Source organism: Colossoma macropomum, unplaced genomic scaffold (assembly GCF_904425465.1).
Source record: "Colossoma macropomum unplaced genomic scaffold, Colossoma_macropomum, whole genome shotgun sequence".
NCBI lineage: Eukaryota > Metazoa > Chordata > Actinopteri > Characiformes > Serrasalmidae > Colossoma > Colossoma macropomum.
This window is the reverse complement of record NW_023494792.1, coordinates 17,746,198-17,805,475: the sequence shown is the minus strand read 5'-3', so window position 1 is coordinate 17,805,475 and position 59,278 is coordinate 17,746,198. Positions and strand designations below refer to the sequence as shown.

Below are 59,278 nucleotides of genomic sequence, written 5' to 3'. Positions count from 1 at the left end.
CAAGAAGAGTGGTCTCATACAAAATAGTCCCCAAAGAAAACATTTTTTTTCAAATTTGCCAGTATTTTACCATAATCAACATTACATATATAAACTCAGAAGACACGTGGGGGTTCACTGGTGGATTTGGACAGTAAATAAAATGGCTATATTTGTGTTGTAGACACTGAGACCCCTGGTTCCTATCATCACCACTGTAAAGAAATCTGAGTTAAGCTTCTGTAAAAATTAACCATTTCACAAAACACTCTGTTTATATCTCAACCACTGAATTATGCACATATTTTGAAAAATCGGTGGAGTTCCCCTTCAAGAAAAAACTTTGAATTCGCTTACTTTCTCTCTAGTGAATCGTTGAACTGGGCGTTCGATTCATTCAAACGAACAGGTCTAATGAATCGGTTCTGTGAACTGAATCGAACGTCCTATCACTACTGAGCGGAGGCAGTCTGCGCGTGCGCAGTGCGAACGGAGGGCGCTGCGAGCAGAAAGCGTGTTGAGGACGAGGGCAGAAATGCACGTTGTGCAGGTTTGGGAGAACAACGATCTTACATCAGGATCATGTTTTTAACACAAGCAGATCACTTTCATTACGCCTAAAACATCTCAATATACCATGTGGGCCTAATTACAACCTACAAGTGAGCAAATGATAGGGTTCCATGACAGTGTCCCGAAAATAGGTCACTTTAGAAATATGACTATCATCAGTTTAGACGTTCTGTTGTATGCTAAACGATTACTTCTACCTGTGCATCGTCTTTTAAACCTGAAGGAAAGATGTCTGCTGTCAGCTAACAGCCAATAGATTATTAAAGGAGCTCAAATGCGTTTATGAATAAGCCTGAGGTTCAGTCATTTCATTATGTAGTAGTATCAGTGTGTTCACAGATAGCACCCAACATGAATGTTTAGTAGCTTAGCGGATGGTTTTGCCGAACGTGTCTTAAAATGATGAAGCGTGTAACCCTGAAGCGACATGGTCAGTGTGTTGTTCAGGGGCTGAATGGCAGTAGCCACCAACTAGTAAATTTAATGTCTGGATTTCAGGAAAATATTGTGTCTGTGCCACATCATTTCATACATACAGTACAGGTTTCAAGAAAGTGAGAACATGAACACCTCCAGACTGGTGGTCCCTTAATGAGTAATGAAGGTGTTGTTGTTGTGATGCTCTTTGTCGCCACTAGAGGGAGACAGCCGAAGTTTTCTGCTCATGAGACTCATTCAGTCTCACAGTCACGCCCCCCATGGACTGAAGCCCGCTGAGAGCACCACGCCCACACATCACTGGAAATGTTTTGAAATACATAAAAAACAAATAAATAGTTATTCTTATTCTTATGAAATGTATGCATCATTAACTTTAAATGTGCAAATATAATAATGTTTAATTTTTGTCTGAGAAACCTTCAAGTGCGATCTTTAACCCATGAAACGCTTATTACTCAGTAACTAATATGTAAGGAATGTAGTTATGAGCGTGAGGAAGTCAGTACTGATGGGTCCTTAGAGTTTAAAGGAGAATTTCAGTGATTTTTCAAAATTGCATAATTCAATTGTTGAAATGTAAAACAAAGTCATTCAGAGCGGTTTAATGTGAAATGGTTCATTGTAGACAAAACATATTGACTCAGATTTCTTTACAGTGGCAGTGATACGAACTAGGAGTTGTGATTGAATGATTGATTGATTGATTGAGTGATTTACTGATTCATTCATTCATTCATTTATTGACAAAGGACATGTCATTGGTAATTATATCTGGTGCCTCAAGATGTAATTCAACTCTGTTGTAGCACAGTACATATAAACATATGATGAAACACATAAACAATAAACAATATACAACGTTTAGTATAGTTGAATCATGAAAAAATTACACAGTACTTGAATTGGATTTTATACAACGGTTAGTTCCGGCCACGAAAGCTGATTAGTTGAGAAGCGTTCTAACCGCGCTGTTATTTCGCCATAACGTCACAGTTTTTTCACAAACACTGTATTACTCCGCTGAGACGCCGTTGCTAAGCAACGACTTTGACAGCTGTAGGAGACGCTCAAGACATTTGAACATTTTTACTTCTTACTTTGCCACAAACAGAAAATGGATACTTTAAGATTACATTTGACTGACAGCTGATTTAGTCACATTTAGACTCTGAAGATGAGACTACACTAAACTCCTAAACTGTCAGCTGGTCTGTGTGGAGCTGGAGAACGAACTGCCGACTGTGCAGCGAGTGAGCGCAGTTCGTTACTCTGATGTAGCAACAAACTAGTTGTTAAGGAACTATAATTTGGTGGAAGGAACTGCGAACATTAAAACATATTAAATGCTGTGTTCACGGCCCACCACACCAAACTGTAATAGATGATGTAAGAACACTCTCTATAATGGACACATACAATTTAACCAGTAGATCTCTTTTTACTTTGTATTTTTTTAAATTGTCCTAATAAGAAGAACATTTGTTGAGATTTGTTGATGAGAATTAACCCTTTAAAGGCTCACCGGCAGGCCCAATGTTTTGTTACTCGCTTCTATAACCTAAGAGTAGCTCAGCCACTTTGCATTATAGTCCCTGTAGTTACAGAATAATAAGCCTTAGTACGTAATAATCCTGGGATTTTAAGGGGTTAATGCTCCACTTCATCATTAAGTCCCAAAAAATGTGAAAGATTTTACAAGAGATTTCAACTGTCCCAAAACCCACACTGGAGGTTTTACATTCTGTTTTTTTCTATAATCCACTATGATCTCCACTGTTTTTGATGTATTAAGCTGGAGGTCATTGTTAGCACACCATGTTACTGATTGATTCACCTCCTGGTTTCATTATTGTCTGTAACAAGGCCTATTATGGTGATGTTGTCTGCATATTATACCATTTTGACAGATTCTTCATGAGATACCAGACCATTAGTATAGAGAGAAAAAAGCCACAGACACAGTACACAGCCCTGAGGCACACCTGTACTAAATGGCAAGCACTGTGATGTTAAATTTTTGTTTTTAACTGACTGTTTCCTTCCACTTAAAAAAGGTCAAAAACCAATGACATGAAGCTTAGCTGATTTTTAAATCTTTTAACATTATTAAAAGCTGAGCTGAAATCTGTGTATAGAACACTTACATAAGTGTTAGCAAAGTATAAATGTCTCAAAATGTGCTTAAGAACAAGACTAATGGCATCATCAACAGATCGACTGGCTTGACAAGCAAACTGATAAGAATCCAATACTGAGGCTGTATGTGACTTAATATGGGTCAGGGTAATACGCTCAAATGCCTTCATAGCAACCAAAGTAAGTGCTGTGGGTCTAAAATCATTCAGTGAGGTGGCTTTAGCAACTTCAAGCACAGGGAAAATAATTGGTTCTTTAAAACATTGTGGCACAATATACCAGCTCAGAGAGATGCTAAATATATCTGTAAACACTTAGGGCAGTTGACAAGCATAGTGTTTAAACTCAGCAGAGCAAAGCTTATCTGGTCCAGATGATTTCTTTGGACTTTGCATAGTAAGAACAGATCTGACTTCATTCTCAGTTATGACAAATAGACATGAAAGGGGCACAAGCAAAGGTGGAATCTTTTCGTATCGTGCATGAAACAGATTTAACTTGCTTGGTAAGTCCACATCTGATATAGACAGAGACTGTGCTTTATAAATGGTCATTGACTTCAGACTTTACCAAACAGATCTAGCATCATTAGTTTTCACCTTCTCCTCCAATTACTTTGCATAGTTCGTCTATGTCTTTGGCTTTCCTTGTTGTAGATCGCAATTCGTACTTGGCTGCGGTATGTGCATCTAAGTTACCACTTACATATGCAAAATTCTTTTTTTAACAAAGTATTCTGGACTGTTTGGAAAAGCATGGTTTGTTGGGTTTGATGGTTTTGAGTCTTTGTTTATATGCTGGAATAAGTGACACCATGGCATGATCAGATTTGCCACTCTTAATGCATAGCATGCACCATCTTTATTACCGTAGCAATGGTCCAATATATATATATATATATATATCAGACAACGACGTGGACTACGTGGATTGTAGAGTCAGGATAACTGTTTTCCAAAGAAGAGACTTGCCTTGCCAGTTCATTGATTGCTTCTCTACCACTTGCATCTCGGGGTTTCCACAAAAAAGATGGCAGAACAGCACAAATATAGCCATTTTATTTACTATCTGAAGTGACCAGTGAACCTACACGTCTTCTGAATTTTTATATGTAATGTTGATAATGATATAGTAGTGGTACATCTGAGAAAAACACGTTTTCTTTGGGTACTATTTTGCCTCACAAAAAATAAAATACGTTTTTGACCAACATCTCATCTCAGGCATCAGGCAGCATATTTGTAGCAATTTCATGTAATAACTTTCGGGAAAGAACATCGAAAAAACAGCAGAGAGTCCTGTCATAAATCGTTTTCTACGTCTTCTCTTTTGCCATCTATCTATCTGTCTGTCTGTCTATGTATCTATCTATCTATCTATATATCTATATATCTATCTATCTATCTATCTGTCTATCTGTATGTCTGTCTGTCTGTCTGTCTGTATATCTCAAGCATCTAGTCGCAACCTCTCTGTCCGGATTCATTTCCCTGTCAGTCTCTTGTCACATCCCATCTAAATTCAGCATTGTGTCACGTCTGAGCAGTCATTGCAGCCTTGTTTGTTTTCCAACGGCCTTTCAGTGTGAACATCTACAGGCTATATATATTGCCATGGACAGATTTATCTTCGCTTACAAGATTCAGGTACAGGGCGTTGCTTCACAGAATAGCTTGAAAGGTCACACTTTTACACTTGTGTATTTTATGCCTGACGCAGGTTGATAATCCATAAATGAAAAAGTATTTCCAGGAATAACACTCACACATGCCCCTTGTGTGTATTATTATCTCATGACTGAGAAGACACAGGTGGATGTAACTGGTGTTTCTGACCCATTTTTATTTTGGTTATCTCATCATGCTCAGAACCATGGCATTTTAAGACCTTTTAAAGTAATCTAATCTAAAGGGGATTACCTTAATCTAAATCCTGGTGGTCTCTGTAAGGAGAGACCATAAAGCTTGTCGAGGAAGCCAAAGGCCTGAGTGTCCTTACAGACTTAAATGGGACATAAATTGCACAGCCTTTCTTATCCCACAAAGCTATGCATGTCAGCATATTATTTATTCATTTTAGCATTTTCAGGGCCAGTTGTTATCATATTATCTTATGTTAAGCAGCACAAGTTGGAGAATGTTTGTATGAACAATTTTAGCATTTTAATACATTTAGATTTTCAGTGCTTTTCAAGCCATGAGATTGTGAGAGCCATTAAAAAAGTCTTCAGCTTCTGTTTCTTTAAGTATTTTATTTGGTGTGTTATGGATCTTTGAGCTGTTGTAGAAGCTAGTCTCTTTTAAACTTCAGTTTCTTGACTGACTGTGTTGTCAGAATTTGGCTTTCAGAATTTTTATATTTAAAGGAATAAATTCTTCCAACTACCTGTGCAATGTTTTCTGTGCCACTAGCTGCCATACAAACCTAAAGCAAAAGTGTTCCTTTCATCAAATGCTTTTTTCTCTCCTAACATACCTTGGGTGACTGTGGTCATAGGGTTTTTTTTATTTCATCAGTCCACAGCACTTGTTTCCAAAATGCCTCTGGCTTATCTAGATAATATTTTGCATACTTTAGATGTGACTTTTCTGATGAAGTCTCAGCTAAGGTTTTCTTCTGATGACTCTTCTATGCAGATGCTCTGCATAGAACACAGTGCACTACCGTTCCTGTGTTAGCTAAACCTTCCTGCAGGTCCTTTGCTGTCTAAGGGTTGGTTTTGCTTTACCTTTCTGGCCAGCATATGAGCAGTTCTATCTGAATGTTTTTTGGTCTTGCAGATCTTGCCTTGACTTCCACAGTTCCCCTTAACTGCCATTTCTTAATGATATTTCAGTCATCAAGAAATGACATTTCAGACTGGAAGCAATTTTAGATAGGTGCTTAAAGGAGCCCACAGATGTTGAATGTTAGCACATGGTGTGATGAGTCAGAGAACTTATTAGGCTCTGGAATTGTCATCAGCTGACATTTCCTTTGGACAATTCTTGACCTGCATACCCAATCATAACCAGTTTTTGCACATGCTGCAATTACTACTTTATTTTTGTCTATTTGATAAGGTAATTAAATTATTGCTTTAATATTTAAAGAAAATGTTATTTTTTAAAATAGTTTGCTGCAGAGGTTGTTTACCTCTTTTCACTTCAAAAATTATGTAATATGGCTGGGGGTGCCCCAACGTTTGCATACAACTGTGCCTACAAATAATTCATACCAGGCTACTAAGTTGTCACACACGCAATGTTTACGCTGATGATGACGAGGAGGAAGATTACAGGAGCACCTTTGGCCCTTGCGTGAATCTCACTCAGAGATTCTGGGCCAGTGTGGCTGGGGTCAGAGGTCAGTCAGTCTGGTGCTCACGTGCTCCAATCCTCTTACTCTTTGTCATCCTCACACACACACACTGTTGGAATGACCTGGCACCTCAGCACCAAAACAAAAAGCAATCTGTACCAGGCCACTAGCTCACGTCTGTCTGTTTTTGTGGCAGGAAATTGTTGCTTTTATAGAATGACCATGTGGAACAGTGGTCACTTGCAGAAAACATCTTAAGTGAATTTTGGCCTTAGGCCAAATTTTTCCCCTTTACCTTGAGTAAGCTGTGTAAAATCTTTTTTTAGGGAGCTGTTGAAATGGAGCATGATAAAAAAATCATAAATTTCATTTTGAATTTTCAGCAGTTGCAAAACTCAACTTTAAATTCATTCTTAAGCATTTAACAAGAGATTAATACTTAAGATGTTTTATGTAAGCGGCCACTGGACCTTTTTGGTTAATCTTCATATTGTCCATTACAGTGTGTGGTTGTAAATGTCACATGCATTTTTAAATGTAAAACTGTATTTGTTTGAGTACATTACAAATTCAGACAAATTCATACTAGGCCTGTCGTTATTGACTACATTAGTAATAGAGTACAATACCAATTATTTTGAAATTCAAGTTTTTAATAATAGGCCAAACAGTAAAGTGGACTTAACAAACCTTTCACGCATCCCAGAATACTTTATTGGTAAAAGACAAACTAGGAAGCTTTTAAAAACACTTCATTAAAAAAATGGGTGTGTCCAGTAGGCTCTGTTTCTTATTGTTAGAACGACTGGTAAGACCCATGAATTTAAAGTAAGCATCATCAAGGACATTGTCTACTTGCCAATTCATAGAAGGTGAATTCACTTATTTTTTAATCGCAAGAGCACTAGTATATACTCAACACAGGTAGCACAGACTGGGGACATTCTGATACAACATATTCATATGGAGACCCTCTCATGGATGTCACCTCACATCATGTCGTGTTGTCCAGGCCTTGGTGGCTGTGGAGAGGCAGTAGGGGGTTGTCTGGCTGATTTGAGTGAGAAGTCACAGTTTTGGCTCTGTTGGAGGTCCCTTATTGGATTGACTGGAGGCTCATTGTTGACTCTGTGCTGCACGATATTGTGTCACACCAGGACGCAGCACTCAGACCTGCACCAAAAAAAAGACTCTGTTGCTGAAATATAAACGCTTAGGGAGATTTTAACATGGGAACTTGTTATAAGGCTTGTGAAAGGTTGTACATCCATCCTTATTAGTTCATCTGTACCTGAATACAGATACATTTGTATAAATGCCCAGATCTCTCTGTAAAATTTTGTCTTAAAGCCTGCATTATAGACGTACACCTGCATATATACATTATGCCTACTTTCTTTCTTTTTTATTCTATTTTATTTAGTTTATGCCTTCTCATTTTATCATATTCTGTGCTGACTGTCATGTATGCATGCACAAAGACGAATTCCTCATATCTCATATCTAACTTGCATAGTAGTTTCATTACTTATTCATCACTGAATAAATGAACCAGATATCCTTACAAAATAGAATCAGTGTCAGTTTTAGTTTTTTTCTTTTACCAGGTACAATGAAAAAAGGTCCTGATTTAGTTGCAAATGGATAAATGTGTTATAATTACAGAATTATAATTATAATAATTATATTCTATATTATATATATATATATATATATATATATATATATATATATATGTATTATCATTATCATTGTAAGTAACTGTGTCAATGTCATGTATTTTATTCATCTGGAAACACTTTTTGGTGGAACTGGTGAAATAAAGCTAAAATTGCAATGATTTGGACAAGCACTAGACAAGCACTGCACCAGCCAGTATAAACCAACATAAACCAGCATGGAATTCATGGAATTCATGCTGGTCTGGACTGTTTTTTTTTCAGCAGGGTGGAACCTTCATTGTTTCAAATGTAGCCCAAGATTTTATTTAAGTAAATTGTTGTTGCCTTTAATATTTGCCGCCGACTTGTACCGTGTTTTCTCCAGGACGGTGACGCCTGCTTTCTTAGGTCACCCATTCAGCAACAGACAGGTCGGCAGACAGTAAATCAGGGATTAAGTCGTAGTGGATGACCACAAGAGGTAATGAGGAAAAAGCACCACAGGAGAGACCCAGACAGAGCAGTGGAATAAAAATAACTTCACTCCTGCTCCCACCCCCCCCAGACTCAGACTCACCACACAAACACGTGCCAGTTTACCTGAAGCCGTCTGAGTTGGAGTCTACGAATTAAGTAGGTCAGAAGACAAAACAGGACACCACTTAATGACTGGGTGAAAACGTACCAGTGTTGTTTTCTGTAGTCTACACCTATATGATGTGTGTTTCAACAATATGTACTTCTAGCAGCCTTCAATGAAGTGGGAGACTCTTTCCCTGCAAGTTTTTTTGGTATCCCCAGAACTAATGCATGATATAATGAATTTTACAGGGTGTGTAATATGTCAATTGGTCCAGTAAAGGACAACCCATACTTAACAGTCAGTCCTGTGAAATGAACAAGGACCACTACCATCACTTCACTTACTTCTAGACTGCTGAGTTTAAAGCAAAAGATGATCAAAGGAGCTTGTATTTGCTCCTCCCCCTCCATCCTGCCTCACATGGTTTGTCCCAGCCTAAGTAGCCTCCCCCACCAACGCCTCTCTCAGTGGTTCAGTCTTGGTTTGCATTAGCAGTGTAGGAGTAAGTGTGAACTCAGATGAGACAGGCTGTGAGGAGAGGTCAGATCTGAGCTTCTGTGGCCGAGTCTGAGACAGAGAGAGAGAGAGAGAGAGACAGAAAGAGAGAGACAGAGCGAGAGGGGACAGTTTTGGGAAGTTTGCGGATCTAAGGACACTTAACAGCACACAGCACTGAGGAGACACTGCAGCAGCGGTCATGTTTTGTGCATTTCCTGGCCCAGGGTCAGCCAGCAACTCACTCATGTATCACTATGGCAATGGGAAAGCGGTGAGTTGTGGGAATGTCTGTATGTATCTGCTGTAAACTTAACAATGGGTCTAGATATATCACAAATGTGGATAAGACAGTTAGATACATAGAAGTGTCCTGCATACACAGTACTGATGTCTTTGTAGTCTTATTAGAGTCATCTATCAGAATAGTTCATTTGATGATGTATAATAGTCTATATTGCACTTGATGCCCAGCAAATCACTCATGGCAAAGTAATGGATTGTGTGAATTTCTGTATGTCAGATGTAAACTTGGGATTCTTGGTAATGTTTTAGATTTAGAAACATCACATGTACTTTTATAACACAAATGTGGATAGTTAGTGTAGTAAACGTAGCATTATGTTTGTAGCCTTCTTTGAACAATTGATCAGAATCAGTTCATTAAAGTCTGTATAGCATTTAAAGCTGGCCCAGCAAGTCATGTATCACTATGAGGATAGGAAAGCAGTGGGGTTTCTGTGTCTGCTATAAACTCAAGATCTTTAGGAAAGTTTTGGATCTAGAAACATATATGCTTTTATAAGATAAATGTGGATAAAAATGTGGATAAAAAAAAGATAAATAGAAGTGTGTAGGATACAACATATTGGCCTGTCACAACACGTCGACCTTTCATAGTCTCGTAGTTTTGGAATCAGTTCATTTGACGATGTATAACAGTCTGTATGGCTGCATAGCACTCGATGCATATATATATATATATATATATATATATATATATGTATATGCAATTTTGTCTTTCACTTGCCTTATTTTTGGCAGTGTTGATGCAATATGGAAATTATGTCACTTGCCATTGCAACATTGTTGTGAAATATATCTTTGCACTCGTGTTACTGTTCACATCAATGACTGCATCCATCCATGTTGGTAATGCGCTCCATCCTCTTTGTATAACACGTAACAATGCTTAGAAGAGTGGTCCTCATCCCAGAAGTAGTTCAAAGCTTGTTTGGAGCCGCAGGCATACTTTGCCAACTACTTTCATGGTTCTTCTTGCCTGGTTTTGGCTTTTGGGGCTCAACTTTAGAAGTCAGAGACCATCCTATCCTGTGTATCTTAGAAGTCCAAAGCCCAGCTGTAGTGGAGAGTGGGATATTTTTTTGCCGTGAGGTGAAATGCCCTGGTTGGTATGTGGCTGAACTCTGGCAGATGTGTTTTCCCCTGCGCTCTCCACCCCATTACAACAGTGCACAGCCCCCTCTTTGATCTGCACACATGGTAAGTGCCTCCAGACGGGCATGGATGACACAGAGCGAGGGGGGAAAAATGAGTAGCACATGTGTGGGGCTGATTTGGGTTTGACTGAAAATTTCGGAGCAGCTAGTCAGTGAGCTTTGATGAAACGTGTTCCATTGAATCCTGCCTTTGTATGCCATAAGACATGGCATGTGTTTCCAGATACATTCCTACACAGAGCATTGCCGGTTTTTCTCTAAAATGGGTTCTGTGGTAGTGTTTTCACTGGCTCGGACACATACTTGTTTAACGTCATGGCTGCAAGCAGCCCCGCTGTGTGAATTAAGTAACTTCTTTGATCTTCATCCTAGCAAGTGCTTTGATATCTGATGAAGTCTGGGTCATAGAGGCAGGCAGTGAGAGAGCTCCTCTACGTCTTGGCCGCTGAGAGAGGGCTGCGGTGCTTCCGTGATGACCCCTGAGGGTGAGAGAGGTCATGCTGCAGGGTGTTAAGATTATTAACGGGTCGCCTGGCCAGCCATCACTGACTGGGGGCAATTGGCTTGATCCTGCGCCATATGCTGCTCACCGTGGGTTAGAATGAGGCTCCGGCTGACTCGGCCCAATCCTTTCGGGAAAGGAGCCAATCAAGGTCAGCGCTGCGCTTTCTGGGTCATGCGTCTATGAATGGGGCAAACGGAATCATCAGCGGTTTCAGCGGGATCCTGGTCCCAGAAGGCTGTTGCCCAGGCAATGCACATGCCATTGATGTGGTCCAAGGAAGCCTGTGGTCATTTCCTGGAGTGGGAGGGGAGAAGGAAAGCAAGAGAGAGGGAGAAAGAGAAGGGAAGTCAGATCAAAGCACAAAGCAGGTGCAAAGCAGGCTGAGAGGAGGATCCATGTGTCTGTGTGTGCTTGTTTGTGAAACTAATTAGAAGATAACCACATCAAGTCTATGGATATATTTACACTATAATATATAGATAACATATGTTTTACTCCTAATACACATGTGCGCAATGTGCAAAACTTTAGGTCGCTTCTTTAAAGTGTGATCAATTCCAAGCATGATGGTTTTGTAATGATCTTGTAATAATCTTCAGAAACTTTTAACTTAATTAATAAATAAACATGTTAATCCAAAACATCAAATATTTTCATTACGTACTTAAAAAGGGTTCTTTGAGCGTTCTTTAGTAGAGGTAATGGTTACATATAGAACTGTGACAACTCAAAGAACCATTTGAATGTTTCAATGGTTCTTATATAGACTTATTGTTCAGTAACTACACTGACTGGAGTGTTTGAGTTATTCTATGAGTATAGAGTGTGTCTGAAGTATGAGAAGTTTGTAGTAAAAGTACCTTATAAGCATCTACAATATAATTATTTTGTAATTACAGGGACTTCAGTGCAAACTGTTTAAGCTATTCTTAGGTTATAGAAGTGTGTAATAAAACTTTTGGCCATTTAAAGGGTTAGATTTACTTGATTTAAATGTGTACATCAATTCCACGTAATATAAATATATTACATCAACATATTATTGCCAAAAGCAAGTAAACTAAAAGACAAAATGATGTTGATGTAATATATGTCATTCATGTGAAAATTAGGTTCATATTTGAATCAAGTAAATTTAATGCATTACTTTTTTTCAGTGTATCAAGAATGAAATAATGAAATGTAGAATTGTTTCAGTGTGCTTCCTGTGATGCTGCTTCAGTCTCTGTCGTTCTTTAAATGACCTTTCTGTTCTGTAAATGGCCTTTTTTATTCTTTAAATGGCAGGTGTATTCTCCGTCTCCAAATGCAGAGGATCTGAAGAGGGATTCGGCTTCCTACTCATCATTCAGACTGCCCAGCCAGAACTTCACAAATGCATTTTTTGGTAAATTTAGTTTTATACATCAACAATGTGTTCTATCAGTTTTCAGTTTGTTGTCTCTTTAGACCCGAGACTACTATTGTATGTGAACTTTGTGTGTGTATGTACAATGTGTTTTTATGTGTTTATGTGTGTATGTGTGTGTGTATGTGTGTGTGTGTGTGTGTGTGTGTGCGTGTGTATTGGAAGACAGAGGTCTGTTGTTGGAAAGTGTTTTACTCTCAAGGACGCCACAGTCCCTCAGGAGAGAGAACGAAATAAGATCCTCCACAGCCTTTACTCCACTGCTGTTCCAAGGACTTCTTTGGGGCAGGGATGGGGTGGAGGGGGTTGGTGGGGTGCAGAAAAGTGCACACACACAAACACACACACAGACTTTGTTTTCTCAGCTGTTTGGGAAGCATGGTTGGTTCGTATTTTGAGAAGAAAGTCAGGCATTTACAGCCAAACCAAAACCATTTTGAAACTCACGAAGGACTGCACTGTGAATTGAATTCCTCTTATTAACTGTGCTTTGGAAGTTCTCTATTGGGCTTTTGAGTTCTTTGCCAGACTTTTGACATGAGCCAAAAACAATATACAGTAGTTGGCTACTTTTGGCCTTAGCCAAAGACTATATACACTACGGATGTGATGGTGATGCAGCTTGACATTTGTTTGAATTCTAAATTAGATTGTATAAATGTTGAAAAAAATTACATAAGCAAGTTACACCTTCCATTATTGAAACAATCTACTTTCCTTTGACTGAATTGTGCTTTTTATTCTTGTTTATTCTGTCTTCTTTCTCAGTTCACAGTCTTAGTTTTAAGTAGACGGTCTGAGAAAACAAAGATTAAAGAAAAAAGGGTAAGGAATCCTGTCCTGTCTTTTCCTACATTTCTAATTTTCCTCGGTATATTTTGTTATTTAATTTCAGATGGGACAAACAGCTCCACAGACCCCTGGAGCTCATCCAGTGGGATCAGCCCATCGGGTCATGGAGGCATGCTGGGTTCCCCACCATCCAGCCAATCACCGCCCGGGAACTATGGCAACCTGCCAACACATGACCGTCTGGTAAGATCTTACTTTACAGTGTTAATGTGTAGGTTATGAGAATAGCATAGACATAGCCAGAAACTCTAAATCCATTTAATTAAAAGGACGAATCATGTCACAGTCATTCTGAAGCTAATGACACAGAAGGCTTGTAGGCCTTAAAACCAGTTAACATCAGCACTATTGTTTGGCTTCAATGATTGACTTTACTCCATTTATCAGAATCAGTATGATTTATTAATCTGATTTGTTAATATAAAATGTAGCCAATCTAAGGAAAGTTAAGGAATCTATTCCTCATAAATCCTGTTGCAAACATCAATAACTTTAATTCTTTGAATAAATGGAATTAGAATTTAATGAAAGGATTTAAAGGATTCAAAAATACCTTCATAGTATTCTGTTCTGAAAAAATGGCACTTTGAATATCGTCGCTGTCCAAAGAAAACCATGTATCTCCATATTTTCTACATAGTTTCAACACACCAGCTGTCCTTTACGTCGTGTAAAAATTTCATCATGCATGGACCAATAGAAATGCTCTAAAATCACTTGGAATAAAATCTATTTACATTGACTTATATGGAAAGGTAAGAGTGTTTTTGCCTTCTCCTGTAAAGTTACTATTTTGGAGATACTTGTTTTTTATTGGACAGCGACAATATACGTGATTAAATCATGGCAAGTAGTTGCACATACAAATTTAAATAAAACAAATTTGTTGATGTGATATATTTTATTTATGTGTAACCACAGAACACATTTTAATCACTAACCATTTTTGTGTATTATGTTTATATTCAAGACTAAATGCCATTATTACATTTTTTTAGAATGTACTACCAAATTCAGCACTACCTGAAGCCAGCAAGCGTCTTCCGCCAATGTCCACTTTTCACAGAGGCAGTGGCAACGCCACACTTTTTGTGTCTGCACCCCATACTGCACCAGCCAATACCACAGACAGGTCCATGGGTAAGTATTTATTCATAATACTTAATACATAATAATAATTCAACTGAAATTCTGTTGGTATATTAATATTTGGTCATGTAGTAATGACTGCAGTGTATGAAAGGTACAATATAAATAAACTTGTCTTGTTGTGCCTTCCCTAATACTGTATCATCTGTGTGTGTGCTTTCAGGTGGGCAGGGGGGACATGTTGGAAGCTCACACACTGGAGATGCTCTTGGAAAAGCCCTGGCTTCTGTAAGACCTCACTTATTATAACAGCCAGTTAGAGCAGAACTTCAGAATCAGTGGCATGGCATGGTTTTGTTCACAGGGAGGGCAGTGTTGTTATTCATCGCTCTAACATAGTGGCCCAGTCTCATACCAGACTCTGCTGCCTTACCCTATTCGTATAATGTCACTGACAATAAGTGCCACTGTTCCTCAGCACCCCTAGCTGTTGTAAATGTTATTAACTGGCATTCATTTTTTAAACCCTTCAGCCAGTTTCACAGAGGGTTTTATAAACAAAAATGATGTATTTAGTACAAAAATAATAGATTTTTTTAAATAAGGTCCTGTTTTTCAAAATGTCAACATAATTTAATTGGTTCACTGTAGAGAGATGTAGAAACTCAGAGTGGTGGTGATAGGAACCAGGGGCTGCCATGTCTGCAACACAAATACAGCCATTGAAAATTTTATGCAAAATGACCAGTAAAGCTACATGTGTCTTCTGAGCTTTTATGTAATGCTGATGATGGTAAATCTGAACAAATAAATTTTCTTTGGGGAATATCTCACCTTTCAACACACTATATCACATCACCTTGAATTGATTTTAAAAAATACATTTTGGCCTTAAATGTTGTCTCAAAACTATTGTAAAACAGTATCTCAGGCATCAGTAAGTGTATTCATAATCATTTCATGTAATAACTGTCTGTGAAGGAGCTTTTAGAGGCATTAAACTCTTCAGACATCTGGTTCCTATCACCACCATTGTGAACAATTCTGACTCTATAAGTTTACAAACCAGTCAAACCACTGTGACTCTAACCGCTCAATTATATTTACATCTTAGCATAATTATGTAGACATTTTTAAAAACTGGTGGAATTCCCCTTCAGTGGGTGCGATGCCACTACTTTAGCATACAGTATGCTTAAATCACCCAAAAAATGTGATGTATTATTCAGCAATGTTCAATGTTAAATTCAGCAAATAAATTCAGCAAATATACAATAATTGTATTTTAAATGTTCAGCAGTGTGTTCTCTGTAGAGGATGAGTTAACTTATTTTCACTGTGAAAATTAACAAAACGTGATCTGACTTTTGCTTTCAACTTTATGTACTTTAGAAAATTAGGTATTTATGATTATAGCTTCAAAAGCTTGCATGCATGTAAACCTTTTTTTGGCACATAAGTTAAAAGAGACTGTAAATTCCAGGTGGTAAAAAGATCTGGATTGATGATGTAATTTACTTTATGACATTTTCACCTAAGACCCTGAGGCGTAGAGAAAAAGCTTCCAAGAGATGACGAGTTGTGCTTTCAAAGTGATGCATGTGCTGTCACTGAAATCCCTGCTTAACCGCACCCCACCCCCTCACCTCTCCTCAAATGCTCTTCTCTCTGTCTCTCTCTCTCTAGATTTATTCCCCTGATCACACCAGTAGCAGTTTTCCATCCACTTCTTCCACTCCGGGGAGATCCCCATCACCTCTGGCTGCCTCTACAGTTTCAGCAGGTAAAACGCTTTGAGGGTGAACTTTTTTCTTTTCCTTTATCAAAGCTGGAACTGGCCAGGTAATGCTATTGAAACAGTTAGAAACTTAAAATCCACAGTGTTTCTGTAGGTAGCATAAATCATATATGCATCTTTAATACAGCATCTTTAGTAACTATAACCATTTGTATTAGTATTTATTAAACGAAAGAACTTGGAATGACTCATTTCTTGAGATGGACACAGACATTCCATCTTATTTATCAATATATTTCTTTCAGGAGCCAACCAATGGCCTCGATCAGCTGGACAGCCATCACTGCCGTCCAATTACGATAACTCTCTGCAGTCGCTGGTAAAGTCCTCTCAGACTTTTGTTATCGTTGGGTTTTAAAAAAAGCAATGTTTGCAATAAATATGATTATGTGTGTTTCATTTCTTTCCTAACTTAGAGTTTCTGTGTTTCTGAATTTCAGATCGAGGACAGACTGGACAGACTAGATGATGCCATTCATGTCTTAAGAAACCACGCAGTGGGTGGGACGAATATCCCCCTGAACAATGACTTACGGAGCCTTATTGGACAGACACAACACGGACCAATCACAATGAGGTCTAACTACCCCATCTCAGGACAAGTGACAAACGGATTACCAACAGATGTAAGCCCTCCTTATCTCTTTAACTAGCCTATGTGTGCAGGCGTTGTAATATTGCATGTAGAAAAAGCCCCCATTGTGTCCAATATGTAAAGTTGCAATGTAATGAAGTGCTTTATAGCCATGACCTTAAAACTGCCACTCAGATTCACACAGACACACCCACACACTGCAGATTTAACCAGCAGGTTGTAATATTTACTGCATCCTGTCACTGAATTGTGGAATAGTAAATGTTGAGGTTGTGGTGTAAGGATGATGTATGAAGGTTTGTTTATTTAGGTTATAGATGTAAAGAATTCTTCAGCTCCAGATAGAATCACTCTTCACAGCAACACCAAAAAGTGTCCTGCATTATGTCCCTGCAAGGAAAACATGCTAAAGTCTTAATAGTGGCCAAAACCAATCACCCACTGTAACCAGAGGTGACTAGACTAGCCTGGACAAATACTAAAGTAAAAGTCGTGTTACTTTAGGAAAATAATCACTCAAGTAGCAGGTCAAAAAGCGCTTAAGTAATTTATAAAAGAGCAGTAAAACTACTTAGTACACCCAGCATCTATCACTGTAGGAGTGAAACATTGGTAGGTGCTATTTTTCTCTTTGTGTGTCCTTTTGGACCAAAAATAAAATTGTAAATGTGAGATCACACCAACATAAGAGCTGCAAGCCACAGGAAAACATGACAGATGCTGGTTGTAATGTAACATAATCTAATTATTATTAACTAAATGTTTACTAAATGTTTTTCCTCATAAATATACTTGAGAGAAAAGTAAAAGCATTATGATTTGAATGAGCTCATAAAAGTACATATCCACCAAAATGTTGCTTGAGTACATGTGACTAAGTAAATGTAAGTAAATACTACCCACCTCTGAGTATAAGTTGGTCCAGTCGGGCTCTGAAATAAAGAGAAGCAATGGTATAGAAGGGTCGCAAGGGGAGAGCCCACTTTTAGATGCAAATAAATGAGGTGAGAAGATGAGAGGCAACCTGTCATAAACAAGCCTGCTCTGTACCCTGTAGAAAGAAGTTTGGGAAACTTTTTGGTAAATTTTTGGAAAATTTTTGGATTTAGCTAGTTCAGTGAGTAAAATGATATAGGCAGTGACGTGTAACATTAGAGAGCAGCTCTGTCAAAGAGACATTATACACAAATACAATAAGGAATTATATCTTAATAATGTATGAGTGTGGCAGGTTAGTATGCAAAATATTAATATATTGTTACATTCTGAGGGTTAACTGCAAGTATTGAAGTGAGGCTGCCATGCATGTCATGTCAAACTGTTGTCAAACCAACTTGTTAGGTTTTAATTAACTGTTCTTTTATTGTACTTCTTCGTGACAGCAAAGACGCAAAGGAGTTAGCTAGCTGTTGTTCAGCTCTGTAGCCACCATATTTTAATTTAATTTTTTTCTTACCTCCCTACTATGTATTATATTGTGGAACAATAGTGTCCATCATCAGCATAATCAAAAACTGAGCAATTCTATGCATGTATGATGAATTTTTAAAAGTATTTTCATATTTGTGAATATACTACATACTACAGTATATGCTGAAAAAACAGGTAGACTTTAATATAGAGTTGCACAGTCATTATTTGCTTAGACTGAGTAGCTTAAATCTAACATTGATTTTGCAGATCTGCTTTATAGTTTGCTTTGTTTCTGACAAAACTCTGGGGAAACTGACTGAATATGTTCCTGAGAGTGATATACTGTATTTTCTGTTTGTGTGTCTTGACAGATGTCCGTTGACCCAGGTGAGGCTGCTCATTTGGCCGTACACTCTTCAGCTGCTCCTTCTTCTTCTGATCTCACTAATCAGGAAGACAGCTTCAGAGGTCTGCCCAAGTCATCTTCACTCCCACTCCCTCTCTTCTGCTCATTTCTTCAGTTCCATTTTTCTTCTGCTCATTTGGTTCAGCTGCTGTTACCAGTGCGTTAATGCAGTGTTGTTTGCTTTTACTGTTAATAAAAAACTTACCATTGATGAAACTCTCTGCTTGTGTCCTTTAGCTCTGGCTGCAGGGCTGCTCTCTAATGTGTCTCCAGGCTGTCTTGAAGTGAAAGTGGAGCCAGCTGATGGGGAGGAATTTAGATTGCACCAGGCGCACCCTGCCCACCCGCTTCACCCCCCTCATTCCAGCTGCCTGTCTCACCTCTCCTCGGACGGCTTGCACTCCGATGCAGAGAGTGACACCCGAGAGCTAGAAACAGCCAGTGCTGGTGCAGCCACCAGGAACAGGTGATGTCCTCCCGTAACAGCAGAAAATCTGCACAACCAGCTCCATTACAGCTTCATAACTATATTGTAATAGAATTAGTTAAAATACAATAATGTAGTAATATACACTGTACACACATGTACACTGTGGGTTAAGTTCTAAAGTGTGCTTGTGTACTAATTAACTCAAAATTTTAAGTTAACCAGGTTACTTACTTTTTTTTAAGTTTAAAAGCTGCATTATTATTACATTGTAATAGTGTAATTATATTGTGACAAAGTACATACTTACAAAGTACATGCTTACATTCCCAATAATTGCAATACAGCTCTCAAATTACCCAGATTGGCCACTAGAGGGCAACAGGAAACTATCATAGAAATACATCTGTGTGCATTGTACAATTGTCTAGAAAGATTTAAGATGGGATGACTATGAAAGTCTTACAAGTGTTTAGCACTTAACACTTTCTGCTGCCTTGCCATATTTACCTCCTCACACATTTTGAACCATTTATTTTCAGTGTATGTGATCCATGTTATTTTATTTTAATGAATCTGAAATTTGACGTCACATCTACAACTAAATAGAGTGTTGATAAATAAAATCTGAAAACAGAAAGAATGCTAACAGATTAGGGAATTATTTGACTACTCATGCTTTTTGCCAAAGCTAATTCTCTTTGAATATGTGAATTCTCATGTAGTTCTAAATGACTGTACAGGACTTTTAAGCATGCATATAAAGATGAACATGATTCAGATATGTGTTCAATTTTGAGCTTCTACTTACAGCATTTCTGTGTGTGTATGTTTGTGTTGGATATATGTGTGCGTGCTCACAGCAGCATCCATGAGGATGAGGATTTGTCTCCGGAGCAGAAGGCCGAGCGGGAGAAGGAGAGGAGGATGGCGAACAACGCCCGCGAGCGTCTGCGTGTGAGGGACATCAATGAGGCCTTCAAGGAGCTGGGCCGCATGTGCCAGCTGCACCTGAAGAGCGATAAACCCCAGACCAAACTGCTCATCCTTCACCAAGCCGTCGCAGTAATCCTAAGCCTAGAGCAACAGGTCCGGGGTAAGCACTCCCTGCACTCAGGATAAGTTGTTTAATTGGGATCAGTTTTAGTTCATCTGTGTAGCACTGATATGGTGATATTTACAGCAGTACAAATCAAGAAAATTAATGGAATATCTTTAAAAAGGATAACAATCACTGTGCTGTGTTGGTTTATTTTTCTTGGACAACATTTCAAGTTTAGTTAGAGAGTGTTCACTGTAGGCCAAACCTAGAACCACCTGAATAAACAGAAAAAGTCTTCACCCCCTTACTAAAATTGCAGGTTTTTGTGATGTTAAGCCAGAAATTAATGTTAGACATTCCTCCCTCTTTAATATGGGCTTGAAAACAACAAAATACAAGAAGAAAACAAATAGATAATTATTAGAAAACATAACTGAAAAAACACTTACAATACCCTGGTTTCATAAGTGTACACACCCTTGTAGATGTGTTTAGTGTTAACAAATCTAATTCTAGTTAACCCTAAATATAACATTGCATCCTTCTGTTTCATGAGGAGCAAAACATCTGTAGAGTCTTACTGTTAAGCAGTACAGATTAGCAGAATAGTACAATAGAATATCAAAAACATTGGCTGTACCATACAGCATTGTGTAGACTCTTGTCAGTAGGTGATGAAAATGTGGTACCACAAGGACAAAAAGATCCTCAAAAGCTGATGATGAGACATAAGAAAACTTATCATGTAGACTGTCAAGAGGCCTACAGCAACATTAAAAATCTGTCTAAAGTTTACCAAAAACCCAAAACCTTTTTCTAGTTTATGAGACAATGATTGAAGTTTTTGTACTGAATTCTAAAAGATATGTTTGGCACAATGACAAGCTGATGACAAGGATGACACAGCTCATCCATTAAAGAACACCATATCTGCTGTGAAGCATGGTGGTGGCAGCATGATGATTTGGGGCTGCTTCTCTTCTGTTAAGACAGGGGCTCTAGTCAATAGATGGAATGATGACTGGCTCTGAATATCAAGATATTTTGGCACAAAGCATACTGGCTCGAACGTTTATCAGGAGAAAAAGTGAGATAAAATTGCAAAGTCTAAAGCAGTAAACAATGCAATGCAAAAGGGGCTTCAACACCTTTGGTAGTAACTGTGGGGTTGTGCACACTTATTCAGCAAGGAAACATTCAGGCTTAAAGTGACAAAAACAAGACTCTTGTAGACTTTTTTACATCTGTATTAGTAGTCCTGGGTTGGCCTACACTCTAAAAAAGATAGTTCTTCAAGGGTTCTTTAGTAAATAAAATGGTTATATATAGAACCATGAACACTCAAAGAACCCTTTGCATAATTAAAGGGTTCTTTGCATTGTGAAAGCGTTCTTCAGATTGATGGAGAATGTGTTGTCGATTGTTCTATATAGAACCTTTTTGAAAAAGGTTCTATATATCACCAAAAAGTGTTCTTCTATGGCTATGATATTATGCCTATAACAATAGCAGAATACAATGAAGTCTGACATCGTAACAACAGAAGAACCCTTTTTGGTGCTTAATAGAACCCTTTCCAAAAAGATTCTACATAGAACCATCTACAGCACTTATCCATCAATCTGAAAAACACTTTCATGATGCAAAGAACCTTTAATCATGCAAAGGGTTCTTTGAGTGTTCATGGTTCTATATAGAACCTTTTTTTTACTGTATTAGACTGTCTGTCTATTTTGATATCTGATGTATGGTCTAATGCATCAATAACCCATATGCTGTGTACTCTCCAGAACGTAATCTCAACCCTAAGGCAGCATGTCTGAGAAGGAGAGAGGAGGAGAAGGTGTCGGCCCTGACGCTTGACCCCCACGCCATGCACACAGTCATCCACACAGCACTATCTGACCAAATCAACAGCCTGTCTGGACATCTCTGACTGAATGTGTGAGGCTTGTGTATGTGAGTGTGTCTGTGTGTGTGTGTGTGTGTGTGTGTGTGTGTGTGTGTGTGTTTGGGTTAATTCCATAAACTGCAGTATTTTATGATAACCAGATATGTTTGACAAGCATACACTCAATTTTATAGCACTTTCCTAGCCATTAGCATTATAATTGACTTTAAAGAGAGATGTAAATTTTACACTGTTTATATGTACACAGTTACCTGACAAACCAGTTTGTTTTCCCACATTCATACTGTTTTCTGGGAAACAACACGCAGTTCTGAGAATCATTTAGCATTCTCCAGTGGCAATCCAGATTTTTACAAGATAATGAAAGAGGAATATACAAAAAACACTCAAAAATTGTACAAATCATGCCCTTTTATACCATTACTGATACCATGGACTTCAATGCAATAGTTGTGATAGTAAAGCTGGTTCCTCAGTACTTTACAAACTTCAGGCTAGGCCTTTGACAACGATCCATTTCTGATAGAAAAGTGAATTTTCATATATTATAGTGTTGACATGGCTAGTTACATGATAAGTGACAATGTTATGGAATATGGAACCAAAATGCTAATATTTTGTTGTAATTTTCTACTTATACATTTTTTACATGTAAAACAGAAAGACCAATGTCTCTGTGTACAACATATTTCATAGAGTTTTGAAATAAAGTGTATGAAAAAGAGATTTTTGACATTATGCATTATGTTTGGTTGGTGTACCATATCTGTGTTTGATTGTTGAGAGAATCTAAAGCATTCATTCCCTGTTCACTTTAGTTAATTTGGCTTGTCTAGACATTCATTTCAAAACTGCAAGCATTACAATGAAGTCTGACATCGTAACAACAGAAGAACCCTTTTTGGTGCTACATAGAGCCCTTTTCAAAAAGGTTCTATAAAGAACCATCCACAGCACATTCTCCATCAATCTGAAGAACCATTTCACGATGCAAAGATAATCATGCAAAGAGTTCTTTGAATGTTCATGGTTCGATATAAAACCATTTTCTTTACTAAAGAACCCTTGGAAAAATCAGAATTTTGAAGTATATATTTTCAAAAAGTTTCTATATAGAACGCTGTACAACGCATTCTTCATCAATCTGAAGAACCATTTCACAAAGAACCCTTTAATCAAAGGCTTTTTTGAATATTCATGGTTCTATATAGAACCATTTTTTACTAAAGAACCCTTGAAGAACCATCATTTTTAAATGTGTATTTTCAAAAAGGTTCTGTTTAGAACTAAATACAGCACATTCTTTATTCTTTAGAACCATTCCCTTTACTACAGAACTCTTAAAGAACGTTCTTTGGAAACACTTCTGGAAGGTTCTAGGGCGGCAGACCGTTATTTTTCTCTCAGGGTGTGGAAATCCTGTTACATTCCAATATGGAATCTGAGGCCGCGAGAGTCAGAGCTGAGCACGCGCCTCCTGCCGACCAATCGATGCTGTGTGGGAACTTGTAGGAGTGTCATCAGTCCAGGAGGACTCGCTTCCACACACTGGAGTTCAGCCTTTCTCACAGGACTAAACCTGCTAAGCCCGCGGTGTGTGAGGGTGAGCGAACTCCTTCAGAGGAGAAACCTTCTTTGAACGTGTTCTGAGAGAAATGCCGTCTCGACTTTAAAGCTGAAGTGAACACTGGTAAGTTAACTTTCAGGCTCTTTTCTCTGCCGTTATTTCCACTTAGCTGAGCAGCAGGAAGAGACGGAGGTTATTGATAGTAGCGCGAAATGAGGCTTCAGAAGTCATTAAGGAATCATCTGTTCTGAAGACTTAATGCTCAGATACAAGGGCACATCAGTTCACCACAGAGCTACACTGACCTGACCGCTGACACATGTGTGTGAAATACTGAGTCATCGAAACTTGTCATTTTGTCGTGTCATACGTCCTGCAAGCTCTGTGAAATGTAACCCACCTGAGACCGGCAGCGTAAAACAGGTTATATAACCTGACTGTAGGACAAGTCAGTGGTGTAGGTCACTTCCCAACAGGTGTATCTGAAGGAGGACGTAAAAAGGTATGTCTAGCTCTTATATAGGATAGGATTTTATCATCACTAGTGTTCAGTGTGCCACTCTGAAATGTTCACATTATATACATTATCTATTATCTATTAATAACACCTGAATACTGGTTATCAGCAGACTGCATTCTGTTTTATTTCTTACTCAAATCCAATTCAGTGCTGACAAGGACTGAAGTTGTCATGTAGGAGGCTGATACAATAGCACACTGTTAACCTACAAAAACATTGTTGTCATTGTAGACCTCAGAGTTGGAGCACTGCTTGACTGCTTCTCCTCTCATTTTGTCGTAAGTGCAGCTGGATGACCTACTAATGCTGTACTATTGTTCTACAAGATGATGTAAAACTTTAGTTGCTATTGTTCAATGTCAGCCTAAGGTGACATAAATGGTGTTGAGACTGAGTGCCTATTGATTGTTTTTCAGCATCTCTTGTATCATGGAAGACATCACGCACAAACACAGAATGGAACTGCATGGAGGGCTTCAAGATGGCCACATGCATCTGGGTGGTAATCGATATGACCAAATACAGGCATCTCATGCTGTTGGACCAGAATCCTTTGGAGTGAGGGTACAGGTACAGGGTATAGAGGGCCGTCCATATGTGGTTCTAAATGGACAAGGTAGGCCTTCACAACCTCCTGCCTACCCAGATGTCTTCTACATGGATCAGCCCTACCAGGAGTATGTTTCAACTATGAATGGTCGAGGATCCAGCGTCCCAAGCCCTCTAATGGATCAGAGATCAGTGAGACACATGCACACAGCATCTCCAGAGGTTCCAGTGTCCACTAAAAACCCAGGCTCTCCCTTGCTAAACTACCAGAGACACCCTGAGCTCCTCAGACCCTATGATCCCAGGAACAATAGTCTGGACCTACAGGGCCTTCACCACCATCCTAATAATAATGCTAATAAAATGGTTGACTCTGATTTAAACCAGTGCAGCACAAACTCTTCACCTGTTTCTGCATCTCATGTGATGGTAAAGCGAGCCAGGATCCCCGTGCCTGGGACAGGGAGGGAAAGGGCCCAGGAGCACACTGATTCTGGAGGAGGAGCATCTTCAGAAAGTGTACCCTGCCGTCCATCACACATCATCTGTAGGCTGTCTGTACCAGACTGTAGCAGTGACCACCGAAGGTCCTCACAAAGGATGGGTAGAGCAAGACACAGAAACCAATTGGGTCCTGAGGACAAGAGACGATCACGAAGTGTCGGAGCATCCAGCTCTGGTGACTCTTCCAGGACAAGCCCTGCACCTGGAGGAGGACGAGGGATGGGAGAGGGAGTAGGAGCTGGACTCGATTATGCTCAGCATGACACCCTGCCAAGGATGAAAACAGAAGAGAGCATGTATGAGGACGATATAAGATCTCTAACTGCAGCCCAGTTAGAAGAACAGCAGAAGGAAATGATGAAGCCGTCAAGATTGGGAAGAGTTATTTACAGAATGGAGAGGAGAAATTTCTCTAAATCTGTTCAACAGAATGGTGACCACTCAAGCCCAGATAGAGAGGCCCAGGTATTGTTTGCCTGTACCAAATGATATTAATATTTCTGTCTATCTCAGTGCCATGACAATTAAGCTATGTGGAAAACCCAGTACTTGTGTGTGTGTCCTAGAATACTGCACAGCAGTAAATGTATTAATCATAAATGGAGACAAACATGCGCTGGTGAAATTTGTGCAGAACACTAATAAAGACACTTTGTAAATACATAATAGGCCTGTTTAAACCTAATGACTAGCTGTAGATGAACAATATTTTTATATATAAATTCTTACTTCAGAACAATGCCCTTATGTGCATTCTTATATGTTCCTGGGAAAGGTTACCCCTGATATTTTGAAAGGACAGCGAGAGCTTCTAGAGCAGCCAAATGAAGATGCAACTAAACTAGTGCTGTTCAACTACCTCAAAGAAGGGTAAGAACATACACATCAAAATCACATTAGTCAATGCAGTCAGATTTATGAGATGTGCAATGAACTGGTGGTGTTATCTTGTGAAAATCCCCTTCCATTAAGCTTTAAAGCCTTGTCTGAATCTTTTGATGATTAAAGTTGTGGAGAGCTGTGCTCTTCTGTAATCCTCAGATAACGTGATGTTATTTCAGCTGGCTGGACTCAAAAGTCCCAGGCTTTGGAATGTAGCAATTTTAAGCCCACGTATAAAAGTCTCATATTTACAGTTAAACTCCTCAAGGTTATTAAGATTTGACAAGAAAGAATTCTCTAAATACTTCTCTAATTAAAAGGGAAGCTTTATTAATTCATTGAGTTCCCCAACCAGACATTCATGTACAGTTACAGACATTGGACCACATTTCCCTCATGGAGTGTTCTAACAAGCTAAATATGACGTAGTAATAGCAAACAACGTCTTCATACTAATGTTTACTCTTGTACTTGCACACTGGTCTGCAGGAGTGGTGAGGGTGATGAGATCATCAAGCAGAAGGTGAATCTGTTGTTTGAGAAGATCCAGATGTTGAGGTCGTGTGCTGTCCAGAAGGTGGAGGAGGTGAGGGCTGTCACTGGTAAACCAGCGCTTATGGTTTTTCAACCCATAAAAAACAAGTGTAATACAGAAGTATTAGAAATAAGCATCATAATCATGTGATTGGGTGGGTGATCTGTCCTGTGTCCAATTAGAAACAACCCCTCTTTGATTTCAGTGAAAAAAATCTCTTATTGAAATAAATGATTGTCTATTTGTGTGTATTGAGTTTAGCTCTCTGACTCAGTGACTGAAGTAAAACAGCTCCAGGACAAAAGGGCAGCACTAGAGAGCGAGGTCACCCAGCTCAAACAGCAACTAGAGGAGGAAATTAAGGTAATATGGCACATAACATAACCTATAACGATAGTAAACAATAGCATGAATCAGTTTAACCTGTGGTCAGTTCTGCTCGCTTAGAGTTTTGAGCAAAATGTTTGAAGTAGCCATTTTGGAGTTTTGATATATCTCTGTTTGTAGTTCAAAACTTAGCTTGAAATACCAAAATAAAAATGTTATGTTTGTCTTCACAGAACAGAGAGAGCCTGTCAGAGGCAAGTGAGAAGAGCACAGAGGAACTGAAGAAGCTTCAGGACAAGCTAAGTAGGAGTGAACAGGAGCAAGTGTCACTTCGGCAGCGGCTGACTGACATGGAGAAAGAGTTGCAAGTTTCACTGGAAAAGTATGCCATTTTCATCCAGACACCACAGGGTTCAATTCTAAATCCAAGGTTAAGGCCTAGTAGAAGGTTTTGCCTATTTCAGTATTTAAAGAAGGAGAACTATTTAATGCAAATGCTATGTTTCCCTCTGTTTATAATCATAAAGTAAACTCATGAATATTGCTCAATTGTGCTGTTTTGTATGTATCAGACTCCTGCAGATGAAGAGGGAGCGAGAGCAGAGCCGGGCAGAGGCGAAGGGTCTACAGCAGCAGCTCTCAGACATGCACGATGAACTAGACAACACCAAGAGCACAGAGCAGGGGGAGAGAGACACCATCCTACAGGTGAGGGACTCTCAGATGCAAATAATTGCATCTACGTCTTTTGACATTAGTTTTGACCTTGTGCTTTGCTAAACACAATATGTTTGACACACCACTATTTATAAAGTTATTTTATGTAAGTCAGTTTATTTTTTCACTTTTTTTCTCTCTATCTCTCTCAGGAGCTAGCTAATTTGCGTATGGAGTTCCAAGAGTTGCAGCAGCTGGAGGAGGAGCAGGAGGAGCTGTTGCGATGGAAGGAGAGGGAGCTCACTGCTCTAAAGGGGGTGCTAGAAGAGGAGATTTCATCTCATGCTAAGGAGGTGGAAACAATGAAGGAGCAACACCAGGAGGAGGTGCAAAAGCTACTCAAGGCCATAGAAGAAGCTAAAGAGGCAAGTGAGAAGGGTTTGATTTATACTGAGGTGGTAGCTATGTGTACAAACAGTGTATGTTCATTGTCATAACAAAACTTTTTATCTCCAAAGTGGTAACTTTACAGTAGAATGAAAAAGCATTCTTAACTTGCAACAAGATTTTTTTCACAGCAATGGAGACAAAAGATCACAGCGATGATATAAAGGGTATTTTGTGTCACATTTACGTGATACATTTACATTTTGTCAGGCTTATTACAACAACTCTATTTAAAGTTCCCATATTCAATGTCACTGTGGTCCCAAATTTAATTTTTTGTGTTCACCACTGCCTTTTTGCAACCTGTTTCTTAGCACCCTTCTATTGACTCAAAATGTCAGAAAGAGAGAAGCTCATGCACCCCATGAGTGACTCAGCTTTCTTTTGCTCTCAGGGCATGGAAGCTCTGGGTCAGGAGAAATCACAGGTAGAAGCCGAGCGGGGAGAGAGCAGGGCCCAGGTGAAGGAACTCACTCTAGCTAAAGAGCTGCTGCTCAGTCAGGTCCACAGCCTGGAGACTCAAATCACCACTCTCAACAACATCATACAGCAGGAAAAGAACCAAGAGAGTCAACTCAGAGAACGCCTGGACAAACTGATGGTGAGAGGATTCATTATGTTCATTGGTTCATTATTTTTGTTTTAATAAACAAAGTGCGATAACATTTATGTGGTAACTAGGAGGAGAAAGAGAGGCTTGAGGAGGAGTTTTCAGAGGTGAGACAACAAGAAGAGGACATGTGTGGTGCTAACAGAGCTCTGACCAGACACCTGGAGGACACACAGGTCAGACATACCTGCAGAGGTCAAATGCGCATGACATACTCATGTACCTATAGACACACCTAAATATATCATAAAGACAAATCCCATTTAATCATCGGAGAGTATATTCAGCTCACAGCAGGGTACGCAGTCTTGAATTATGTTTGAGCGTGCTTTAAATGAATATTAATTTTAAACTGATGAATATACTCTGTAGATAGCCTTGCATTGTCTTCTGTGCTTCTCCTCTGTATTAAAAATTGCTTCTTAAGCCTAACTGAACTATCTCTTCTCCTCTGCTTGTAGAGTGAGCTGACCAAGCTGAACTCTGAACACCGGCAGCTGAAGGAGAGACTGAAGGAGGAGAAAAGGCAGGTGGAGGAGCTAAGAAAGAGCAAGAGGGGGCTTGAAGAGGAGAGGAGGAAGCAAGACAGAGTATTTGAGAAACTACAGGAAGAGGTGAAAGGAGTTGTCATGTGCAAATTAGGGAGATACAGATGTTTCCGTCTGGTTGAGTGTTTTTTACAGTTTTCTCCCAATCTCAGTCATGTCCAGTTCGACCTGCTAAGCCAAGTCTGTCCATCACACAGTGCTACCAAGCTGGGAGGGTGAAGGCTAGCATGTGCCTTCACTGAGTCATGTGCCACTTAGGAGCCTCTGATTCTACAGACTTTTGTTCTGTTCGGAGTCAGACTACCACCATAATGCAACGTAATTGGACAGTTCAACACGCTTGAGGGAGAACACTCTTTCTGTTAATTCTGTTAATTCAGCTAACAGTTAGCCATGTTGGCTAGCAGCATACTGAGTGATGAGGAAGAGGGAGGGCTATCCTGCCCACCCAGAAAGAGTGAGGACAGTTATGCTCTATTAGACTCCCGGCCATGGATGGCTGGAGATCAAACTCATGTTCTTCCAACAATAGAGTCCATGCTTATATGATTGCACCACTCAGGAGCCCCTGATTCTGCTGATTTTTGTTCTTTTGAAAAAAATCTGTTTAATATAGTGTAAATTGTTGCTCTTACAACCCCATCCATTCTCTCTCTCTCTCTCTTTCTCTCTCTGTCTATAGATGAATGCATTGTTAATGGGTTCAGAGAGGGAGACCCAGAGATTGCAGGATCAAGTGGATGAAGCCAGGGAGCAGAGCCTGAAGGAGCTCAGTGTTCTGCGCACACAGCTACACAACACCCAGACTGAGCTGGAGAAACACACACACGCTTCACAAGAGTGCCAAAAAGAGGTGTTGGATAAACTCACACACACACATACACACATACAGTCGGGTGTGGTCAGACAATAGCCATATGGTTCCAATTATTGGCCCTGGGAGTGAAATCACTGAATCAATGCCAAAAAAGGCAGTAGAGTGAAGAGAGGCATAGTAAACAATCAGTGGGTGAGAATTCTGTTTAGTTTTAAAGACACTTTGCAGGATTGAAAGCTTGATAATCCAGTGTTTTCCCAGGCATCATTATCTAGTCTTATCTAGTAAGCTAATATTTTGTGAGTTTACATTACTTATGTTTCTTTGTCTGTTGTATTGTGTGTATTACTTATGTGTGTTACTCAGTGTATTATTTTGTCTTTGTGTGTGTGCAGGTGTGTCGGCTGGAGACTGAGTTGGCTCAGCGTGAGGGGGAGTTGGAGCAGGCTGAGTTAAAGTGTAAGCAGCTGGAGAAAAGAGTGGAGGAGCTGCAGGAGATCAGCAAAACCACACAGGACGACCGAGACAGACAAGTCAAACTCATGGAGGTAAAGCCACACGAAAACGCCATTTCGTGCGACTGTTCCCTTCTGTTAAAGCACATGTTCAGCCAGTTCTCAGGTGGATCTGATCAACTCATCAGAGGTTGGTTGCAGCCATTGTTCAACTTGTAAACTGTTATTCCACCTGTCAGTACTAATAAATTCTGAGAATGTTTCAAAGATTTTACTTTTCACTCAAATTGTTATGCTGATAATAAAAAAAAATAAAAGAGAAAGAAGAAGAAAAGAAAACAATGTAACATAGTGGTCATACATATATATATATATATATATATATATATATATATATATGTGTGTGTGTGTGTGTGTGTGTGTGTGTGTGTGTGTTGCTATCTGAACAAAAAAAAACTTATCTACAAAATGAAAACTTTAAAGAAAAAAATATTCTTAACTCATAATGGAAGTTTTTTCTAAGGAATTTTAGGACATTTCTGTGTTTTGGTTCATCATAAACATTTAACACAACGCAAAGAGTACCTTGAATTTTTAGATTCCAACAAAGTGAAAAATGGCAAAAAAGTTTTTTGTGCAATAACACAAGTGGCTGTTCCTCTGTGTGAATGGGAGTGACTTGTCTAATGACACAGCACTGTTACATTCAGCCACACAGAGGAACCTACACACAGAGCCACACACACATGCACCCACACATAGTGTCATCTGATGGCAAAATAAAGCAAGGAACAAGAGGACAATGACCTCATACAAGCAATGTCAACTTACACCTATTGCTGGGAGCACAAAAGGTCAAAGTAAAACAACAATCACTTAATGTACATTTTAAGTACATTTTCCCTTTTATTGGAACATGGGTATCTTACTAATTGTCAGGGGTCAGATTTCATTTTTTTATATGCGTGTGTAGGAACGGGTGGCTCAGCTGCAGGAGGCTCTGGCTGAGGAGCGCAGCAGTGGAGACTCACTGATGCAGAGAATGGAGAGAGTCAGAGAGCAGGTGTGTACTCAGATAGTGTGTTCCTGACCACAACTAAATCACTTATCAAGACATCAGATCCATCACAAATCACCATATCAGCTATTATAGCATGTTTCTCATTAATGAACAGAGTTTTGTAGAGCTTAAAATATTCTTCCAAACACACTTAGGACCTGGCCATTCACACTGGGGTTTGTTCAGGTTCTTTATTGGATTTTAGTCAAACTTACTTCTGCTTAGATTTTTTTCTCCTGAATTTATTCCGCTTTTGGTAGCTTAAAGGGGAATTCCACAGATTTTCCAAAAAAAAATTGCATATTTGTATCATTGAAATCAAAATAAAAACAGGGTGATATGATGTGAAATGGTTCATTGCAGATTTTTGTAAAAATCATATAAACATGGTATGGTATTGTTTGATACCCTCTATTTAAAATCAAGGGGTCTCTAAAACATAAATAAAATATAGTTTTAGTTTTTTAAGTAAAAGATTGCAAAAATAAAATAGAAAACAAAATAACTGATAATCCAAACAAGGTGGTTTATGGTTCGAGGGGCTCAGTAAATGTTTTGCGCTTTAATAAAAATAATATCATTTTATTTGTGTACAGCCATTCTAAGCTGTGTTTGCTAGTCATATACTGGCTAGGATTTTTGAGTTACGCTCAAAATTAGCTAAAATTGACAAAATGAAATGTTTAATCGTTTGTTTTAATAAAATAAACTAAATAATAAAGTATAGAGTCACTCAGAGCTACAAAATTTTAGTCTGAAGTCCAAGTCAGTAGCCTGAAATGGGTCTTGTTCACCTTGAAACAATTCCGTAAAATTTATATAATGTTAATAATGGTAAAATAGTGGTGAATTTGAAAACAAAAAATCATTTAGAGACTATTTTAGCTTACAGTGACCTGCAACATATTCGTAACCATCTCATGTAATAGCTTTCTGTGAGCCATCTTTGAAAGACATTAAATGCTTCAGATGCCGGGTTCTTGTCACTCCCCGTTGAACAAAACTGTAAGTTTCTCTAGAACACTAGTTTCACATCAAACCACTCTAAATGACTGTTTACAGAATTTTGGAATATCAATGGAATTCCCCTTTAAACAGACAAACAGGAGTCATTCCTGTTCTTGTTATGGTAACTTAACAGGTATTATCGTTAAGAACGTGGTGTTTTATTCTTACTCTTGTTAGTGCGGGTTCAGACAGAATTTTGTTTGGCTGCACTCTAAACTGGGTCCTGCGGGTCAGGCTGGATCAGACAGACGTTAGTTTCCACGTTAGTTTCAAAATTTCTAAAGCTCTAGTTTGTCTTCTAGACGTAAGTATGTCCACCTTATCAAGCTCAAGGTAGAACACAATTCATAGAGTGCTGTTCATGAGTATCCATGAACAGAGACAGCGGAACAAAAGACTGATTGAGCCGCCACCATCTTCAACAGTCCTAGCTGCTGATATTGTGCCGGTAAGGCAGAGAAGGTGAGCAGGAACTGAACCTTGCAAAGGCATCTCTGAAAATGAGTGTTTGTTTTAAAAAAAGGCCTACAGTCAGCAAATAAACTCGGAAATACTGGTTTCTAAACAAACATGCACTCGCTCACTCAGCAGCTCACATATCACTGGATATGTTGATTCAACAACAGATTAAATCTTAGAGGTGGAGGTCTCTCATATCCTATACTCTTATTACTGTTCCTCATTTTCTCTCTTGCTCTCACTTTCTCTCTGTCTTGTCTGATTCTGCCAGACAGGAAGGACAGGGGTAAGTGTGTTAATTGCTAACTGATCCGAGTTCAGCTGCTAATGGTCTCTGACCCCATTTAGGCCCCATTTAACAAAGAGTAGCAGCCATAGCTGTTATTGGTAACCATTGAATGTTGGCCTCTAACTGAAGCTCCTCAGTTTAAATCTTGATGAAGTTGGATAAATAGAGCACTGCCTGTAATGATTAGTAAGTTCAGTAATGATAAGTAAGTTCATGATCCTTGTGCAAACAGGGCTGAATAACATTGTGTGAGAGCTTGATGGATGTATTCATGTGTTCTGTGGTAGATCAAACTTTTCCTCAGCAGTCTATTCTTATCATAAGTGTAAAAACTGTCCTTCTCTAATAACACGAGTTGCTGTACAGATGAAATTACACTAGCACTGGGTACATCCATGCTGAACTGCTTACACAAGTGTGAGGATGTGTGCATGTGTTTACATCTGACAGGTTGAGCAGGTAAGAGGAGAGTTGCTGCAGGAGCGAGCTCAAAGGCAGGACCTGGAGTGTGACAAGATCAGTTTGGAGAGACAGGTAATTAAGTCCATGCATGGAAACAGCTACATACTGACAATAAATAGACCAAACCCGGTCATTTGTCCAAGATGTTTTTGTTCAGCTCCAGCCAGTCAAAAATGTCTTAACAGCTTCTTGCATTGGAGTTTGAGACTATGTATGTTTATTCAAATAAATAAGGTCTCAAATGCCTATTCTTTCATTCATTATACTTTTTTCCCCAAAAAATGTTTAAAAAAGTGTTTACATTTTATTGTGTAACACATTATCATTTTCATCCTTGTCTAGAACAAGGACCTGAAGAGTCGAGTATCCCATCTAGAGGGCTCGCAGAGGTCAGGTCAAGAGGGTCTCGTGTCCAAACTGGAGCTTCGTATTCAGGAGCTGGAGGAGAGACTTCTAGAAGAGGAGAGGTGAGGGAATACAGACAAAAGGCTATAGCGATAGAGAAGCTTACAATGCTTAAACTAAATGTTTTTGGTCAGACACACTGAATTTAGATGGTTTGACAGGATATTGGTTTGTGATAATTGATGTATAATTTTTTCACTCAGAAAATCACTCTGTTGACTCTGTTGTCTAAATATGACCTTCTTTGTCAGACCCAGAGTAAGGCAAAATCAGGATGGAACAACATTTTTACTGTGAGATATTTGATGCATTTGAGGTGTTCTAATGTATTTGTGTGCTCTATTTTACGGTAGAGACAATAACACTCTGCAGCAGGCGAACCGTAAGTTTGAGAGAAAGATGAAGGAGATGACTATGCAGGTGAATGATGAGCAGCTCTCTCTTCAAAACCAGAGGGACCAGGTGAGAGCTAGTTATCTTTCTACCTGGATCATGGGTCACACCTCATTAAGCTTAAATAAAAGCATACAGAGAAAAGCATACAGAGCTTACAAACTTACACCATACGTACATTTCTAGTTGAGCTTCACTGTTATAGGTATATGCCACATCCCTTTAAAAGTGTCTTGCCCCTTTCTAAACTCTTTCAGTTGACTCTGCGCCTGAAGACACTGAAGAGGCAGCTTGATGAGGCAGAAGAGGAGATAGAGAGACTTGAGCACAGCAAGAAGAAACTCCAGAGAGAATTGGACGAACAGCAGGAGATCAACGAGCAACTTCAGAGCCAGCTCACAGCCCTGCACACTGAGCTAAGGTCAGACATCAACAAAAATATACTTCATAAGAGGCTTGGAGATATTTTGTTCTATTTTGGAGATATTTTCAAGAACTTTTTATTAATTAATTGGTATTAAATCATGTTGCAGATGAACCTTGATTCCTTGGGGCTGTAATAATTGCATGTACTCAGGCTAGCTCTCCTTGGATGTTCCTTCATTAACACATACATGATCTGGGTGTGACCTTCTCCTAGGCGTAAGAAGAAACCTGTACTGAAGAGTCTGGACGACGACGACGATGAGGAGGATGATGAAGGGAACGTGAGCTCAGGCTGAGAGACTGTCAAACACATTAGGAATTAGTTATTACTACAAAGTAACATTAATGTCAGTTATTGTTTTATGTTCAGCATAATTGAAAAGGTCGAACAAACACCATGTTTGTACTGAATTATGTATTCCTGAAGTGCCATTACACTTGTGAATTGTGAATCTGCCTATGACTAACCAGCATGTCATTAGTGTGATCTTCTGCCCCCTTCTGGTGACATAATGGAAGAGCATTGCTTCAGGCATAATGCTTACTGTGAGTTTTGATACTATGTAAAATTATATTACTAAACTCAGGGAAGGATTTTGTTACAGTTCAGTATCTTTAGTGTTTAAATATCTCATATCTGCCTTTGTCAGGCCATGCAGGCCCTGTGACAACTGAAAATTAATAATGCATATAAATAAAAGAAATCATGCATATTTGTCCAAAATCTATTTCAGTCTCGATCAGTTTAGGAAAATTACCTCCTGTACCACATCCACAAATTTGTATATTACAATTTACTCTAGATCTTTTTTGTTTATGCACTATATTAATGAGCTACTGAGGCTGTTGTTGCCAACCAAATGCATAAATTAGCCACGCTTGCATAAACCTAATTAAAACATAATGGTTGTGTTTGAATACCATGGTATTAGTCTGAATATATACCAGTATTTTACAGTGTTTAGATCCAGTCCGATTGGCCTACCATTCAATAGGATGAGATGAGGCAGCTCTAACAGATCAATGGCCCATGCTAGGACTGCTCAGCCGTGCTGGGTTTTGGCGGGTGGGTGGAGGGGATCGTGTTAATGTAGCTGAGCTTAGACCTGGTCGGACAGTTTGTGTTTGACTGGACCCGAGAAGAGTGTGTGTGTGCATGTTCCTGTGAAGGAAAGTAAGCAAGAGAGAACCATGAAGCAACACTGCGCTCTTAAACATGGCATTTTTAAAGAGTTCTTGGCGGAGTTCCTTGGAACATTTGTGTTGGTGGTAAGTATTTGAACTTCTCAACAAGTTATATTTGATAGAGAAACAAATCTGCTGAATCTAATCAGGCATAATAATCAGGTTATTATAGAGTAGCCTCAAGCTTGTAGCGAGAATGGTCAGCTAGATTCTTCAGAGTAAATGACTGGATGAAATATCCGGAGTCAGAGATGCTCTTTTGTACCGTGTAGTCTCAGTTTTGATAATATGTTTGTTTGACTGTGGTACCTTATAATTTACTTGAAGATCTTTGAACTATCATCTTTTCTGTGGTGTAACTGTTCTATCCTTTGTCTCTGGTGTCAGTTGTTTGGCTGTGGATCTGTGGCTCAGACAGTCTTGAGCAGGAATACGCTGGGTGAATCTCTCACTATTCACATTGGCTTCACTACCGGACTTATGATGGGTGTCTATGTGGCTGGTGGAGTTTCAGGTAAACACAACAAACAACTTCTTACTTACCTAGAAATTACTGTAGACTTGTGTCTATGAATCTGAGTTGAGAAACACATCTCCAGATACTTGCTTTTGCTTTTTAGCTTGAACACTTTGGGGTCCAGAATAACAAAGTGGTCCTTAAAGTGGACCAGTCCACATCGAAATGGACTGAAATGTACCTGTCAAATGGGAATGATGCAACGAAATAGATTCACACCGCTAATTTACATTACAAAGTTAAAGTATCACTTGAATGTTATAAAAAGTATAAGTGTACACTTCAGTGTTGGTGTAAATATGTTTAGTGCTTTATCGATATGTAGTGGGTGTGTGGTGGACTGCCTGCATGTGGCATTAGCTGAAAAGCATGGTCCATGTTCACACTCCTGAAATTGCTTCTTGGAATCATCGATAAATCAATGAATGTCATTGCAAAATTATGTAAGTGACATGAGCTATACATTATATGTATCACCAAACTAACAACTACATCATAGACAGTCAAGTATGCTCATATTATAGCCTTATGCTCTTTTAGATTTGATGACATTAACAAATATAGTATTTGTTTATATGGTATATTGGCTATTATAAGATAAGATGAACAACTGCTCTTCAAATGTTTCTATTTTATGGGTTTAAGTTATTCCTGTCATTCACCATTTAAATGTGTAAATTCAGTTATAGGCTTCCTAAATCCAGTTCCAATTGGTTCTCCTGAATGGATAATTGATTTATAAGGCCTAGTCAACCCTTCTCTGCTTTTCTTTGAGAGGTCACATATAGCCTGGAGCGAACAACACCCAGTATTCTGACAGCCACATTGATCTACACACACTCACTGCATGTGCACTAGCTCTGGTGGGCTAAATCCTGAACCACCAATCCCAGCAGATATATCAGTTGCTGTCAGAAATGTTGTAATCATCTGTCATGTCCATTATTAATGACATAACATTAAGCCTTATTTTTCAACCATAGCTCTATTGAGAATATAATCACTGTCAAGGAGCTGGCATCTGTGATACATTATTTATTTAATCATTCAATCATTTATTTATTTCATTTTCAGTCAAAATGGCCATTAAGTATAGGTTATTTATTTTTCACCATCAGGAAAAAAGCAGGCAGTTTATATTTTTGAAAGAAAATACCACAGAGGCCTCAACAACTAAGTATAATATGTTTTTCAGTTCAGTGATGTGGAGGATTGGACTCTGAGATGATCAGTCCACTGCTCTGAGATCACCAGCTACTTCTTTGTTTTATTTGTCTACTTGCTTTTCTCAGTAAAGCCTTCTTCACAATGTCACATCCTTTCAGACACATTGTACTGAATTGTCCCTTCACAGTGGAGGGATGTTATTTCCTTTGACTTTCCACTTTCATTATGCAAGTAGATTATTTTATATCTCCTTTAAAATGAACAACTTGTACATAATGGCCATTTTGACTGTAAATTTAATAAATGGTCTCTGATTTTGGCATAGTACTGTATTTGTAACTATTTACGTTTTCTGTGACTGCACTACAGGAGGTCACTTGAACCCAGCTGTTTCTCTGGCCATGGTCATACTGGGTAAACTGAAGATCTGGAAGTTTCCTATTTACATCATAGCACAGTTTTTGGGTGCCTTTGCTGGAGCAGCTGGAGTTTTTGGCCTTTATTATGGTGAGTACAGTCAGTAGTGTAGGGCTCCTGCACACAGAAGTGTCCTCTGCTCATTTATGCTCAACACTAGGAGATACCTACCCTACAGTCACAATGAGCATTCATGCATTGATGCACCCAGTGTGCCATATAAACCGAACTGTATGCAAACTTAAGAATATTCCCACATTGTTCATTACAGATATTCATGACAAAAAACTACTTATGACTATTGAAGGTCAGAAATACCCCTGGCCTTATTTAGTCAACATCCAAGTAAATCCTGATGTAAATAAAGGTATCAACATTTAGAATATGAGTAATGCTACTAATAGTGGCATTCAAGTTGATACACAACACAAAATAAGGGTCATCCAAGGTGGCCTTACATTCTGATACAATGTTTCATTACAGGTGTAATAAATGTGTTTGTTTCCACAGATGCCTTTATGGATTTTACCAGTGGAATTCTGTCAGTGACTGGCATCAATGCTACTGGACACATTTTTGCTTCTTATCCTGGACGACATCTCACAGTACTTGGAGGATTCATTGATCAGGTAACTTAGTTAACCTTTGAACACGGATTTAGGGCGCTGTCTCTGGATCAGTTTTACACTGCACTACTTTTAGTTCACTTCTAGTTACCAAAAAAAGGGCTGACTCAAAAAACTATCACTGATTAGCATATCAGCACTTTCACTGCTACCACTGAACCATACACATGAAACAATTTGATAAATATTTTACGGAAGTAGTGAAATTGCCATATGACACCACTGAGAGAGAGCGTAATTTAGTTTGTGTCAGTCGTATGTGCAGTTTTTGTCAATTTATGTAACATTTTAGTAAGTGAATGTTTTACAAATAAAAAATGAGCAGGCTGGGAGGATAGACACCACCTTTGTTTGGACATTAAAGCAGGATGAATGGCCAGCAAGGCCTGACCTCTATGCCTCAGAATTGAGTCATGCTTCTCTGCATGACTTAGTTCCAACAAAAGTTTGAACTTTTAGTAGATCACTGTTTATAAGCCATTCTGCTATTATTTCAGCATTTCAAATATGAAAGTCAAACTAGTGACTCCCTAATTAAGAAGCTGAAACATTACTAAATCTGTTATTCCTACCATAGTGAGTGGGTCTGTGACTAGAATAACAATTTATGGAGCCTCTTTGAGCCCCACATGCATCTCAATATGCAGAACAATTTATTTATTATGTGACTTTACACAAGCACTTTACTTGATCCTTAAAGGTTTTACATTAAAATATGCTAATATATGTTTTATTATACTTTGAGTCATAAGGTGCTACAAAGATAATTATTTAAGTAAATACTAAAATTAAATAGATAAAAAGCATCACCATACAATATGCAGCTAAGGTGCTGTTTGAAACATGGTCAAATGATCATGACAAATGCATCAAAATACAGAGCTAAACTTTAAAGGGACACTGTAGACCACTAAACTCTGCTATTTGACCAACTAGGGGTCAATAATATGTGAAAGACAAGCTATAGACAAAAATGCCATTTATCAGACCCTCAAAACAAAAGGAAAGTGACAGCTTTTATGTTCAGACAGAATGTATCTGTACAGACAAGTTAACCCATTTAACCTCAGACTGTTTCTCAGTTCAGATTAGCAGACGTTTTGTTCTGTTCTTTAGAGAATTTGGCTAATGTGTATTGATTGGCTGCTTTATTCTCTGTACATCCACTAATTAGCTGATTTTAGATGCCAGTGACCTACTCCTGCCTGTTCTTACCCAAACACTCATGTAATTGTGTTAAATTGACCATAGAGGTGTACGTTAGGTTAGTAGGACTCACGAATGAGGTTGCACAAATGTAAATGTGTTACATACTGTGTGAATTTACATTCTTGATGAGAAATGCAAATACCAAGTTAACATCTCCAAAGCACAGTTAAGCTCAGAGAAGGAGTTCACACTAAATACTGATCTAACTGACTGCAAATAGCACTCTCAAATCAATCAGCAAATGAATGAGACTAAACCACTAATGTACTTTTCTGTTGCAGGTGATTGGAACAGGTATGTTGGTCCTCTGTATTCTGGCCATAACTGATGGCAAGAATATAGGAGCACCTAAAGGAGTGGAGCCTTTGGCCATTGGCCTGGTCATCCTGGGCATTAGCGTCTCCATGGGGATGAACTGTGGATACCCACTGAACCCTGCCAGAGACCTGGGGCCCAGACTCTTCACTGCTGTGGCTGGCTGGGGCATGGAGGTGTTCAGGTAGCATTCTCTATTACATATATTAAATATTATAATACATATTTCCAAATATATCATGGTATCTGATAATATTAAAGTCTGCTTTAATAAGGTTAATGAACCCATGCTGCCTGGGCATTGCCACTGTATGCCTAAAAAACTGCTATACCTTGTTTTGATTGGGCTTGTTTGTGTTTTCTTCTTTTAAAATGACACAAAAGAGAACCTTACACACTGTATTTCTACCAGCATGGCAACAAGCAGGCTCCTATGTAGAAGAATAGAATGTTATTATGGATATGATAGTCTTTTACTATCAATACTGACAGAATAAAAAAATCAGTATTATTGTGTGACGCTATATATCGCCCAGCACTAACTGGAATGGAGTGGAACATGATTGGTTTAAGGAAACTTTTAACAGTAGACCATCTGAAAGAGAGCACTTTGCTCTGTAGTCTGTTTATTAGATTATACTTTATGGGCTGCCTGCGCAATTGTGTGATTCACCAGATTGACCTAACCAGAAATACATCTAAAAAATTTGCTGGACTAAAGCCAGTCAGATGCTGCAGTGAGACATTGGTTAGTAGAATGCAGACTGTGCAGATGCCAAAAAAGATTCCATAGCTGTATGTAAATCACACAATATGATATATGATTTATTCTACCATTCAGAATCAACCATGAAACAGTAAGTACAAATATAACCAAACCTTTGATGCAGTCAGCACAAACCTTGACTGATCTAGTATTGTACCATTTTCCATGAGTGCTTATCTCAGAAGCTGTCACTGTGTGATTGTTTATGTAGCCCTTCCATGTGACTCAACTGCCTGCACTGAATTGGCCTCCCTTTAGAGGAACGGAGATGTTATTTCAGATCCAAGTCTATAATTTCCTTCCAATGAAACATTGAGTCACACAGGCATCACGCAATGGACTGTAGGATTTATAAGTAGTGCTGCAATTGATCAGAAATATTTACACTGGTTTCTTTTTGATTTATATTAGATTTATATGTTGGACAATAATATTGATATAGATGCTTTTTTTTGTTTTGTTTTTTTTTTTTTAATTTATTTTACTGGTTGTCAGTCTCTGCACTTGCATGATCAAGGTGCATCTAGAGTCTGCAGCATGAGGCTGAACAAGCCCACACATTGTAACAGATCGTCTGTAAGCCACATGAATTGCACATTTTTCATTAACTTTGACATATTATTCAGTGATTAATAGGGAGATTCACTCGAAAGAGGCCCCGAATATTCTGTTGTAACTCCCGTTAGGATGAAGCAATCTGAACCAAAAAATACACTACATACCTTATGTGTGTGACGTATGTGTAATCGATTGCATTACATGCGATGCTGGAAGTGATCTCCATTTTCTGCCAGACACATGAAGGGGTACAGGGATATGTACAGGGGTACAAGGAAGTTGCAAACGGAGGTTAAACATCGCGATGGCTGTCTGGCGCCTACCTCATCGCTCCAAAGCAGGGGCATCCCAGCTTGTTTGAAGCTCCATATACTGAGGAGCACATTGCACGTTGTGATTACAGAGTTATTACAGAATATTCAGGGCCTCTTTCTCTCGAGTGAATCTCCCTGTATAAACTAAGCAGTAACTTCTATAAAACTAATATGTTAGTTATATAGTGATGAGTGTGGAACTAAAGCACCAATATTGGGATTCTTTTGTATTTAAGGGATTAATTAACATTACAAAGCAATTACATATCATTATTGAAAGCTGCTTTTAGACACTGTGAAATTCTCTTATGCAGGCTCTGTTTGTGTTTGTAGGAGGCTTTTCCACAGCCAAAACAAGCCACTTAGTACTAGAAGTAGTGCACTGAGTGAGCAAGACGTTTTGGAGCCACTGACACTCCACATTGTTTACTTCACCGTCACAATAAACTTAAACAGGAATTTTGGGAATGAAAGAGTTTGTCCCCCAGTTTACAAAGTCAAGCTTACAAACCATATTACACTGCTTTAATGGTTGCCAAAATCATATTTCTATCTAACCAACAAAACATAAAAAATAACTTAAAATCAAAAGATGATGTTGTTTAAGCATGTTAAATGTGAGGGGCTACAATATGTCCTACTTGCATGTGTGCAAGTGAAACCATTGGGTACAGTCATGAGATGATATACAAGCAGAAGCAAAGAATAGTGTTAAGAGAATACATTTTGCAGCATGTATTTTTCAACCTCCTTACCCCCAGCACCCCAAAGAGTCTGCTCACGCGAGTAGCTAAATTTGAGTGAGTTACAAGCTTTTTAAAGGAATGCTTAGACAGTGGTCTCGTTTCACATATTCATTTAATTTATGAGTTATATATGGAATATACAGACATTCACAGGTTGACAGTTGTAGTATTTGACAGTGACAGTGGATAGACTGGCACAAACACACTCTTAGAAACCAACTCAGCATCCCTGTGCTGTGATATTTCAAAGAAATGAACCACGTTCTCATTGTCTCATCACCTGAAAAAAATGGACTGATGGACTGTTTCCATAAAAAATATTCAAGCAAAAAATGTTTATTTCATCAAAACTGTGGTCCAGTAGTTTTAGTATTGACTTCTTTGCCCATATCAGTTTCTCTATTCTCTTAGTCCTCAATTAAACATTGACCCAAATATACTCACATCTTCATGTACTCTTCTCCACAGCACTGCAGAATACTGGTGGTGGATCCCGGTGGCCGGGCCATTGATAGGGGGGATCACAGGAGCTGTGGTGTACTTCCTTCTGATAGAGCTCCATCACTCCGACCACTCAGAGAAAACCAACCAGGAGCCAGAAGAAGAAGAGGAGGATGAAGAGGAAGAGGACAGCAGCCTGAAGGACAAATATGAAATGATCACCATGAGCTAAAAAGATAACAACTGACTATGAACTGGATGAAGATTTCTCACACCCACAGGAGCTTATGCTTACAGAATAAGGAAAATTGCACTTTTGTGTATAGCTAACAGGCTATCAGTATAGTTTTCTGCTCTCGCTTCAACTTCAACAGTTCGCTTCAACAGTTTCTTTCTCTATCGCAGACATTTGTTTAATTGTCAGGAAATAAGCAAATAGGATTATAGTGAGTACCCTTTTATTAAACAGACTTCCTTACTGTGCAGAAAAACATCTCTGCATGAACCTCCGTTTTGGGAATATATTTGTTATGAGCTCAGCTGGATCAAAGCATCATAAGAAATTATAAAGAAAATCTTTCCAGGACAAACAATGTCTTTTCATGAGTGAGTTGTACTCCTCTATTTTACACACCGTACTCATCCTTTTGCAAAATGTATTGGCCATGCTGAAATGCACAAGACCTACAAAAATAATGTGCCACTAGAGCAATATTTTAAGCAATATTCAATGGAAAACATTGGTTGTTGACTCATTATTTATACAGTGTTTGTGTATGTATCCTTAAAATTATGTTTTTAGGTTTTGTCATGTTAATAGTACACTAAATAAAAGAATTATGAATTTAAACGGTAATGCCTAAAACTTAAATTTAAAAAGTACGAAAAAACAGTACAATGTAATGGTAGCATGGTATGCTACATAGTAACAAGAAATGAAAGATCTTGGCAGTCTATGTTTCTTTAAAATGTCCTTATTCATCTTTGCCATTGATTATTAATTATAGAGAAAAATACACTTTTGTAAAGAAGCTTCTCCTGTTTAACTATTTGTGTAAATGGTTAATTTTGCTGAAATAAACATCTAAACTTTTACAGTGATTGTTTGTTACTAATAATTACTGTACATATTTGGACACACATGCACACATTTATATTTAAATAAGAATTTTGCTGTTTCATGTCCAAACCCCAACCGAGCTTCTGTAACCTGACAGTAAGTAAGCAAGGCACACTCCTAAAATGGGATACGGATACTTTTACCCTTTTCTACCATCCTGCAAAGCTGCTATTTAGTTTCTTCTAGTAAGGCACTTGCTAGGCTAATGTACCATTGCTAAATGTTCCATTCTGAAATGAAACAACAGCTCTGAGAGGTTATGTAGCCAAGTGCATGTGTTGCTTTACTACATTTGTCAAAGCACAGATTTGCGAACACAGCCATTATTAGCTACATGCCACACTGTAACAGCTGATTAAGTACAGCTTTGTTTTTGGGATCCTACCCAAGAGCTTAGAGTGCGTAAGTAATGTCTTACTGGATGTGCAATAGTGTCTCAAACATAGCACAGAAACAAAACATCTGAATGCCAGCCCTCATCTCTAACAGTGAGGAAGCATCCAATAACCATCAATAGAACTTGTTAAACCTTGCAGCACATAAGAGTAGAGAATCATTGAAATGCCTGAAGAAGTACCTAAAAAAAAGAGACCTTCAGCGGAGACAACCAAAGATACATTAGCGTAGCCTACAAAAGCTTGGGTCAACCAGGGAGAGCCCTACACTGAGCAGCCATGAAGAAACAAGCCTGAAAGTGAAGCCAGCCTGGGAAACAGCCTAGTGAAGCTCTCAAACTGCCTTAGGAGAATCGCATGGCTAGCTCTTTGAGTCTGGTCTACAGAAGTTAATATAAGGGAAAGGCGAGTGGCTAGATAACAGGAGAATACAGACGCCATGCTGATCAGCATCAGCTATGGCCACGAAGGGAGGTAATAAACAATCTACATTCTAGAAATTCATGGGACTCCACCTCCTTATCATCCCTCACACTTGTGTCTTGTTATGTTAGGTCTGTCTCTCTGTATATACAGTGCTGGTTTTGTCTCTGTTTTTTTGAAGTTTTCTGTGTACATCGGTCAGTAATTCTAAGCCTTGTCTCCTAATGCTTTCCCAGTTAGTTTCTTTGTTTTTGTGAGCTCCAGTTTTGACCCTAGAAGTCAGTGTTAGCTATGATTATGAATATGTATGCATTTAACTTGCTTGCCCTTGTTTTGACACTGCCTTAGACTTTCACTCTGCTTGATTTGCTTAGCTGCCCAAGTATGAAGCCAGAGAGCCCTGAGGAAACCCTGGCATCACATACGTAACCACGTGGTTTGTGGCTGTTTCACTGGGGCAGTGCTCCAGCTGCCTCCACGCAGCAACAGGAGGTGAGCCAGCTACAACAGTAGTGCCCTTGTGACAGAAAACACCCTTGTGGGAACACCCTTCCGCTAGCATCTGGTGGAATTCACTAAGAGAGTTTTCTTGCTGGCTCTCTCATACGACAGGAGTCCTGGTGGCCAGTGCTGTTTTGAGCAGCATGCGGTGGCACCCATCGCTAGACTAGATTTGGTCAGAGCTGCTGTAGTTGGTGGGCAGCATCTGATGCTACTAAGCTGGGAGGGTGAAGGCTAGCAAGAAGTGAGCTGCGACTGTTGTGTGGGAGGTGCTGGCTGAGATTCCCTGCTTCTGCTGCTGGCTTAGATAGACCCAGTCCCAGGAGGAGGGGGCTTGCTCAAGCCCAGACGCTCCTGTCTTGCTGCCCATGATCACAGGCTCCTGTCCATCAAGTCAAAAAACTTTTTGACAAGGCTACCAAATGGCACCAGCGTCTATGCTTTGACCCTGTCAGTGGGAGATTGCAAGTTCAATCTCTGATTATGCCACAGCCATCTCTGCCCAGGGGTCCAAGAAAGCATAATTGGCCTTGTTCTGTTTGGGTGGGTAGGTCCTCCCTGTCCCCCATCATTGAGCGTGATGCTAGAAAGCTAGCATAGCTGACATAGCAGCTAACAGTTGTTGGAGGGAAGTTATTTTGTGCTCTCCTCCAAGCTTGTTGAGCTGTCCAGTGATGTTGCAATTGCAGCAGTTGTAATTCAAAAGATGTGCTAGCTGACTTCACATTTCAAAGAAAATGCATGCTGGCCTGTCCCCAACCAGCTTGAGCATAAAGTGATAGTTGGGGACCTAGCTAGCATGTGGAAATAGCAATGACTAATTTGGGAAGAGTTAAAAAATAATAATAATAACAACATTTTAACAGATCCTGTGTTGCCAGGAAGCTAGCTGCTAACTCGTAATCTTAATCACAGTCCCACTGGTGATATATCATGCGTGTAGCTCACTACCCCAGCTGTTCCAGTTTCTTTGCCCACAACTGAGGATGTTGCTGCTGTATTTGCCCTGCTCCACTGCCAATTCCTCATGAATAGCTGCCAAATGACTCTGGTGTGGCCTGGTCTGTCCTGTTTTATGATCTCCATGTCCTGAATCATTCCAGTATTTCCTAATCCCTTTCCTGCTCCCAAGGCCTGGCTCTCAAAGTCTACTCCTGCTCACAGATCCACCCCCTTATTATCACTCACGCCTGTGTCTTGTCAAACAAGATTAGTCTCTGAATTACAAGACACAGGCATGAGTGATAATAAAGGGGTTTCCTAGTAAGACTAAGGGTGTTTACTAGGAAAATGACTTGTTTATACACATTAGGCCTTGTTTATATTTGTTTTTTTTGTGTGTGTGTTTTTATCTGTGTTTTCTTGCAAGCTCTGGGTTTGAATTTAGCCTTCTTTCTTTATGATTTTGAATATGCCAGCATTATACCTGCCTTCTGTGCTGGGATTTGCCTTAGTCAAACTCTAATAACATACCTTAGCAGTAACTATAAATCATCCAGGCAAATCCTCAGCTTTGTGTGCATTAATTTGTTTGAAACCACCTTTTTGTATTGTTTGTTTTAAACACAGATGAACAAGACACAAGAACAGAGGGAAAGAGTATATTTAGGTCACAGTCAGATGCACAGCTTCCAGACCTTAGCAATGCTGCATCAGGGGACGATGGGGGCATTCAGGGATGCAGGAGTGTGTACGTGTGTGTGTAAAGCAATAAGTTGGATCTAGTGGTACTTTTGTTTTCAAGAAGTTTGGTTTATCTGACTGGTGGCCTTAGATCAGAGTAATTTTATACGACTGTATGTGACCTCCTGAGTGTTGATCTTGATAAATTGAAAGCCATTCTGTCCTGCTAGAAGAGGAACAAGGAGGCTGTACTCCACACACACACACACACACACACACACACACACACACTTTGTGTCAATTGGCAGAGGGAAGAAACCAGCAAGTCTTCCCTCTCTTAGAAATTACACAGGTTCTTTTTTAGACTCATACGTGTCAGCAAAACAGTCATAGAATTTGACAACTGCCAGATGCCACACTAAGTAGCAGTTGCCTGTTCATGCAGTTTCGTTAAAATAACCCCTTAAATGGCCAGAGTCCAACGTTTTATTACACACTTCTATAATCTAAGAATAGCTCGACCAGTTTGCTTTGAAATCCCTGTATTTACTGAACAATAAGCCTTAGTATGTAACAAGCCTGGGATTTTAAGGGGTTAACTCCACAATGTGTCTCAGTTTCATAAAAATCTTTTGTCCCTCAGCCCTGAGACTCAAGAAGGAACTTCAAAGGCCTTAACACATTCCTTTCACTTTCATTACTGTAGTCACAAAAGACCCTGTTATGCAAGGCAAAATAGTAATAAGAGGACATAAGGCAAACACTGATCTTCTTGTGTTTTTTACTATGATAAATGTAAAAGCTCGTACAAAATGATGCAAATGAAAGTCCTGTTGCTATTCATATCAACCTAATGCTGACATCAAATGTCTGTCTCTTTGTTTCTCACCTTCACTGCATTAACCATCGTTTTTGTCCTCCCCCGCTAAACAGAACTAGCCAATCAGAGCAAGGAAATTCCTTTTCTTCTCCCTCACCCTTTCCTCCACCCCACCTCCACATGCTTGTTCTCTCGCTCTCTCTCTCTCTCTCTTTGCTAGCAGCAGGGACAACTTCCTATCAGTGAATCACTTCACCAGTCAAGACAAGTCTGTGAAGACATGTTCATCTCTCTGTTCCTGGTAGTGACCGACGCTGAAGTTGGACTGAGCGGAGCGAGGATGAAGGTTATACCAACAGCCCTTTCTTTTCTTCTGTTAATCCAAACTGTCATTGAGGGAGTTAAAGCCAATGGAAATATAACAGGTATGTGAAATGGTTCTTTCCATAACTGTTTTCACTGTGTCTATATCACAGTGTAGGATAAGTAATAGATGTTCACGACTATAAAAAGAAACTGAAAGGACTACACACTAAGGCCTATTTTCCAACAGACATAGTCCGTGATTCACTTTAATTGCATGTTTCTAGCCATACTCTTTGAACACGTGCCATGGAAAAATCCAAACGTTAAAGCACAGGGTAAATCACATCTGGCAGAGATTGCTTTGAAAACACAAGGTTCTTCAGCTTATGTATTTGACTCTATTTTTAGCTCCGGCTGGGGAGGTTCAGCAGACTAATGAAGTGAATGTGCCGCCGGTGGTGAAGTCAACTTTTCATATGCATTTACAAGGCAATGAGTTTGAGGATACATGCGAAATTGTACCGTTTCATTTGAACACTCTCCACACATGTAACTACAACACAAGCAGCCCTCTGATCATCATCATTCATGGCTGGTCGGTAAGGATTGCTTTGAATTTTTACTGTTACATCAACAGGAATCAAGACAATGCTTGCAAATGGTTTTGGGGGATTCTCAGCTCTGCCACATTCCTAGCATATTTAAATAAACCTAGAGGCAGCTGCAACATTTGGACAGCTGTCTATGACTGTGAAGGCTTGAAAGCAGCAAAAGGTATGATGTAGGTAGAGTGGAGATGTTAAACTGAATGGTTAGAAGGATAAGGAAATGCGATAACTACACTGTAAATGCTTGCTCTGTTCCACCAACCTGCACTGACTTTCATCTCCACTGCCTCCATGTAGATAAATGGACTTATGGAAGAGTGGATATTCAGGATGGCCTCAGCCCTCAAGACAAAACTGGAGCATGTGAACGTACTGATCAGTGACTGGAGACCCTTAGCCCTCCAGCCTTATTCAGTCGCAGTCAAGAACAGCAGGCAAGTGGGCTTCGATGTGGTGACTCTGCTGCAGTGGCTGGAGGTAATGAAGCCCTATATATAAAAAAAAAAAAAAAAAAACACTCACTCGGCACATATTATATCGCTGCTGAAACCTGCAAAATTCCATAACCTCTTTTAGTAGAGGTCTCCAATCTTATTCGCAAAGGGATGGTGTAGCTATTTTTTATTCCAAACAAGCTGAAGCACACCTGATTCTAATTGTTTAACCAATTCGTCTCAGTCTTCAAACAGTTGATCAGATGTGCTCCTGTTTTGCTGGAACGAAAACTGGCAATTTGCACATAAAGATTGGACACCCATGCCATGCAGGTTTTAAGCAAAAGTAGCAGAGGTTTTAACTGCTGCCCACATACATAATACATCACCATACGGTATTTGTGCCAAAATGAGTGCATGGTTAATCACAATAACATGCTTGGGCACCCTTTCTCTTCTACACAGGAGACCACCCAGTTCTCCATGAATGAGGTTCACCTGATTGGTTACAGCTTAGGAGCACATGTGGCTGGGTTTGCAGGAAGTCATTTTAAAGGAGCCAGAAAGTTGGGCCGCATAACAGGTACTTCAGTTTCCATGGAGACAATAGACAGATTTTTTACTCTGCTTTAAATTCCAGTCAGGGAAAAGCTAGGATTGCGTTGATTACTGAAAACACATGAAAAGAAACCACACAGCAGAGAAAAGTAACAGAAAGGCTAAAGGTAACAGTCTAAAATAACTGTTGTAATAACTGTTATCTTCAATACAGACAGCGTAGTTCCCTCTTCCTGAATATTGAGGGAATAAAAACAAAAGGTTTTACCAAAAATGGTGAAATAGAAGCAAAAACATTTTTAGGAGAAGCAAATAGATAACATACTCCTATCTAATTTTTGTGGATTATGTTTGCATCTAGGAGAAGGGATTTTTATTTTTCTAACTGAATTATTCTTAGCTGACCATTTAAAGCTTCGCGGAGTCTTCTGTCAAGGAGGACTTCATGTTCTCTGTAGCCATATATAACAAACATCTCTATTGCTACACCACGAGTTCAATAAAAAAAATGCTTGTTACAAATGTGTTCTGGATGACCACCAGAAGTGATGTGAAGCAAAGTTGATGCTTCTTATACGCCTACGCACAGGTCAAGATGTCACGCAGGGATGTGTGTGATGCTAGCAGTAATAGAAATACCCCACTCACATGGAAGTGGTCCTCCAGACCTCTTTACACAGACTTTAAGTAACTTGACAGCTCTGGCAGTCATCCATAACTTACTGTTTTACTAATACTGACCTTCCATACTGACCTACCATCATGTGGAATAAGACTCTCTCAGAGTGAAGCTGACGTGGCCTGCATGAAGGAAGGCCACAGTAACTCTGTGAAACCAGAAGAATGTACTGGGTATTGACCAAGAAGCTGCTGCTCAGATGTCCACTAATAAGGCACCTTTCATAACTGCCCAGGGCATAGAAATACATGAGGTGGAATGATAAGATACTGATGCCGCAGATGACCACTGGATGGACTTATAGGGTATAAAAATCACCCCTTAAATTACAGAATGGGCTTGACAGTCTTGTCTATGAAAGAAGACAACTCAATAAACTGATGTATGTAATCGGGGGAATAACACTCTCCTAGATGTGGACCCTTTATCAGCTATACCTCTGTATGCATTGTGAGCCAGAGGCAGAAGTCCAATCTGTTGCTTTGTGAAATTGTCACCAGGATCCACATATCTGACCTGAACACAGGCCATCAGGTTGCTTTGTTGTTCCATGATGTATTGCCACTGGCCTTGGTGTTTCACTTTCAGGCTACTATGCTCTTAGGACTGGAAGAATGGCAAGCAGGGGCAGTATGACAAAAGGTGTAGATTCTGCTCTTGACCTGTGTGTTACTGGACAACTTCGTAGTGCATGGGGTGATGCTTCAGTCATTCATGCAAGAATAATTGTGGTGGAGGCTAGCAGTGCAGGGATCTGAACTATGTGGCTTGCATGAACTCACTTAAACGCACTGTTCCAGTACCTCCTTAGCTGAAACATTGCCCTGGACATTTCAGAGTGTTTCTGCATGCCTCAGGCAGATGGGCCAGCCAAACCTATTGGCAGCTACAGGTCAGAAAAGCTAAAAGCTTGGCACAGTGATGTAGCCTGAAGAGCGGGTTCAATGAATTTCACCAGAGTCTAGCCTCACGTAGAAACTAGTTCAGTGGAGCCAGCAAAGGAGAATGACAGTTCTGCATGCACTGCAATTCCATATAGCTGAACAAGAGAATCATCTGCGTGCTGGCACTCAACCCTTAGAATGCACAGCTTCCAAATGAGAAACCACTACAGAAAGCTTTTCAGGTATCCTTGTTGACATGCTCTGCAGGTCATAATGACCAGATTCTGCCACAGTCACTATTGCCTAGTCAGTACTTTCGTTGCTACGCTGGGTTATGTGTAAAAAGTTGGCTGATAACTGAGCCGCATAGACCCCAAAAGTATAAAAATCAAACTTAAGGACCTCAAGGGCTTGACAAAAACATGGTAAGAGAATCCAAATCTAAGTAAGCTGTAGTGCTCAGCACTGGATGAACAGGTGGTAGTTTCCCCCGAGCACATGGATTAATTTTTTGAAGTGCGAGGCAAATGCAGGTAGCCTTTGTTGAGCTTCATGTGAGAAGAGTGTCTAAAAAGTCCACTGTAGCAATAGATAAGGCATTGATGTTAGAGGTGGACAAAGTTTCATCCTGCTGAGGTCAAGGACTCTTTTGGCAGGCATGGTAGTTGCGGAGTGTCAAAGCCCAGCTGTGGTGCCGTGAGTAAGGACTCTATCATGATCTATCATGATGAATCGTCCACCTTATGAACCGATATGGATGTTATAATGTTGTCTCCTGCTTGGTGGTGGAGGCTGTGGACTCCTCAGTTTATGATTTGTAAGAAAGGTTAACATTTGAGCATGGTTCTAGAGGTGCTCTTGATTCTGGGACACTTACTTCATATTACATGTGTGAGTCCATGATTCAGTCTGTCAAAGGTTGCCTCAGATGATCATGCAGGACCTGTGGCTGTTACAGGCTCTAACAACAGTTGCAAAGGCCCAAGTTGGACACAGAAATGGGCTGGCCATAACTGCTAGTTTCAGCTACCTGTTGTAGTGACCACTGTGGCAAAGGGATATTAATTATCTTCAGAAGTGAAGTTATTAAAAGGGAGGCTGTAGCTGGCTGTGGGCAAATCCAAGAGGTTATTTATAAATATCTACTAGATGTATCAGATAATCACCTACCATCACTGGTAATAATATCCAAAAGGTTTTGATTGGAGCTAAGAAGCAGCAGTTCTGAACCAACAGTAGCAACTTAAGCTAGTGATGTGAGCTGCTGCACTCAAAGCTCAAAAAAGGACAGGCTCTTCCATATATCTGTATAACAAATCTCTATATCTACAAATCTATATATACATCTTCCACGAGAGCAGATTATTTGTGCTACTGGCTGCATCAAGTCATGTCACTGCCTGACTTTGTTGGTATCAGATCTGTTAACTGTGCAGAACTGCATGAAGAGTATCTAATGTGCTTTGCCTTGGCGGTTAGTAGGAATGCAGTAAAAACACTAACAAACTAAAGATTAAACCCACACTTTGTTTCTAACAGTTAGTCAAAATACTGCAGCTGGGCTGATACTGCATAGTACTAACTGTTGTAATTGTAATCTATTTTTTTTTATTCCTGGGCAGGTCTGGATCCTGCAGGCCCCCTCTTTGAGAAAGTTAATGCCAGTGAAAGGCTGTCTCCTGATGATGCCAAGTTTGTGGATGCCATCCACACGTTTTCTAAGTCTGGCATTGGGCTGGCGTTAGGCATCTCGCAGCCAGTGGGCCATGTTGATTTCTATCCAAATGGAGGATCAATGCAGCCAGGATGTCAGATGATGGACATATACCAGGGTTTGTACACTTTTTAAACAGTGGAATTCCATGACTTTTCCATGACATGAAATGAAATTTCCATGCCAAATATTTAGCATAGTGCTGGGCGATATATCATCTATATCTGTATACCGTGATACTGACATAGTATATCCTGTTTTACTTACATGTTTTGCGATGTATTTGACAGATAAGGACCATTTAATTTTGTGCACTTTATTCATGGTATGCAGCCCTTGATAGTTTACACATAACTCAGTTGCTTGAATTCCATAAAATTAAGAAAACTCAGGAATCATGAGTTCATTAGCTTTACTGTCATACTGTGATATGTTTAAAAATACCATGATAATGAATTTTACCAGTAAAGCCCAGTACTAATTTAACACATAGACTGCTGCATTATCTAAATACTACTTTAATATTTAAATATTATTATACAGTTTAAAATGGAATAACTGCGAGTGAAATTGAAATACGACGCATGTACGTATATCTGCTCCAGGTTTCCGGCTTCAGAGAATGGATCTGTTGTTTTGCTCAACACATTAATGTTTCACAATTTCAAAGCCTATAAATTATGTTTTGACTCCTCGGTCATCCCACATACTCATGTGCAAACATGTCCATCAGTTTTGTTCAGCATCTTATCGTAACACCTAACAGCCGGGATGTGCATGCACGCACATTGTTACATTTCATTATGTTCAGCTCAAAATCAACTGAGTTAACAACACACACACACACACACACACACACACACACGCACACACACTTTCTGGAACCGTTTATCCATCTGGGTCACGGGGGGTGCTGGAGCCCATCCCAGCAGAAGATGGGCAGAAGACAGGATACACCCTAGATAGACCTGAGTTAAATCACAGTGACAGTCTTTACTGCATTTAGTACAGGGATGTAATGAGAGTCAGTTAACGACTTTGAGTAAAGAGTACAACACAGACTTTATAAACTCAAATCAGTGGGAGTACCTCAGCTCCGCAATTCTTAATGTAGCTGCAGCATGTGATGTTTGTTTGGCCGCCGCGGTGCAGACTGAGGCTGAGTAAACATAGTTCACGCGATGACGCGGACACAGACGCTTCGAGCAGACGCTACTGGAATGACAGTAGAGCCCATTCTGATTGGTCCTCTATCACCCACTTGAGTATTGAGTGTTTTAACTGCCACAGTAATCTAAGAACGTACGCGGAGTTTGTACAGAACGGCATTTGCGTTGGCCTACTTGCGTGGAGTACGTTTTGGCCTTACTTTCGCAGCAGAGTTTTACACAAGACTCCACAGATGGCGCGCAAAACTAAAGCTTATAGCGTTGTCTATATGATACAACAGAGGTATCATACAAAGGCCTGTAGAGATGAACCTGCTCAGCAAATCTCCCTTCAAATTCAAACTCATTTTGAATGAAGCGCGCGGGGTCGAAGGCGCCGCGAATGCGTCATTTCTGGCGCGCGCACCCTCGTCACTTACAATGCGTCATGTACAAACGTAGCTTGACTCGCCGAGAAGAAGCGGGTCACGCGGGTCTCGGTGTGAGAAGCAGCAGCGGTGCGTTTTTCCTCTTACGTTTGACTTGTTAACACTTCTCCTGTGTTCTTATAAAAATGTAGTCCACAGCACACACGTCCTGAATGTTACACCTCAGCTAGCCGAGATTTCCATTAACAACATGCTAGTAAAGCTAGTCCACGTGCAGATACGTTAGTCTCGGGTCTCGGTGCTTTTTGCGATCTAGACTCTTCAGTGCTTCAGTGATTAAATGATGAACCTCATGGGGAAAAGTCCAAGTAATCCCATGACTTTTCCAGCACTTGTTTTTTCCAATGACTTTTCCAGGCCAAAAGACATGCACTAATAAATCATGTGATCACGGTTCTGAACTCAGTAACCTGTTCGTAGCCTGTAAATGTATGAAAATGTAACAGAGAGATACAGACACTGATAGTGTAACATCAACTGTCAACAGGTTTACCAAAGACCATAAAATGTGCTCACCAGCGGGCTGTCCACCTCTTCATCGACTCCCTGCTGCACACGGATCAACAGATGACAGCCTACCGATGTCGAGACAGCACTGCGTTTGACAGAGGTCTCTGTCTGGATTGCAAAAAGTATCGCTGTAATACTCTGGGCTACAGTGTAAGAAGGGTCTACAGCAAATACCAAAAAGGCTTCTATCTGAAAACTGGTTCCCAATCACCATTTAAAGGTTAGTGTGTTAACACTGCCCTTTGTGGGGGTCACCTCAACCAACATTACTTCAGACTGGATTTCACCATTAAATGTGATTCTCTGTTGAGAATCATTTAGTGGTTCAATCCTGGGAGGAAAATACTTAAGTGAATGTACTTCAGTATTCAGTACCTGATATTGAGTCAGCTGAATACTTGTACTCACTCCATTACATTTCCAAAAGAAGAACATACTTTTTACTCTTTACATTTTCATTTGGACCCTTAAGTACTTGTTTCAAATCACAAAGTGATCTCTTTTTTAAGTTTTCTCTCACCAATCAATTAAGTTTCTGTGCATTTAATGTTATTTGTTTTTATTAAAACATCCAATCAAATTCATATAAAATGATACATATAAAATGGAACTGCCCACAACTTTGCTAATTCTCTTTGAGCAAGGACCAGTACTGCCCATTAGTTGCCACATCACACTTGTGGAGAAAAAGTGTGGAGTGTCCATTATTTGTAACATTTAATTGTTTGTTGAAATAGGTTAAGACAAGTCAGACTTGCTAATGTGGATAATGTTGAGAAGTGTTTCCCAACCCTGGTCCTGGAGGCCTACTGCACATTTTAGTGCTTTCCCAGCTTAGACACACCCAGTTCAGTAAAGGATTGCTAATGAGCTGATTAACTGAATCAGGTGTGTTGGGAGCAGGGAAAACAAATGCGCAGGGCAGGGGCTACTCCAGGACCAGTGTTGGGAAACACTGACGTATAGCATTTTCAGCTTGTGCCTACGATTTAAGTTACTTTTATTATTTAAATTTAAAAAAGCAAAAAAAACCAACTCTTAATGCTTAATTGTATGTGAAAAATGTTAACTTTTTGTGTTATACACTTGGCTATGTTTAACTTATACTTCCACTCACTTATATATTTGGCTCCATGACTTACACTTTTAACCAAGAAAGATTTTGATATAGTACCCATACTTGCACTTTAGTTTCTCTGTACTTTTTCCACCCCTGATTCAATCAAACTGTCATTTGTTACATTACTGATGTGGTTTTTTGTAATTCTGAAATAAGTTGAATGAAATAAGGTGAAATAAGGCGAGTTGGTTGACATGCCAGTAGATTCTTTGATGTTGTTGTTGTTAGGAGTCATTTCCTGTTCCTGCATTTCTTACAGTCTTTCTTTTTTAATGTCCATGCAGTGTACCACTACCAGATCAAAGTCCTGTTGCTCAACCTGACCGAGCCGGTTAAAGTCTCTGCTTCCATTTCTATTACTGGAACCAATGGCGAGAGCACCTATAAGCCTGTTACTCTGTGAGTACTTCTGCCTGCACACAGCAGTGCTGCAGCTTTCATCTTCATGGACATCTCTCTGAAGGTCTCATATCTAAATTGCACTTTGTAACATTTAATTGTTTTTTGTTAAAATGTCAAATAGAAATTATGATGGCAATTTTTGTATTTGTTAATTTAATGACTTAGTTTCAGGTCTTGTACGGTCATAGATTTCATGCAGTTCACATTGGCCTCCCACTAGGGGCGTCTAGCTCAGTCAGATCAGGTTCTAGGTACAGTGGTATCTCTGTGATCACTGCTCTAAGACAAGTCAATACTGGGTTACCACAGCCAGCATTCCTGACTCTAGTGCCACAGCTTATTATATAACTCAGCAGATGCCACTCGTCAACAGTGACTACATTGAAAATCAATATCATTAATAAATTCAGTGACACGTGTCAGCGACAGCTTGCATTTGTAGCACTGAGTGTGAATGCATACAGAAAACAATACCACAGCTGCACTACTACACTTCTTACTATTTTTCCCCCAAGTGAACTATTTTATTTTTTCTGGTTGACTCAGAAAATGCACTCCATCACTTCCCTAATGTTTTTAGGGCCCAAGAATATGTTGACAATACAACATACTCATCCCTGGTTGCGGTGGGATCAGAGTTGGGCAAACTGCAGGCTTTGAGGCTGCGCTGGGAGGGAGAGGCGACTATAACCAGTTGGTGGAGAAGTGTCACAAGCATCATGCGCGGGAGCAGAAGCAGGAAGAGTACAGAACTCATTGTGGCAAAGATACGGCTCAAATCCGGGGAGAGCCAGGAAAAGTGAGTGGACGTGTAGTTGCATTGTGGATGTGCAATTACAAGACCATAACTGAGCATTTCATGTGTGAAACTCCCTCTAGTGACACTTTACTATCACTGCAACTTATTGCCAGATAAATCAGTGGCATTTTGAGGAACTAAAGTGAAGAAAGTGCCACAAAGTAACAGGAAAAAAAACATGGTGTTAGTACCTGAATATATTACTACAGCTTTCATCTCAGCTCCCTTATTCCTCTGTTTTCAGGACATGGTTCTGTGGTCAAGCAGGAGATGTCGTACATCTTAAACCCTCAGAAGACCAAGAGTTTGTTCGTTGTCAAGATACCACTACAAAACACAAGAACAAGAATCAGTGAAGACTTTACAGTGAATTAAAATGGACAAGCTATGAGGAAGCTGATGAAAAAAAAATAAAAAATCAAATGTGAAAGCCGGTGATTCCAAAGTATCAAAAAAAAAAAAAGTTTTTGTTACACATCATGTTTTCAAGAGCCTTTTTATTAATGCATTTCAAGTACTCCAAAAAATTACATCTCTTTGCACAATACGTTTTGAAATGTTAAGTAAAAATGTTCAAAGTGAACAAAAATTTAGGTACTGTATAAAACACAGTTAACATTAACAGACAGTAGTTTTTTTCTTTTTTTTCCTAACTTTTGTGATCTTTCGGCCTATATCACCTACAACATTTTGACTCACTTCGGACATTTTCAGTGCACATTTTTTTTTTCTATAAAGATTCACCAAGACTACACAAATAAAAAAAAAATAAAATAAAAAAAGCAAAACAGAACCCAAAATAAAAAAATAAGAGATGTGAGATACAGGTAGGTCTTTCCCCCTCTATCCACGTCACACCACAGGATAAACAGACTGAGAAAGAAAAAGCCTATGCGCTTCATCGCATTAAAATATTTTGATCGTTGACTGCCATAAAGAGAAAGTAACTTTCTATGAGCACAAATTCTATTCTGATAAATGTGACAGAAATAATAAAAATAATGATGACAAAAAAACCTAACATTTTTCAGAATTGAGAAAAAATGTTACTATATGGTCACATTTCAATCTTGATTGGGCAAGTTCTCAAAAATTAAGAGGGAAAAAAATAGACATACAAGTATCAAAATCTCATATTTATCTTCAAATTTAAAAGAAATGTTACAGGAACTGTACATAGTTTACAACGGAGGAAGTTTACAGCTTTGTCAATAGAGCAGCTTTAATGATGGCATCTTAGCTGCACCATGACCCTTTGACACCAAGATCTCACATCAGTGGCTCTCACAAAGCAGAGTCCAGTCACTTCATGTAGCAGTTTTTAATGCATTTTAAAACAAAAAATACAACTGAACCCGAGTTCATATGTGTACCTCTGTATACCTACGAAACCCTTAACAATGGAAGCAAGGTCATTAAAATACCTGACCATACTACAACCCTCGTTTCCAATGGAAATGGAGATGGAAATGAAAATGAAACTTTGTTGTTGTGATGAGGCTCTCTCATTCTAAAGGTGAGAGATGACA

The 59,278-nt window shown here is 39.3% G+C and overlaps 4 protein-coding genes across 4 annotated transcripts; all 4 read left to right on the top strand.

Annotated features, from left to right (window-relative positions):
* Positions 1-9,175: 9,175 nt before the first annotated feature.
* Positions 9,176-22,529, top strand: LOC118811323 (transcription factor 12-like). The gene is made up of 12 exons (XM_036575482.1): positions 9,176-9,442; positions 12,421-12,520; positions 13,437-13,576; positions 14,392-14,533; positions 14,706-14,770; positions 16,169-16,265; positions 16,526-16,599; positions 16,721-16,906; positions 18,660-18,756; positions 18,932-19,160; positions 19,985-20,217; positions 21,954-22,529. The coding sequence occupies exons 1-12, from the start codon at positions 9,371-9,373 to the stop codon at positions 22,097-22,099; spliced, it is 1,581 nt and encodes a 526-aa protein (XP_036431375.1). The 5' UTR covers positions 9,176-9,370; the 3' UTR covers positions 22,100-22,529.
* A 1,066-nt stretch (positions 22,530-23,595) lies between these two features.
* Positions 23,596-35,552, top strand: LOC118811818 (cingulin-like protein 1). The gene is made up of 19 exons (XM_036576334.1): positions 23,596-23,765; positions 24,579-25,680; positions 25,991-26,085; positions 26,587-26,683; positions 26,894-26,995; positions 27,193-27,341; positions 27,532-27,667; positions 27,829-28,041; positions 28,458-28,664; positions 28,745-28,849; positions 29,135-29,287; positions 29,904-30,074; positions 30,434-30,586; positions 31,467-31,556; positions 33,760-33,843; positions 34,114-34,238; positions 34,530-34,638; positions 34,827-34,990; positions 35,210-35,552. Exons 2-19 carry the CDS (start codon positions 24,592-24,594, stop codon positions 35,289-35,291), a joined length of 3,324 nt encoding a protein of 1,107 aa, XP_036432227.1. The 5' UTR covers positions 23,596-23,765; positions 24,579-24,591; the 3' UTR covers positions 35,292-35,552.
* Positions 35,553-36,057: 505 nt separating this feature from the next.
* Positions 36,058-43,808, top strand: aqp9a (aquaporin 9a). The gene is made up of 6 exons (XM_036576335.1): positions 36,058-36,264; positions 36,568-36,694; positions 38,234-38,371; positions 38,792-38,910; positions 40,398-40,615; positions 43,284-43,808. The coding sequence occupies exons 1-6, from the start codon at positions 36,187-36,189 to the stop codon at positions 43,486-43,488; spliced, it is 885 nt and encodes a 294-aa protein (XP_036432228.1). The 5' UTR covers positions 36,058-36,186; the 3' UTR covers positions 43,489-43,808.
* Positions 43,809-47,852: 4,044 nt separating this feature from the next.
* On the top strand, positions 47,853-58,179 carry LOC118811816 (hepatic triacylglycerol lipase). The gene is made up of 9 exons (XM_036576332.1): positions 47,853-48,563; positions 48,853-49,043; positions 49,350-49,529; positions 49,952-50,069; positions 53,230-53,439; positions 55,406-55,648; positions 56,833-56,947; positions 57,531-57,749; positions 57,994-58,179. Exons 1-9 carry the CDS (start codon positions 48,419-48,421, stop codon positions 58,103-58,105), a joined length of 1,533 nt encoding a protein of 510 aa, XP_036432225.1. The 5' UTR covers positions 47,853-48,418; the 3' UTR covers positions 58,106-58,179.
* The last annotated feature ends 1,099 nt before the right edge of the window (positions 58,180-59,278 follow it).

Coding starts and splice junctions, on each gene's coding strand:
- LOC118811323 (XM_036575482.1), top strand. CDS start 9,371: ATGTTTTGTGCATTTCCTGGCCCAGGGTCAGCCAGCAACTCACTCATG. Junction 9,443..12,420: donor ACTATGGCAATGGGAAAGCG/GTGAGTTGTGGG, acceptor TTTAAATGGCAG/GTGTATTCTCCGTCTCCAAA. Junction 16,600..16,720: donor ATAACTCTCTGCAGTCGCTG/GTAAAGTCCTCT, acceptor TCTGAATTTCAG/ATCGAGGACAGACTGGACAG.
- LOC118811818 (XM_036576334.1), top strand. CDS start 24,592: ATGGAAGACATCACGCACAAACACAGAATGGAACTGCATGGAGGGCTT. Junction 26,684..26,893: donor CTGTCCAGAAGGTGGAGGAG/GTGAGGGCTGTC, acceptor TATTGAGTTTAG/CTCTCTGACTCAGTGACTGA. Junction 28,850..29,134: donor GACACCTGGAGGACACACAG/GTCAGACATACC, acceptor CTCTGCTTGTAG/AGTGAGCTGACCAAGCTGAA.
- aqp9a (XM_036576335.1), top strand. CDS start 36,187: ATGAAGCAACACTGCGCTCTTAAACATGGCATTTTTAAAGAGTTCTTG. Junction 38,911..40,397: donor TTGGAGGATTCATTGATCAG/GTAACTTAGTTA, acceptor TTTCTGTTGCAG/GTGATTGGAACAGGTATGTT. Junction 40,616..43,283: donor TGGGGCATGGAGGTGTTCAG/GTAGCATTCTCT, acceptor TCTTCTCCACAG/CACTGCAGAATACTGGTGGT.
- LOC118811816 (XM_036576332.1), top strand. CDS start 48,419: ATGTTCATCTCTCTGTTCCTGGTAGTGACCGACGCTGAAGTTGGACTG. Junction 49,530..49,951: donor CTCTGCTGCAGTGGCTGGAG/GTAATGAAGCCC, acceptor TCTTCTACACAG/GAGACCACCCAGTTCTCCAT. Junction 53,440..55,405: donor GATGATGGACATATACCAGG/GTTTGTACACTT, acceptor AACTGTCAACAG/GTTTACCAAAGACCATAAAA.